The 72,089-nt window shown below is 31.9% G+C and overlaps 1 pseudogene; it reads right to left on the bottom strand.

Annotated features, from left to right (window-relative positions):
• Positions 1-45,982: 45,982 nt before the first annotated feature.
• LOC118609892 lies at positions 45,983-46,098 on the bottom strand (annotated as a pseudogene).
• Positions 46,099-72,089: the final 25,991 nt, after the last annotated feature.

Raw genomic sequence — 72,089 nt, 5'->3', positions numbered from 1 at the left:
TCTCATTTCAAAAAAGTAAGAGGAATTGGTTTATTTTGTACTATTATGTTATTCATTCTTTTACTGATTTATTTTAGCACGCTGAATTTCAAAAATAAAATTTATAATTTTTCTATCTTCTGAAATCTTATAGATTAGTAAAGGAAACATACTTTTAATGAAATTCCAGTAAAACACATAAAATACTATAGTAAGAAAATGTACCAAATTCTAAATATTGTGGTAGCATATGCTGAAATAAACAGTTCTTAGTGTGGAAGGGAAGGGGTGAAGCATATAGTAGATTAGGGTTGACCTAAGACCATCTTCACAGAGGAGATAATTGAGATGAGGCTTAAGGGTCAACAGAATTTCTAATAAAATGTGAAAGGTGGAGAATCACAGAATCATGTGTAATCTATTAAGTTTCACAGTTAATACAATATAAATACTAGGTGCTATGATATGAAAAATATTACATCTATAAATCGAAAACTTATAAATTGACTAGATATATGTGACAGATACATAATTCCAAGCTGATATATGGATTTAAATGGTGGGAGTCTAAGTATTTTGTTGAATTAATAATTCATTTGGTACACAGAAATCATGAACTAATTTGGAATACAGAAGTAGTAACTGGTTTGATGAAAACATGATATAAATTTTGATAATGCTGTGTTTCAAGTACCTGTGTGTATGCAGACAGACTAACTACTGGAGGAATTATATACATTGGTTTAATTCTCAAAAGACAGGTATGGGCTGTAATTAAAAATTTGAGAGAGATCATCTAATGTTTAATGAATAATTTTATATCAGTGATATGGTAAGTACTTTAATAGTTTCTAAGAAAATATTTTGTGAACAAAACAGACAGTTTCTCTGTCTCCTTGGAGATGGCAACCTATTGGGTGCTGAGAAAAAATTTTGCTTTCAAGTGCATTGTACAACATACTCTTCAAGGTTATTCAACTGTAACTTTTCATTGGACTATTTTACAACTTTGTAAGCTATAAGGTATCCAATAACAGTGAAAAATAATTACTGTCAATAGATATGCAAACTTCTGTCCTATTTAATCGGTTCAATTGACTTCCATCCAGCACCATGTAAGCATTCTTCACTGTCTCCATTTGTGCACAATCATTATAAATTTGTGAACTATAAATGTGTCTAGTCTTTAGATTCTCCATTAACTTGGATAAAATATCATCTTAATGAGTTAAATATAACCTTTAACAAATTTTTAGTTAATACCTGTGACACCTTGTTTTGCAAATTATCATTTGATATGGAGAATATAAACATTGAATATGCACTGACAATAAGATATATCCTTTGAAATGAACCACAAGTCTAATTTGGTAGCATGCCATAGGGACACTGGCCTTTGTCTTCCTCATGAGATAGTACAAAGGCTATGAAGATGTTTGGTGAATAATGAAAGTTTAAGAACCTAGAAACAAACAAAGAAAGAGGTAAATTTAAAGAATGAATTCCAAGTTGGGTGAAAGGATGGAAGAGGAGAGAGTTTCAAATATAAAGAGGTAGTCAGAACCAAACACTCAAGCTCTTCCAGGAATATCTACTTCTTCTCAAGGACAATAGAATGATATTCAAAAATGTTTAACCTAGGAATATAATGATGGATTCTATCTTTTTTTTTCATTCTAGAAGCTGACAGGAAAATAAATTTAATTGTTGCAAGGTAGATACATAGAAACTGATTAGGAATAAGTAGAAAAGAAACATTACGCATATACTTATAAAAACAGAATCTTGAACATAAACTTCCAATACATATGTTGAATAAATTTACTAAACAAATGAGTGTAAAATGAGGAATCCAAAGTAACTCCTCGAACTCTGGATTACACAATTGGGTAACAGCTAGTGCTATTTACTGAGACCGAGTTTATCATATAAGAATGCCTTAAATGTGCTTAAATGTTGGCAATACATAATGAAGAGAAAATATAAAGAATAAAAAATAATCAATAATGTTCATCCAAAGAAAATTGGAAAAAGTAAGATACAGAGACTAGGATGAAGAGATTGTATCTATTTCCCACTGTGAAAAGGGGGAGCAAACATAGAGTACACATTTATTTAGGTTGGTAATATTCAGAAGTGGAGACTTGAAGGAGTTGACACATAATTGCCTCTATTTAATTTGAGAAATAGAAGGCAAAGTCTTGTCTTTAGAAAGAGGAAGGAGGTAGCAAAGTCAGTACAGCTTGAAACAAGTACGGAAAATTAAAACATTGTGAAAATTAAAACATTATGAAATTATAATAGGGAGTGAAAAAAAATGAATAACATCTGACATTGCTGAGATCCAGCTGAGGTTGGTGATCATCATGGATCCTATGCTGCAAATTATATTAATTACTCCCAGGATTGCTAAGTTGCCTGGGAGCCATCACAACAGCAGTTGATATTCAGGTATATGATTTAAGAGTTTCATCAATGAGATGGAATGCAAAGAAAATTTAGGAAATTAGAAAAAAAGCAGTTGAAATAATTTGCCATGGTCTAAACTTTACAGAGAAGAAAGTAAAATTAAAAGTGCTGTTCAATTAGAAGTAGAGAGATAAATATATTGATGGGTTTAAGGAAGTCAAAGAATAAGTGAAATGTGAGAGACTGAGCAGTCAGGCTAGTCACAGAAATGATTTATGAATTAGTGAATTAAAGATACAAGAGTTGGTGATGAAAAGAGGGATTTTATTCATTTCACTATCTACTCCCATTCCGCAACTCATTAGCTGCATGGAATAGGGCTGGATGTTTAATATTTCTGACTCTTCTCTTATTCGGTAAAATGTCATAAACCATTGATTCTTAATTTTAGTTTTATAAGACTTACCTGGATAGTTTGTTGGGTCAAACATTCCAGAAATTTTAATTTTTTTGATCGGGAATAGGGCCTGAGAATATGCATTTTCAACCAGTTTCCAAATAATGTCAGGCCACAATTTGAGTAGCACTGCTATTGTGATCTCGCAGATATTATAACCTAATGAGATAATGTATATAGTAGGCTATCAAGTACTGGTTACTTTTCGCTACTCAGTGAATACTTACTTGCTGTAATCTGAGCAAATGAAGTAGAAAACTATAAAGAATTGTGATAACAAGACTAGTAGGATTCCAATTACCCAAGTAAGTTGTCTCTGAGTCTTTTTCAAGTTCTTCTTTTTGACATTCACAAACTCTCTTAGTCAAGTGATGAGAACCCAGACCAAAACAATAGTGCAAAAGGAGATTTCACAAATATTTCTTAGGAGTTTGATCTAAATACTGATTTTGCCTGTCATTAAGATAGCTTGGCTTTTGGATTTATCTCTTTACTCCCTAACCATTGTCGCACAATTACTTTGCCAAATACCTATGATAATTCCTATACAACTATTTTCACCAATAGTTACATAATTCTTGTTCTGCTACTATGATTCCCAGAGGTAATCAAAAATTCTTTGTAGTTCATAAATAAATTATTTCAACAAATATGAGGTTGGCTTTAAAGAAGCAACAAAAAGAAGCTTTCGCTGAGCTAAGTGTATCATTGCTTCCATATTCCTAACAAAAACATTTGGGTGATGTTAAAAAATATGTTCAAACAATAACATTGCTAACATAAAATGCTTAGAAATAACACTATGAAAATAATGGGGATATATATATATATATATATATATATATATATGCACACACACACATATAATTGAAATTAGACATTCAATTTGACTTTCTGCTTAGGCACAGGAAAAACCGTAAGAATGGTTTTGCATAATTCTCCTTGTGTAATAAAAGAGAAAAACAATTATCCTCTATATAGTTAGTATTATTTCTTAGAAATGACTTTTAAAAGGAATTTATCACCTAGGACCTGATTCAATTGATAGTGAACAAAACAACAGACAATGCAATTAAAAGTAGTTTTGCAGTGGAATAGAGAATTAGTGGTCATATAACATGGTAAATGTTGAATTTAACCTGGGGTCTGTGCTCCCAGAGACTAGTGATGATTAAGAAACTTCCCTGCCCTTCTGTGTTTCAGAAAGAGCTAACCTCAAAAGGACCACCCGTTTTCATGATGACTGACTGTCCATTCTTTCTCATGACTCTTGTAAGAGTCAGAGATGACTCTGTACTGCTTTTATAAAACCTCGGGTACCCTTCCTTTTCTTTGAGAACTTTGTCATTAATGATCATTCTTCCTAGGCAATAGGCTGAATAAGATCATCCCCTTAATCGTGAGGGGTATTTTCTATTTCATATTATCTTGATGCTGCAGTGGAATTGGATAAAATATTAAAGCATTTTTTCCTCTTCAAGGTCTCAACCTTCATCACCTGGCTGACTTATTTTCCCTATTAAAGAAAGTTTAGAAAATAGATCAGACAGCTAATTCCCATGACTTTTTTAAAAAGTTTAATTTTTATAAATTTATTTTGTGAGTCTTGAAGCTTTAAGCATTCTCAAGGCCTGATGTTTCTATCTGTAACATACTGTTCTTAACTCAGGATAGCAAGTAATTTTTATAAAGGAAAGGGATAATGAGGCAAAATTGAAGAAAGACAAAAAAAATAAAGGGATAGTTTCAGGTTTGGTCTGTTTTCTGGTCTTCAGTCTTGACTTGCTAATTTTTTCAGATTCTTCCTCTATAAGCTAAACATTTTATGGTGGTCATTTTCATAGAAATGAGTTCATTATGACACTTCTATTTGCATATTCTGGTTTACTACATGGATTGCCTGTCTTTTTCCGGTAATAATGGATTATGAAACAAGAAGTTCTGCTCTTAACTTTTTTTTTTTAATAAATATGGGTGTTGGCACTTCCTATCCTTAGGTTTAACTTTCAATTCCCTTTTTTACTTAATTGTCAGACTTACGTATTTTAAACACTTTTCTTCTTTTCAGAAAACATAAAAGCTTTTCTTCGCTCTACTCTCCTTCCAATGTGAAATCAAAAGGAGTTGCTTTAGAAAACACAGGTAGTGCTCTCTTCACATGGAAAACATTTCAGTCTTGGCCTGTTGTCTACTCAAGACCTCTGCGGAGTCAAACCTGAGCAGTCCCATGTTTCTCTCAATTCATCCTCCAACCCAAGTACCAAATATTTGGTAATCATTCCAAACATTTTACATAGCAACCATGTAAGCAAGCTAAGAGACTGTGACGCCATTGTACAATATGGAGTATTCCACTTGTTTGCTGATATAGAAATTGACCTGTCACCAGTATATAAAACTTTGATTGGTATAGGAGCTCGAACATTTTTTACTTCTTATATTTACTGTCATTGATTACTATACACCTATTATCATATCTTGCTGCATGACAGTAGGTTTATTTCTTGTAAAAGCTGGTGGATTGTATTTTCTGGGATTAAAGAAAACATGGCCTCTGTTTTATCTTAATGCAAAGTCATTCTTTCTCCTCTGTAGTAGTAATTGCACTTATTGTAAATAAACATTAAATGGCCTTGAAAAAAATCACATATTATATTATCTTTTGAAATGTTGTTTCCATTCATATTACAATTAGATCTCAAGAACAGTAGTCTCATATTGTTTAATTATATTATGAATGACAATGCAGAAAAGAGGTGTATAAAAGGAGATAAAATTTTAGCTAAATACTCCTAAGCCAAGCACTTCCAACACTGCATGTAAATATCATAATGAAAACTGCTATATATTTTATATAAACATTTCATTAAAATGCTTGGAGAAATGTGAAAATATTTTATCCATTCTAACTGCAGGCATTTTTATTAGCCACTTTACCATAAACATGTTAGCATTTCTGGTCTAATATTTACTTGTCAAGTTGATATTCAAGTGGAAATTATTCTTGGAAAAGAAACATCATCATTTCACAAATATTCAGTCAAGTTTGAATTTATCATTGTATTGATGTTCACAGTGATGCAGGAGAAAACATCTGAAACATTAGATAGCTGTCATTATTCCTCTTAAAATATGAATTTTTACTAAAATCAAATTAGATGCTTTTTCTGAGAACTTATTGTTCAAGTTGTTCATAGTTGATCTCCTTAGAAAGTATTATTTGGGCTGCCAAAGACTTGTACTAAAATAAAAAAGATATCTAATTAGTACCATGCCCAGGGAGAAGGAGAAATACTATTGTGAAAGAAATCCTTCATTAGGGAACTCCATCTATTGGTTTTAATAGTAACCTAATTTTAAAACTCGAGAATAAAAATAAGACAAAAAAAATAATCTATTAAAAAGGAGCACAATGAAAATATAAACAATCCCCTGTATTTTACCTAGACAAACTAAATGAAAAGTAATTATCCCCATATATGCCTTGGTTTAGATTTTATGTAGCTAATATTTTACTACAGAAAAATAAGTAAAAATAAATGTCTTCAAAAACACTTTGGAAAGCAATCATCAGCTGTTTATTGAATCTACTAGGATTCAATAGTTATAAATGCATATTCCCTTTGACCAATAATACACGTTTCCTACAGAAATAAAAGGAGCAGTTACTAAGCATTTCACTATATTGTTTATGATAATAAAAAGAGAAAATGTTCCTACTATCCATCTTTAAGGAAATGGTTAGATAAATTTTATTGTATCTATGCTATGAAATATTTTTAGGTACTTCAAATGAATGAAGTATATCTGTATGTACTAAAATGAAAATGGAACACAATAATTAAGTGAAAAAAGACAAATGATATGAATACTATTTCAATGTTGATAAGAAAAAATTGTGTGTGTGTGTGTGTGTGTGTGTGTGTGTGTGTGTGGAGTGGATACAAATCTCTACTTCAATATCAAATGTTCAAAAATATAACTTTTAAATTCTTTTCTATAATTAAGTTTAGTCTTTACACGGGTAGAAATTTAATCTCAATGGATTTCGGAGTTCTGTTGATTTAGCCTAATATTAGTTTTCTATTGATGGTTTCATTAGTAAACTAATTTTAAAACTCAAGAATAAAAATAACACCAAAAAATAACATATTAAAAAAGAGCACAGTAAAAGTATAAACAATCCCCCATATTTTACCTAGACAGAATAAATTAAAACTACTTATCCCCACATATATATCTTGGTTTAGATTTCATGTTGCTAATTTTTTATTAATATTTTATGGCATGAAAAATTACCAAAACTTTGTTAACTTAAAACAGCAGACGTATTATTTTACACTTTCTGCAGGTCAGAAGCCTGGGCCTAGCTTAGCCTGGGCCTGGCTTACCTGTGTCCTCTGCTTAAAGTTTTCCAAAGCTGCAGTCAAGCTGTCTGCCATACATGGTTTGACTGGAGAAACCGTCCACTCCCAAACTCACGGAGAAAGCTGGCAGGATTCATTTCCATGTGGTTGGTGGCAGAGGGCCCCAGTTTCTTGCTGGCTATTGACTGGAAGCCACCCTCAGTCCCTAGGGACCTCTCAACTATTAGAGGCCCACTGCAGTTCCTGACCACGTGGCCTTTTCCAACAGGGCCACTTGCCTCATTAAGCCAGCAAAGATTCTCTAGAGCTGACTGCTAGCAAGATGGAGCCTCATATGGCATAACTTATCACGGCACTGGCATCCATCTCTTTGCTGTATCCAATTGGAGAGAAGAACGCCACGCAGTCTTGATGAACTGCTTGATCCGCGGCTGGCCCGGCTGCATGCAGAGCAGCTGGGCTGGCCTAAGAGCAACTGGTTGCCACACTCCAGTCACTCGGAAGGATCCTTCGCGCATAGTGTGCCACTTTCCCGGGCCAGAGCCTTGAGAAGCAGCGGGGTCGTGTGGGGGGTATTGCCCTGCTGGCAGCCACCTTGGGCCTCTCTCAGTGGCTTTTCAGCATCCATCATCATAGCCTCCCAGGCCCTACCATGGATTCCGGTCTGGCTCAGGGTGGAGCTGAGATACTCCTGAGATGACTGCAGCGCCTGCTGGGGAGCCTCCTCCACTAAGAGACTGAACCGGGGGGCAAAAAGTGACTGGAAAATATACCCACGCCTGTCGGGGCTCAAAGGATTCACCCTCTCCTGCAACGACCGGGTCCCTCCTCCCGCCCCACATGCAGTTCTGTGCAGACAATCATCCTCCAGGCTGAGGATCATCGCCATGGCTCCTCACACAGTGACATAACACTGAGGCTTCTAGTTCTCGCATGACAGTAGAAAACGAAAATTTGTTGTCCTCTCTTAGAGAACTGGTAATTGAAAACTTACACAATTTAAAAGGATGAGTAAACTGACAAATGTAAATGCAAACTTTTCTAACACAAGGCAAGTAACGGTCCACCCTGTTCTGGCAGGCACATGTCAGGAACTACTACTTTCACACAGAGGAATACATGTAAACATATAATATGTAGTCAGCTGAGTTGAATAAGGAAAAAAGTAAGCTCTACTATAGAGTCACTGAAAAATAAAGAATTACAAAATGTATATCCAGTCTGGATATATTCACAGAAATTTAAAAAATCAAAGCAGAATTTTTGGTAGTAGATTTTTATCATTGATCTTTTATAAATAACCCAAATCTTTAACAATAAAAAAGTAATATATAGGAACTACAAGTGTAAATGCTTTCAATAAACATTACTAAACAGTCTTTTAGATTCTGCTTAGAAAATCATCCAGTATGTGCATGAGTTTGAGGTAGTGGGGGGGATGCCAACCAATCCCTCAGGCTGCAGAGTTGCTCCAATGGTTCAACTTGATGCACATTTGAACTTGGTGGCTAACTTATTCAATCCCCCCCCCTTCTCTCTGTTGAAGTTAATAAAATACAGTGTAGTAGATTATAATGTGGCCTTCAGATTAAAATTGAACAACTCTGAGTCTTCACTTGAAAATATATGATGATTTGATAATTAATGAAATAATATACCTATTAAATTATATAGTAATGCTTCACAAATAAAGAGTGCTCAATACATTTTGACTTGTTATTAAGGAAAAAAAATGCACACATACACATACGTATGGGAGCGTAGGGGCGTTTGTATTATATACATAGATATAGGTATATACATATGTATGCTATCGTGTATAATATGCAAATATATGACATGCAAACATACTCCTCTTCACATGAAAATTAATTTAAAAATATAGGCCAATATATAGCTATACTTTAGAATTTCGCAGTAACTGAGCACACAAAATTTTGAATTGAATTAAGCATTTAAGCAACAGTAGGACTTGACAGCTTCCATAAGTCAGAGTGGAAGAGAAAAGTATCACTGGAGTAAACCACTTTGTGGGCTGCTTAATCCACTTGGACTATTAGCTACAGAATTCTTAAACTGTCAAAGATAAATAACTGTCCAATGTTTGCTTCATTTTGTGTTGTTTAAACCGCTCTGCAGCTTCTTTAGCCAACCAAATTTATAACGTGCTTTAGTATTAGCTCTTAGCTTGGTATTCTTCAATTTGAAATGTTATTATAAACTTTCTAGATAACAGCAATTTTACTCCTTCTAATATATTTTATCAAATTTTGTCTGTGTTCTGTCAATATGTTAAAAGAATCTACAGAAATGCATTACAATCTGAAGAATAACAGTTTTCACTTAAATTTATGTTTTATTTGCAAATTAGTGTATTAATAATTGATCATTTATATAAATATTCCAATAATACCTTATAAATGTACTGTTACTATGACCTATCTCACCAGGATGATAAAATTACTCCATGATAAAATACACTATGTCACCAATTGCTGGCAAAAATACAGAGAAATGATTTCTCATATATTGGTAAGATGTAAAACGACACAGCTACTCCAGAAATATTTTGGTAGTTTCTTAAAAAACAATAATGAAAAAAATCAAAAATACCCTTATCGTATGACTCAGCAATCTCACTACTAGCCATTTATTTTAGAGAAGAGGAAACTTACACTGATACAAAAACGTGCATGTGGCACTTTATTTTTGATAGCCCCAAACTGAAAACAAGCCACATTTCCTTCAGCGTATTAACGGTTTTAACACTATTCCACAATAAACAGGAACAAACTATTTATACATAGAAGAACCTGGAGCACTCTCATAAAGAAATTATGCTGAAAGAAAAAAGCCTTACACAAAATATAGACTGTATGACTGCATTTATATAACCTTCTTTAAATGACAAAATTATAAGGCTATGCTGGGAGGTGTTGGAGAAAGGTACATCTATAAAAGGTGTAGTAAAAAGGACTTTGTGGTAAGGTAACAGCTCTGAATCTTCATTGTGATTGTGGTTATATGGATCTAACATGTGATTAAACTGCATAAACCACACACACACGCACGCACACACACACACACACGTGTAGGTAATAGTGCTGAAATCTGAATAACGTCTTGGATTGTACCAAAATTACTTTTCTGGTTTTGATATTGACTAAGTAAGAGATAAACAAAACCAGACAACTAGTTAAAATGGTAAGGGCAAATTTTAATTAGTATGTACTATTGCAATAGAGAAGAGTCCAGAATGAACTGAACTCAACTGGCCCTTATCAAAGTTAGGCTCCTACCATCCCACAGAGAATGGGAGACAGGTCTTCGGTCTTGGCTGGAACAAACAGTAACTTCTGGAAGCCTTGAGTTTCCTCATGCAGATACTTTAAAGGAAGCTATCATATGGATGAGACCTTAGGCTGTTAGAATGTATGCTAGTGTTTCTTCAAGTCTTAATAGGCCAAAATTGAGCCCTGTTCTAGAAGGGGGCTCAGAGGAGTCTGGCTAGAGTTTCATCAATGAGAGAATCTTTGTCAACCGTAGTTACTTAAGACATTACCATTGAGGAATACTGAGTTAATGGTACACTATCTCTGTATTATCATTGTAACTTCCTGTAAATCTATAATTATTTCAAAATAGTTAAAATATTCAATGTGTTATATTGTCAGAATTTAAGGTTGTTAATTGTTAAGGTGTTTAGAATTTGCCATAATCATTAGTCTTATAAGGAAGAGGCGAGAACTCCCTAATCAGCCAATATTCATTTGAGATCCATAAGAAATCTTTTTTGCATCAATATATTCTTAGCACTGGGCAGTGTGCCTTCCACATTTTAGGTGCTTAATTTTGGATAATAAATAAATATATGTATGGTCAGCTTCATTGCTTATTAAGACTGTCCAATTCTCTTTAATCTGGCTCTGTATTCACCAAAAGTTTATATTAGCCTTATTTGGTAAGAAGCTGCTATCTTGTACCCTAAGACAGAACAACATAGTCTAGGTAAATAATGCATTCCACTCTGAATTTGTTATTTTTAAATATACATTAAGTCATTTATTTTTAAATATACATTAAGTCATTTATTTTTCATTTATAATTCAGTTGGTATGTGGTTTCATTCAGTGGTCACATGTGAGTTACAGTATAACAAATACGTTTTCTAGATTAAGTTCTTACATTAATGGAATCAGCATGACAGACAAGAAAGCTGAAAGTCATATCTGAGGCTAATGGTAGTGATCTAAGGTCCTGTGAAGACATATAGGAAGCCCCTTCTACTTGCTATATCTTGTCTTTAAAAAATAAAGGTACATTATTTTTATTAACAACTTTTTTTTACATTGAATACAATTATTTTGAGAAATTAATATATGATAACTAAAGCAATGTTGCTTAAAAATAAAAGTGATCAAGATCAGTATCTTGATATTTAAAGATGGTAAGTTTAAAAAAAAACTGATCCTTCTAAATAATGCAAACTCATTTTTTATTTCCTCTAAATTCCAGGAAGTAAAATGAAATAAATTAAAAGACTGAGAAATTTTAAAACTTAAGAAAATTTAAAAATTTGTTTCTATTTGAGTCCTATGATTACTACTGATATATGAGCTAAGGCTTAGTTCCTGTTATATTTTGTTATCATAAATATTTTCTTACAAACTTTAAAATTATTCTGTAGTATCTTCTCAGATACTAAATAATAACCAAAAGGAAGTATTTAAGCAAAATATTTTGAAGCTCATAACTAACTTACTGACATACCGATAGTTAGTAAATATAGATTTTCTTCTGAATTTCAGAGAATCACATGATTTATTACTTCTGAAATGGAATGATGGTAAGTGATAATCAAACTTCTTTTCAGTGTTCACTAATATGACTGATGTATCAGATACTGAATAAATGTATTGAAAAAATGATATTAGTATATGTAAGCTATTAATATATAATGGCATTCCTTCTTTCTTTCTGTAGAAGTGGTTCTCAACTGAAGGTGATTTTGCTTACAGGGAGTATTTAAATATCTGAATACATTTTTGATTGATACAGTGTGATTTTCACTGCTACTGGCATTTATAGATAGAGGCCTGGGAAGCTGTTAGACATCCTACAGTACTCAGAGCAATCCCCATAACAGAATTATTTGACTCAAAATATCAATAGTGTTGAGATTGAGAACCCTATTCTACAGCCAATTACATGGACTTAATACTTTTTCTAATCAAGATAGCCAAATATTTAAGGCAATCTAGTTACAGTAAATATGAAATAGAAGGTAACTTGTTATAATTTGTTTAATCCAAACTCTCGATATCTGGAGTTTAGACTAGGTTTGGTTAAGATAACTTGCCCAGGTCATTAAGTCTATTTTGGTTATCTGTTGACTAATCACTTGACAAGAACTCAAATCTCCTGATTTTTAGACTACCACACACAGGTCTTAAAAATGAGATATTTTAGAATTCAGGCCATTGCACGTAGAGTGAATATTTCTATGCAAGAAGATAAAATGCATTCTGAAATTTTTGATTTTTGATGATGGTAGCCACTTCGGTAACATTCTTTTTTTTTTTTTATTTACCTGAAATGGAATTCAGTTTTGAAGAGAGTTGAAAATATCACTTAGATAAGATTAAACATTGTTGAGAGAAATTATTTTAAAAGTGGTTTGATGAAATTAGGACGCTTTGCATAATGCTTTTAAAAATGACATTTATTATGTATATAAATTTTTTTCATAGCGTGAATCCTAGCTTACTTTAAAATAATTTTACATTAATTACAACTATCTATGTAGTTAGTATGATTTTTATCCTTTTGTTTTTGCCCATCTAATATAGCTCTCAGTAATTCATAAGCTGATGACTTTGTCCTTTCTAAAAATTTGCATCTTAAAGGTGAATATAGTTTTGGATAGTGAATAATGTGTCTCTTATAGATCGCACTGCATGAAATTCTTTATAAATCATTTATTTTATTTTATTTTGTTTTATTTTATTTTATTTATGTACGTGTTACTCTTTAGGAAACTGTGATTTACCATAGCAAAAAGTCAGATATTTCTTGAATTTTAAATCAATCTTTTTGTGGCTTAATAATGGAGCATTTTAGAGGAATTGCTTGTGAAAAATAGCATCCAATCTGCACGTTGCTGAAGTGTGGCTGGCAGTCAAGGTAAGCTAATCAAGCAACGTAGCAGGGAAGTGAGATGAAGGAAAAGCTGTAATATTCAAGACAGATCTCACCAAGAATTGTATTAAAGTCAGACTTAACCAACTCAAGCCATTCAAATAGGAAACCCAAATACAATAGAATCTTTAGTCTGCTCTAATAAAATTCTGAATAAAGCTTACATTGTGTACTATTTTTTTTTAAGAGGTAAAAGTACAATGATCTAGGCTGTCCCAGTCCCTACAGGGGCAGAGCCACATGTACAGCACAGGTCTGTATATTGGTTTAACTCCATGTCAGCACATTCTCAAAATAAAGAATGATGTATACATCCATACACTGTGCTACCAATAGCATATAAACTACCTGGAGTTCATCCAGCTCTACATAGAGGACACCTGCAAGCAGCAAGCCCAGAATATTCTTATGATGTCATCTTAGTGAAGGATGCTATCAAGGGTAGAGATTTGTAGAATTTTTGACAGTGATATTTAGTAAATCTTTCCAACTGTTTATATTCTATGTATCTTTTGTGTTACAAAAAGAAATATTTTGTGTTTATGCTATAGTTTATTCATATAATTGTATGTGAATACAACTTAAACTCAAAATGCATAGAGATATATTATGAAATATGTCAAGAATATTAAAAAGCACCTGATGTAAATGAAAGCTAGGATTACATAAATGGAAATAAATTATCAAAATGACAATTATAAGAGAATAAAGAAGGAATTGAAGAAGGGGCAAAAGATTGATACAGTCTCATGTACTTTCTGGTTTTGCAATACAGGAAATGTAGCTACAATCTTGGGTTATTAGAAACTGTCATTTGAGAAATTTCTACTCCTTCCTGGGAAGTATTTCATTAAAAAATAAATTGAGGTAACTCTGGGAAGATGAGCACTCTATCAAGGATTGGATCTGAAAGTGACTGAGAATACTGCAGAAAGCTGGATGGCAGAGTTAATGATACAGCTGTTCAGAGCCAACCTCTATAACCAGAATTGTGACCTGAGATTTTCCTCACTGTAATAAAATCTGATATCATTTCTGTATACACCAGATAGTTACTTGTCTAGGCAAGATCTCTGGGGTGGTATAGGAGAGTGGGAGAGGAAGGTACAAGGAAGTTCATGGAAACATACTAAATAGGGAGCAAATGTAAATTCAAGAAATATAGTCAGAAGAATGGAAAAACCTTTATATTTAAGTTGCTACTGATGGTAAGAAGATCAGGAGAGAATCTCCTGTCTGAAAGTCCCTTATGTTTTCCTTATAATCAACTCTCATGAAACTAAAGCTAAGTTAAAAATACTAGAAATGATTCTTTAAAGCAATTTCCAAAACTGAATGGTGATTCTCTGTTGTTTTGACCCTATTCATAACCTGTAGAAGCATTTCCCTTTGATATTTTAAGAAGGGAACTTAAAAAAAGGCAAATTTTCAGATATTTGGCATATGAAAAAGGGAGATGCATATATAAAAATATATGCTTTATAACATAGAGTAAAATGCCAAACTCCATGCTATATTCCATTTCCAAATATAGGATCACTAATAGGAACAAATAGAACAGTACTATTTCAAACATTGCCATCAGATTTAACATTTTTCAGACACATTTCTTATCAATTATAAAAAGTACTCTACATTTCAACCTAACTTAAGAAAATGCCATTCACCGTTTTGCTGTGTAAAGAAAACTATACCAGATAAAATATTCTTTTTAAATTTAACTTATGAAATTTTCTGTGTAGATTTTAAAGTTAAAATTGGTTTTATAGCACTGCGATTCATGTCAGAATGGGATCTTTATTCTATGTCCTTTTGTTTCATGGGAATAAAGAAAAATTCTATAATAAAATCTGACTTATTTTTTTTATTTACTGGTAGAGCCCACTGTTATAGTTTTAACTGCAACAAAATGATTTTATAGCTGACGAAATTTGATGTAAGCTTTTATCTTTATGCCTCTGGCTAGATTTATATACCATACTATTTTATTCACTAAATGTAGTGATTTATTTCTAAGAGTACCTTTCGAAAGTCCTTTTATTAAGGAAAATTAAGCTTGTTCCTTTGTATCAGCTACTAGCAATACTTTTTAATCTACTTTACCATATTGTAATATACACTAGCTTTCCTATGCTTAGTTTTGCATGGTAAGTTGTCACTAATTTTCAAACTGTCTTTATCTTTATACATACTTGGCCGTTTCATTTGTTGTATTTTTATTTTTATTATTTTTAAAATTTTATTAAATTCATTGGAGTGACATTGGTTAATAAAATTATATAGATTTTAAGTGTACAATTCAATAATACATCATTGGTATATTGCATTTTGTGTTCACCAACCAAAGTCAAATTTTTCATCACCATTTATTTGACCTCCTGGGTCATATGGTAATTCTATTCTTAATTTTTCAATGAACCTCAATACTGTTTCCAACTGTTTTCCAACAGCAGTGGCTGTACCAATTTATAATCCTACCAGCAGTTTTTTAGGGTTCCCTTTTCTCCACAATCTCTCCAAAACTTATATTACTTGTCTTGTTGATAACAATCATTCTAACAGGTGTGAGGTGGTATTTCATTGTAGTTTTCATTTGCATTTCCCTAACAGCTAGTGAAATTGAGCACCATTTCATGTCTGCTGCTAGTTCATATGTCTTCTTGGGAGAAATATCTGTTGTGGTCCTCTGTCCATTTTTTAATCGGATTTTTTTTTTTTTTTTTTTTGGTTGTTGAGCTGTATGAGTTCTTAATATATTCTGGATACTAATCCCTTATTGGATGTATCATTTGCAAATATTTGCTCCCTTTTGGCTGTTCGTCTCTTTGTTTCATTGATGGTTTCTTTTGCTGTGCAGAAGCTTTTTAGTTTGACATTGTCCCATTCATTTATTTTTGCTTTTACTTGCCTTGTCTTTGAGGTCAAATTCGTAAAAGACTCTCTAAGACTAAGGTCCATAAGATTAGTACCTATGTTTTCTTCTATGTATGTTATTGTTTCAGGTCTTATATTTAGATCTTTGATGGGGATTGCATTAAATTTGCATATTGTTTTAGGTAATATGGCCATTTAAATATGTTGATATCTTTAATTTCTTTTAATAACATCTTAGTTTTCGATATACAGGTTCTTCACATTCTTTGCTGTTTACTCCTAAGTATCTTATTCTTTTTGTTGCAAGTGCAAAAGGAATTTTTTTTATTCTTTTTCTGAACTTACATTGTTAGTGTATAAGAATTCAATGACTTTTGCACAGTGATTTTGTATCCTGCAACTTTACTGCAAATGTTTATTGTTTCTAATAGTTTTTTTTTTTTTTTTGGTGGAGTATTTAGTGCTTTCTGTATAAAGAATCATGTCATCTGCAAAAAATGACAGTTTTACTTAATTCTCTATTCGTATACCTTTTATTTCTTTCCCTTGCCTGATCGCTTTGGCTAGGACTTCTAGTTCTATGTTGAATACTCGTGGTGATGATGGACATTCTTGCTTTGTTCCTGATCTTAGGAGAAAAGCTTTCAGTTTTCTACCATTGAGTATATTATCTGAGGGTTTATTATACATGGCCTTTATTATGTTGAGGTACTCTGCTTCTGTAGCCATTTTGTTTGTTGAATATTTTAATCTAAATTAATATTATATCTTGTCAAATGTTTTTTCTGTATCTATCGTTATGATCACATAAAATATTCTCTATTTTGTTAATGCGGGGTATCACATTGATACATTTGCATATGTTGAACCATCCTTGTGCCCCTGTAATAAACCTCACTTGATCTTTTTATATATTATCTTTTTAATGTACTGTTGCACTCAATTTGCTAGTATTTTGTTTAGGATTTTTGCATCTGTATTCATCAGAGATAATGGTCTATAGTTTTTGTGTATGTGTGTTATTCTTGCCAGGTTTAGGTGTCACTGTAATTTTGGTCTCGTAACGTGAGTTAAGAAGTACTGTTTCTTCAATTTTGTGGAAGAGTTTGAGAAGGATAGGTTTTACATCTTTGAATGTTTAGTCCTAGACTTCTTTTAAGGGGGAGGGGAGTGAAGACTGTTTCAATTTTACTAGTGTTGATTGGCCTATTTAGATTTTATAGTTCTTTGTAATTCAGTCTAGGAAGGTTATATATTTCCAAAAACTTGTCCATTTCTTCTAGGTTATTGAATTTCATGGCATATAGTCTTTCGTAGTATTCTTTTATGATCCTTTGTATTTTTGTGATATCTATCATAACTTCTCTTTCATTTATGCTTTAGTTTATTTGAGTCTAGTCTCTTTTTTCCTTAATAAGTTAAGCCAGAGGTTCGTTAATTTTATTAATCTTTTCAGAGAACCAGCTCTTTGTTGCATTAACTTTTTCTGTCATCTTTTTATTCTGTTTCATTTAATGATGCTCTAATTTTTATTATTTCCTTTCTTCTATTGAATTTCTCAAACTTAAAACAATCTTAAAATTATGACAATCTTAAACTTATGACAAATTTGCAAGGACATTCTAAGATATTATTTTCCTTAACCATATTTTTAGCTCTGAACAAATTTCTTTTTCCTTCCTGCTATCATGTCATTCTTGGAATGATCTTGCAGTGTAATCACCTGAGTAACTCTTCATTCAAGAGCTGAATTCTCTCTAGTTCTTGCCTGTGAATAGTCCTTCTGCAGATCCTTCAAACAGTAATTTTTTTGCATCATATTTAGTTATAGTTGTCTGCAAGAGGACTATTTCAGTAAAAACTACTCTATTGTTATCAGAACCAGACAAAGTAAATTTCATTTTAAAGCCAACGATATTTTAAAAACAAAAGAATAATTCTAATATATAGAAATGAAGTTCATTACATTTTCAGCACTTTATGAGAAAGTTGGGAATACATATAGCTGAGTTTTCTGTGTAAAAAATAATTTGCTTCAACCAATATAATCATTAGAAGATGGGCAAAATGTAGATTTCAAACGCTGGAATTGTTTACATTTTTAGATTCAATGACAATGAGTGAAGTAAGCGGGGAAAAAGATAGGGAGAGATAATTATCATTACATTTTCAATTTTTATTCTACAAATAGGGTGAAAAGGAAAAATCTTAATAAAAAATTATCTCTCATTGACACTTTACATATATTATATTAATTATCTTTAACACAACTAAGGTACTTTTAAAATAATTACTACTACTTTTGCAATTTTATAGAAGGAAGAATCTGAGTTTCAGAGAGATGAAATGACTGATTTGAGATCTCAAACCTACTTATTTTGGGGGAATAGGATTTAAAACATGAATTGGCTGAGTTTAGTAACCATAATGCTTTAAGCCCTAACTTGTTAGTATCATCTGCCTTGTAGACCAAAAGATAAACTCCCTTTTGATTGGGGCAACGGAAGGTTTACTTATTTTCAGTGCAAAATTATGTCCCCATAAATCTTTCAAAAGGTATGAGATTATGTTGTCTTTTCATCATCAATTTAGTTTTCTTCATTTGTCTCTTTAATAATTCCTACTTAGAATGATACTTGACTGAAGACATACAGATCTAATGAAACATGATTTCTGCATTGTTAAGTTAACCAACACTCTGCATTCTCTGAGGGAAAGCTGGTAACCCAAAAATAAAAAGAAATTATTTTTTATATTATCAGCTTTGTCACAGTCATCATAGAAATATTAGAAAACACAATGACAAAAAAAATTAAAACATCCATTCCATGATCTTACCATGCAAAGGTAATAACTGGTCAAAATTTTTCTATACCCTTCCCACAACCAATCTGTTTAAATTTTTTAACTCTTTTGAAAATGCACTTTTGTTATGTACATTATGCTTTTATGTCAACAATAATTAAGACCCATTATATTTTAAAGTTTATGATTGTTTTTTAGTCTTTCATGATATACGATTCTAACAAATGTGCCTTCTTTAGCAAAATGAATAATACATGCTCCATTACAGTTCGAGAGTTTCTGCTTTTGCAAGCAGCTTTTTGATTCCTCTTTGGGAAAAAGGTATGAAAACTAGAGTAGTATATAATAAATTAAAAGTGTTTTCCTATGGTTTGTATTAATTTTTTTTTAACAATCTTCTTTCATCAATATTTGGTGTTTGGTTCATGTGTTATTGACCCAACATGATAATGAGGTACTGCAATTTAAGAAGTTGAGTGAAGAATTTCTTTTGGTAAAATTCTATCTTCATAATTTTGTTATAGCTGAATTAAATACTATGGGAATAGAGACAGATGTATTTCTATTATCACTGTAAGTAAGAAAATATTCACTAATATAATCCATTATATTTATTTTTCATAATATTTAGTTTTGCACTAATTTCAAGTTTATTACATAAGCTGATATTTTTGATAAATTTATATGAATAAAAAAACCAAAGTGTGTGTAAATGTATTGGAATGCCTGCATATTATATACAGAATTTTGACAGAACATCTTCAAATTTTGTGATAATATACTTACAAGAAAATATATTACATAAATGCTACTATATATTATTCCATAAAATTTTGCCAAATACTATTTTTTCTATTAAAAAGTAAGTACTGACTTCAATAAAGGGCCCTACACATATCTGAACAATAAAAAAAAATCTTTAAAAATTAATAATGAGATTTAATTTGTCAAAATTGTTTTTCATATCTTTACAAGAATGCAAATATTACATGAAATATATAAAATTTCATAATAATTCTACCTTCACATAGCTATTTTTTACAGCTATAAAAGTGTATGTCTCAGTTTTAAACTAAGAAGGCTATGATTTTAGAGTCATAGATTCTCAGTTGTCTAATGAATACAGTTTAATTTAAACTCACCAGTTTACAAAAGAGACAAAAAAAGTCCATAGGAAAAAAATAGCTTGCTTACAAAGCAACTCAGTGAGCTAAAAATCTGTAGAAATATAGATGACTTATTAATAGATAGATAATAGAGGATAGATAGATGATAGATTGATAGGTTCTGTGAAATCTATTTTTTTATTCTTTATATGTATAATATTAGAATACACAAAACAACCTCAACTAGTTAGATTTTAATTCTAAATGGCAAGAAAAAAATTAATAAGTACGATTGTATCATTTAGAAAATATTCACCATATATAATATTTATGAGAAAGAGATAAAGTTAAACTATGGTTCATTTTGATGTGTCCCTTATAATTCTTTAGTAAAAGATAAAAAGAACAACTTCGTGAGATATGTATTTTCATTATCTATTCATTTATATTATTTCATTTTCTATAAGTCTTCCAATTACGGTAAATTTAAAAATTTAAAAATAAACATTGTAAATATCACTGTATAGTATTTATAAAATTATAATTTTATAATTTGATGACAACGCTATTCTATTTTACAGAACTTTCATCTTTAAATCTGTTATATTCTACTAATTTTAAAGACAAAGAACTATAATATATCCTGTATTTCATTATTATATTACATTACTAAATACTTTTCAGCATATCCATTAAGTATTTACAAATGTTAAAGGTTTAAAATACATATAGTTAACACTTCTTGGTGAAAGCACCCATTTTGCATCAAAATAAGTTATTTTCTTCTGTTTTGTCAGAACTAAGTTGGAAAGAACAATTTGTTTCCTTTGAACTTAAAGGAATTTTCTTTCACAATATAGGATTTGAGTTCTATGAAACATTTGTATGTATTACTTTAAAAATATCCTTTACTTAAAAAAATTACTGAACTATTTAGTTCATAAACAAGCAATTTGTATATTTACTTTAAATATTTAAAAACTAACTTATGTATTATTCCTAAAAGGAAGACAGACATGGTTGCATTACCCACTTGAAAAAAATACTGATTATTTACCTCAAAAAAATACTGATTATTTACCTCAAAAAAATTTCCACTAAATTGTGGTTTTATCCATGCAATTCAAATAAATAATGGTCTTATTAAATTTCATAAAAGCATTTATAAATTCTTAATATTTACATTAAGCATACGAGAAATCTTTCCTATTTTGATTTCACAGCTTTCGAACTGTAAGTATGAATAACAAACTCATTATCACACTTTAGTTTGTTTTAGAGAACTGTTTAGTGGAATGAACAGTATCAGCAGAGAAATAATGTATAACTACAAAATGTAGCATAGAAGATTTAGGTTGTAAATAGAAAAATATAAATGATAGGTTACCGCAGTTCTATTCAATTTACTCTTATCTCAAGAAAATTTTGGTGTGTAATTTCAAGCTCTATAATTTCCCAGAAAACAGTCTAGAAAACATGCTACATTCTATTAAATCATTAGGAATTTCCTTCAAATAGCTATTTGGTATTGAATACCCTTTTATTTGCAGTTAGCTAAACTAAGGAAAGATTTATTCTCATGTTTGCTTTGCCTGAGGCTAAAAACTCTGACTAGATGAAACAAAGTTATTTTTCTAGTGTGAAATTTTATTGTGATTAAAATTAATTCTTTTTTTTATTATGTATAGTAGCATAAATTAACAAAATGGACCTTTATTAAATACTAACTCTCTTCTCAAACCTCTACTAAGCATTTTCATAAATGTCTTCTCAATTCATATTAATAAAAACAATAATTTATTATAAACGCATTGTTTGTTTATTTCTATTTACTTTGCTCAATATAACATAGTTAATAGAAAGCATAGTAGTTTCACATATTTAGTTTAGAAATCACATTCTGTCTAATATAACTGAGTAGGTCTTGGTAGCTATTGGTATTATCTAGAAAAATCTAAGCATTGCAATAAACTAATCCTCATATTGCAAATTAATAAAAAGTATAACATTTTAAACACATTTTTATGTATTAGAATGAAAGAATTTTAAATGCAATAGGCACTATATGTAAAGTTCCAAAATCAAGGAGTATCATTGGTATTAATTTTGTTATAAACTTCCAACAGCATTTTATGCACAAGAAGTAATTTTTAACGCCTGGCGTTTTGAGGGGCAGTTCTGTTCAAATAATAGATTGTAGCCTTAAGTACATTTCTACTTTTAATTTAAGTAGAAATATAAAAGCATAAAATTTGCCTTTGTAGAAAATATTTGGTTACTCTATCAACAGAGGAATGAGCCATGACTGGCCTTGCAAAGTCTTCATGATAAAGGATCTAATTTACAATTATTCACTTCACACCAGAAAAAAATAATTCCCATAAAATCCAAAGACATGCACCACATTTTGATAAAAATCAAAAACATTTTGTAAAATAGATTCATTTTAAAATGGGATATATTGTGTGATCACTGGCCTTTAACAAATTTCTGCCAAATTATCACTAATATATCTATGACAACTGAAAGATAAGCTTCATCTCATGAAACACATTTAAGGAGTTAAACTTATAATAAGTAAAACTGTTGCTAGAATCTGAAATTTTTCTGTGCCAAAATCATAACTGACTGGAGTTATTCTCAAAATTTCAAGTATTAGCACACAATTTTGGCATTTGAAATATTTGCCACTTTCTAACCAGAAAAGTAGTTGTAAAGAGATTTCAACACTGGGGTTCAGTTTCTATGCCAATCAAGAAACTGGATTAGCAGTCCTCTCCTGAAAACACAGTCTGTTCAGGTACCCTGGTCCGCTTTCCATATAGTAGTTCTCCTTGGATAACTGGATTTTTTTGTTTGAGAGCCAGTTCTAAAAGACACATGATGTTTTGTCATTCAGCTTTATAAAGTTAACACCCAGTTCACCTCTGGTCTTTCATGATCTCATGCCTAATCTCTAAGGAGAGAAAAATGCTTCAAATTTTTTAAATTTTATAAATAAATATGCTGCTAAACAACTTATTAAGAGATCTATTATTTTTACAATTTACATTTAAGAAAAAAAATGGATCTTATGCAAGTGTCTTAAAAACAAATCTTTAAATGACATTTTGCAATAGATCTTTAGTGCAATCAATCTAAATCAGTTATTAATTATTAGTAGAATGAAGATACTTGATGATCTCACAGAAAAGGTAAAGAAAGCCTTAACTCTTAGTCAACAATAGACATGAAAAAATTTATAGGAAAAAAAATTGGCTGTGTAATTTATGATTCAAATATGAAGGACACTAAACAGTGACATGACTTCAATGCAGTTATGGTGCATTTAAAAACTGATTTTAATGACTTGTCTTTTAGACTAATCTCAGAGTAAGTTTTAGAAAAAAACTGATTTCATGTCCTCTACAGGTCCAGTAAAGTGGTTGTTCGGGACATATTATTTACATCATTATATTGTAATAGAAAGTGTTTATAATCTTTTATTTTTAAAATCACTCAAAGACAAAGCATGAACAAATTACAATATGTAATAAAATGCAAATGTTAATAATGACAACATTTCTTGTGAAAGAAATGATGTTGAGCAGCCGAGAGAAAGAAGGAGGGAGAGGAAAAGAGATCCAGCAGAGAATTTTGTGTAAAGAAAAGTCAAATACATTATCTAAATTTGATGTCTCAAAATCATATTTCACACAGGATTCAGATATATAAGATTGATAAAAAGAAAAAAACCTATAAATCTAACAAAGATCGGAAAGAATGGTAAAGATTGTGAATCAGCCATGTGTTTCATCTCTTGTAGTAGAGAATAAAAATATAGGGTTTATGTTGATAAATGGGAAGAAAACATGCAAACATATCTTACTGTTATAGAGGTGACCACCAGAAGAAATTAGAAGAGAACTCATCAAATATCATTATTTCCATGAAATAGAATTGTAGATTGAGTAAGTTTTTCAACGTTGTTGTTTTTAATTATTTTTTAAAATGCTTAAATCAATTTTGGAATTTACAAAAGAAAGGGGGCAAAGAACAAGTACTGAGTTGATTGCAGATCCACAGGAGACTGAGATGAAGAAATATTAAATCAATACTGTAATTGAATTTATGCATTCTATCCCTTAAACAATAAACTAGTGTGTATATATAGTGAAATGATTAGAAAGTAACTATAACATTGACCCATGAGGTTTATTTATCCCTGTAACCATTAGCTATTGAAAGCTGCTGTATAAGACTAAACATGAAATAAAATGTTTCTCTTAGGCCAGGATTACATTTGTAAAAATACAGAACCAGGATGGACAGCGGGACACAGAAGTGTGCATGGGACAATGAAACAGCAACACCCAGGTAGTTGCAATCAGCAGGGGTGTCATAGTTTGGGACTAAACAATTATGTGTAGATAGAATAAATGTTTTCTGCACCTTGGGAAATACTTCCCAGGTATGACTCAACCTAAAAGTAGTTTTCTTTTTACTAAAACTAGGTCAATCTTTGTAACTCTCCTCTTGGTATTGGAGCACAAAGATAAAATCATTTCTTTGAGGTCAAAGACAGTTTTGACAGGCATACTTTTATCACAACTGGAGGAGAAAAATAGCCTTTTAAGTTTCCATATAGTATGAGTTTGTGCAGCAGATAATAGGAAAAAAAGGAGATAATCAGCAATCTAGAAAATCAGATTATAAAGAACTATACTTAACACCTGAAGTGCTTAAAATTATCGGCAAATAAACTGAGAAACCTGAGATTGAAAAATTACTGTAAAAAGGAAATGATTCCTAATGAAGAAATAAATTTTTTAAAATTTAGAACCGGGAAACAAAAAGAACAACAAATATCGGATGCAAATAGAACTGTGAAGTTTATCTTAATCACATTCTCAAGAAGAGAAACATCAATTCCCAGGTGAGACTGAAGGAATTAAAATAAAAATCACATTGTACCTAGACCTGCATATTAATTTTAGGCAGGGATGGATGGATGTGAATATGTGTGTTTGTGTGTGTATGAATCTCTTGTGTGTGCATATTTGCATATTCTAATACCAAATTATACATTGTTCATTGCTTAGTGTTAATTCAGGCATTCTCCGGTAATGCTTGTGCATACTTGAGTCGATATAAGTACAAAGTTATAGGAATACATACTATTAGAAACATGGAAAGTTGGAAAATATTTTAAAATGATATTTTAAGTCAGATTCTCTCTCTCTATCTCTCTCATATATATATATGATGTGCAGCAGCTCTTAACAAATGTTGTTCCTGACAGGCAGAATAATATCTCCCTAAAGATGTCTACATTCTAATCACTGGCACATGAGAATGTGTTAATATATATTACAAAATGGGATCTTGTAAATGGAATTTAGGTTACAGATATTAAAACACACAGAATATTCAGATTATCTGGGTAGGCCCGATGTAATCATGTGGACCTTTGTAAGTGGGAGAGGAAGGCAGAGAAGTCAATCAGAGAGATGTGGCAGAAAAAGAGGCAGGAGAGGTTCAAAGTGTGAGAAGGACCCAACCAGCTGTTGCTGGCTTTGAAGATGGGGGAAAAAAGCCATGAACCAAGGAATGTGTGTATCTTCTAGAAACAAAAAGCAGCTCCCAGCTGACAAGGTAATGGGGACCTCAGCCCTACAGCAGCAAGAAACTGAATTCTGCTGACTTAAATAAGAAAGGAAACAGATTCTCCCCTACAGTTTCCAGAAACTAATGCTACCTTGCCAACATCTATATTTTAGCCCAGAGAAAACTGTCTGGGGCTTCTGACATACAGAACTGTAAAATAATTAGTTTGTATTGTTCTAAGTTGCAAAATGCATTTATTATAGCATCAATAAAAAAACGATAGTTTCCAAGCAGTTAATCTGCTATAATTATGGGACGGATTATATGCTTACTATGAATTTATTATGTGACCAGTGCTTGGAAAGGACTTCCTATAAGTCTAATCTTCACAAAATTTTATGTTTTAGATACTATTATTTCCATTTCATAGATAAGGAAACTAAAGTCTAAAAAGGAAAAGGAACTTTCTAAAAGCAGAACAGCTGGAAAACTCTGTGACTAGTATTTAAAAACGGAGTTTGAAATCATATTATGTTTTAAACCATTATTACATTGGTTTGTATGTAAACTTTTGTTTACATGTATCTGCAGCTTATATGTTTACGTAGATCTTAAAATGTTGCATTAACATTAATTATCTAAGGTAAGGTGAGACAGTAGGGTGCAGGAGTGAACTGGGCCCTTCTATAGGAATAGTGATGGCATTCGAAAGTGAGGATAGAAGTTAGAGACATATAGACAAAAATTATTTTTTAAAAAAGAAACAAGATAAAGTAAATGCTAGTCGGATGGATGGAAAAGAGTGTGAACAAGAGATCAAAATTCAGGTAAAATGGCCAAGGAATGCAATAGAATAATGAATAGTCATGTAATATCAAGGTGGTGAGTCTCATATGCAAAGAGAAAAGGCAGTATAACAATCCTAATGCAAAAATTAAAAAAATGTGTCTGGAAATGAGTGAATGAGTGGCTAGGGAGAGTAGTAAGAGATGATGTTGGAAATGATGTAGGCAGCGATCAAACCATGCCGAGATTTATGGGACATGATAAACAGTTTGGATTTTATTCTGAATTTGATAATTAGTCATTTTATTTTTATTTACATGATCGAATGATTTTTCAAGGTATTTCTGATGTATTTTTAGAAGCTAGCACTGACTACAATATAGAAAGTAGTTTGTAAAGAGTCTGGGGTAGAAGCGGTGTATCTTCCCTCCTATTGCAGGTGTCATGAGAAATGATGCTGGTCGGATTGTTAATAGATTATACAGTGGAAGTGAGGAAAAGTGAGGAATTAAAAATGACTTTTTTTTTTTATCTTGATCAGTAAGCCATTTGTTTATTTGAAAATGACTGAGGTCAGGAACAAACACTTAATAGATATCAGTAATGTTGACTTTACAGTAGAATTCACACAGGGAAACAGCAAAGCCCTTGGAAGTCAGGGTGTAAATAATTACTACTATCTCCCCCTGTGGCAGGAAGAAGTCAAGATGGTTCCCAAGATTCTCATCCCATACAATTCCCTCCCCTTCAGTGTGAGTGAGGGCAGGGGTATGATAGGATATCACTTTCAGGATTAGGTTGCCAAGCCTTTGACTTTGAGTGTGGCACTAATCTAACCAAGTAAGATCTTTAAAAGAAAGAGAAGTATCATTGAAAATCTCTCCTGAAGATCTGAAAGAAAGCAAATAACCATGTATGTTGTATGCTACCTCTGGGGAGGCCACAAGGCAAAGACCTGAAGAAAGCCTCTAAAACCCTCTAGTAGCCAAAAGCCAGCAAGAAAATAGGGATCTCAGTCTTAAAATCTCTTGAATGAGATTAGATGAGGACCCTGGGCTCTAGATGAGAAAAATTCCCCAGGTGGCACTTTCATTTTTGTTTTATAAAGTCCTAAAAAGACAACTCCAGCTTGAGTTTGCAGCTTTTACCCTGAGATAACTTGGAGATTATATTTTTGGAACTTCTTATCTACAGAAACGGTGAGATAATAATTTTGTGTTATCTTAAGCTGATCAATATGTGGTCATTTGTTACAGGATTAAAAGAAAACTAATACAAATTTGGTATTTGAAAGTGGGGTGCTGCTGATACAAATATCTAAAATTTGGGATCAGCTCTGGAATTAGGCAATGAGTGAAGGCTGGGATCATTTTGAAGAACATGAGCGAGAAAGCCTAAATTGCTTTGAACAGATTGCTAGTAGAAATTGGGGCCTTACGGATGCTGCCTGAGAGGGTTCAAAATGAAGTCAAGAACATGCTATTGAAATTTGGAGGAAAAGGAATCCTTATCATGAAGTGACAGAAAACAGCGAAACTGCACGTATATTAAAAGCAGAATTTTGAAGTGTTGAATTTAGGCAGGTAAACAGACTTGTACTAGGGTTGTAATGTATAATGTGTAATGTATAATATGATGACTATAATTAACATGGCTGTAAGGAATATTTGAAAGTCGTAAAGAGTGTAAATCCTAAAAGTTCTCATCATAAACATTTTTTTTTCTTGTGTTGGGTACTTATAATATGGTGGATGGATAACTATACTTACTGTTGTAATCATTTCACAACACATATAAATTAAATCATTACGCTGTACACCTTATATCTATACAGTACTGTATGCAAGTTATATCTCAATAGAACTGGAGAAAAAATAAATTTTTATTAAGATCAGAAAATAAATCTGTGTTAAAAGTAAATAAATTATAATTTTAAGTTAAAAAGTAAATTTCTAATCGAAGTCTTAACACTTTTCCAGTTTGCCTGAGAATACCTCAATTGTGGCTACAGTGTTTACCCCGCAATAACTCGCAGATTACAATCCTAAACTTTCTCCAAAAATTTGCCATGAAATATCTTGCTTTTATTATTATTTTCACATCACTCTAGCATATCATTGGAGACAGATGACTTCATTCTATTTATAGCATCCTGTTTTTAGTAGTTTGATCACTGAAAATGTCAAATCCTAGAAAATGCAGCATTCCCACACATGACATTAAATTAATGCAGGCAGTGAGCTGTACTTTTGTTTTTCTAAACAGGAAAAAGGGTTCTAAAGTTACTGTTTCTTCTTGCTACTTATAGTAAAACACAGAAGGAGAGATTAATGCAGGGAAGAGCTGTTACGCAAAGAGGAACCAGGAATAGACGATTCTGAAAACATTCAACACTATGGATGGTAAAAGATCCTAAAATTCAGAAATGGATACTGAAAACTTGGGATAAAGAAAAAGCTGATGTGTCACTATATAACCTTTTGCTAAAATCTCACAAAGATTAAAAATCAAAGTGTTCAATAACACAAAGGACCTTTTCAAAAGATTAAGGATATGTTTAAAGATCCTCTCAATCAAACTAGAGGGCCTCTAGGAAGCTTAAGGGTATTGTACCTCAACCATCCAATAAAAGCCAAAGATAGAGAAAGAATCTTCTCAAAAAATCTTGTAAGTGAAATCTAGTAAAATTCACACAAGATTCAGAAAGTTGTTGAGAAAATTGTTTTGGCAAAAACAATGCCATCTTAGACTAAAAGAGATTGAGTAAAAACAAAGCTATTGACTGAATAATATATACATATATACTGTATATAATATATAATATCAATCTCATACTATATATATATTTCATATATGTAATATATGCTATATCTTTATCCATTCATCCATTGGTAGACACTTCGGTTGTTTCTATATCTTGTGAATAATGCTGCAATAAATGCAGGTATCTTTTTGATATTGTTTTCATTTCCTTCGGATATATACCAAGAAGTTGGATCATATTGTACTTATATATTTATTTGAGTACCCTCCATACTGTTTTCCATAGTGGAAGCAACAGTTTACATTTTTACCAATAGTGCACAAGGGTTCCCTTTTCTCAACATCCTCACAAACATTTATCATTCTCCTTTTGATAATAGCCATTCTAATGGGTGTGAGGTGATAGCTCATGATTGTTTTAAATTGCATTTCCCTAATAATTAATGATGTTGAGCATCTTTTCATGTACCTGTTGTCCATTTGTACGTCTTCTTTGGAAAAAATGTTTATTCAGTTCCCCTGTTCATTTTTTTTTCCAATCGATTTATTTGTTTTGTTTGTGAGTTTTATTGTTTAAGGGTACAACCTGTAACCAATAGATAAATAAGTTCTGGAGCTCTGCTGCACACATAATGATTACAGTCAATAGTATTGTATTATTAACTTCAGAGTTTCTAAGAGACTATTCTTAATTGTTCCCACCACACACACACACACACACACACACACACACACACACACAAATGGTAATTACATGATACAGTAGAAGTGTTAGCTAACACTACTGTGGTAATCATATTGTAACATATGAATGCATCAAGTTAACATATTGTACATTTTAAACTCACACAGTGTTATATGTCAATTATATCTTAGTTTTTAAAAAAGCAAGCTGTCGGATCCCCTAAAATTCTATTGACAGGAAGAACACTAATGAAAATTTAGCTACAAACATATGCTATCTTCCACGAAAATGGAAGGAAAGATGGAGTCAAGAACCTGGAGGGCTAAGCAAAAGCAACGGGCAAATATTGCCAGGCCTCGGAACCTACTAATAAAACCACTAGGGCTTGCCTGGCTGGATTTCACAAATGACTTGTACCAACACTCCTTCTCACTTTCCTTTTCCTACTTTTTGAAATAGAATGTGTGTAACCGTTCATCTATGTCTTGCTATTGTACATTGGGGGTATTAAGGACATATAACTTGTCTCTTTAGTTTCACATGTCCTCACATGGAGAGGAATTGTGTCTAGCAGTTGTACTTAATGAATTACATGCAGAATCCTTGTCAGCACTGGACTTAGGTGATTTAGAAAACAAAAATTTAGACTTTAAGCTGACGCCAAAATGGGATGAGACTCTTGAAAGTGTTGGGAGTGGGAATGGATGATTTGCTTGTGAGAGGGACATGAATCATTGGGGGCCAAGAAGTGGAATTCCAAGGCAGAATTCCAAGGTGGCCCTCAAGGTTCCCACCCCCAGAGGTACATGTTCTGTAGTTCTCCACTTCAATGTGGCCAGCACCACTGAAAATAATGGAATATTGCTCCTGTGATTAATCTATGAAAAAGGATTATTTTTTTTAGATATAATCAAGATTCCTACACAGCTGTCTTTGAGTTAGTTAGTCAAATGGGTGATTGCTCTAAGTAAGTGTGCCTAATCTCATCAGACGAGCTCTTAAAAGAAGAAGCAACATGGAGATATTCTCCTGCTATCCTAGAAACAAGCAAACAACCATATTGTAAACTGTCTATTGGAGAGACCACATAGCTAGGACCTGATAGCGGCATCTAGAAGTGAGGAGAAACTTCCAGCTACTGCCAACAAGACGATAGGGTCGTAATTCTTATATCGGCAAGAAACTATATCCTTGAAAACAAACAGACAAACAAACAAACAGATTGGAATAAGTCCCTGAGTTCCAGTGGAGAAATAAGCCTTCACTGGCACTTTAGCTGGCCTTTGCTTTCAGTCTTGTACCACCCTTAAGCAGAGAACTTAGCAAGGCAGTGCCTTGACTTCTGACCTACAAAAACTGTGATATAATGAATTTGTGCTATTTGAAGCATCAAGTTTGTGGTCATTTGTTACATAATCATTGAAATCTAATATACCCTTAATGTATGTTTTGAATGGGAATTGCAATTTTTCTATGTTTCCACATCATGGGTCATTAACTCAGCCTGGACCATCTCAAAGCCTCACTCCAAGGCATAGAGATTGCTGAAAGTCACATACCTTAATCAGGCTGACTACCTAGTATTTTTTATTTGGATTTCTTGCACTGAAATTGATATCTCTTTTTTTATCTGTAAAAAATACACATGACCTTCGAGCTTCCTGTAGCTATGTTTCCTGCTGGAGTAACAAAGCTATCACAGAGAAAGAGTAAATGGAGTCAACAGTCAGAAAAAAGCATAAATAAATGACACAAAGAACATAAATAATGATGGTGTCTATGTTACTGATCTAACCCTCATTGACCTGTAAGTTTTCTTGGATCATAGATGTGGTTACCTATCCCTTTAATTTTATAAGCTACTTTTATATACACCTATTACATTCTTCTTTTATCATTGTTTTTGACCCAATTGGGTTTCTGTTATTTGAAACAAAAAGTGTTCTGGCTAATGTGATTTAAACTATTATAATTTTGTGTATTGATGACTACGACTAAAATCTGCACAGCCAGCGGTCTGAATGCTTACTAGTCTTTCAAATCCCTTTCTTTTATTCATTTTGGCAGATGTTCACTACCTTCTTCAATGAGAATTACATTTCTCAATCTCTTTTATCCCTGTGTTTTTCTTTTCTCCCTGGAAAACGTCCCTATCACATTAAACTGCTTTTTACCTGTTCCTTTTTTTTTTTTCCTGCTTATAGGGAAGATGTCACTTTCCTCCATTTTCAGACTAATGACATCTCCTTTATCCATTAAATTAAATGACTTCTATTGCCTCTGGGGACTTTAGCCTCATTCATTCTCTTTGTTTCGTCAGTTCTCAAGCTTTCTCATTCCACTAACATTTCTTTTTTGTCCCCAAACAATCTCAAGTCTTCCTTCTGCCTTGCATCAATTCTTTTAAGCCATGTCTGTCTCTCTTTATTGCCAAGTCACCCCTACCAACTATATTCAGCCTCTACTTATTTTTGCAATACATACTCTCCTCTGTATCAATTAGAGTCAAATCAGAAAACAGAATCCATCCAGATATAGTAACAGAGAAAACTTGATAGAAAAATTTGTACCTAGCTATACAGGTGTCAGTTACTAAAAATGGTAAATGGAAAACTCTAGTGCAGCGTGGAGAAAGCAGATGTACAAAGTTACTATTACCCCTAGGACTGGGACCCAAGGAAGGATATTGGAATTGTTAAAACTTTAAAACTTCGAAAGATTCTGCAGAGATGAAAATAAGACTCCCGAGAAGGGAGTAGCTGCAGCTGGTGCAGATAGACCTGAGCCTGGAGGAGGGCCCTCTGGGAGGGGAGCTCTGCTCAGTTTGTTTCTGAGAGGCAGTTTCTGTGAAGCTGGTATGGCACACTTGGGGAAACTGGTAACTGGATTCAATTTCTGCTACCGAGTAAGAGTACTTGCCTCAATAGTGAACAGGCTACATTGGGGTGATGCTCATACAAACTGCAAGCACAGAAGAAGGCCCCACTTAGAAGAGAAGAATGAGCAAGTCACTCCTTCCTCTTCCAGCCACCCCTGTTGGTTAACCCTAATATATGGTGTTCAGGATCCTAGAGTCAAGTCAGACTCTAGGATCACAGCTCCAGCATCACAAAGCCAGTATAGAAGGCTGAGTTTGGTGCTGAAAGACAATAGCTTATACCAACTGCATTTTAGCTTTGGTGATTACATTTCCATAACAATACCTCTGAATTACGATTGCAGTATTTTTAAACATCACTTATTATACTCTCATAATGCCAAATATCCAATAACATTTTATCTGAATTTTCTCTTGTATCATTACTGATATTCTTAAGAGTCCATAGTAATCCAGATATCTGATTTGTAGTTTACCTTAAATGTATATCTAGGTATTAGCTTTCTAGGTTTGTAATTAATCCCCATTATCTGTTACCACTTTAATATATAATATATATTCTTTCAAAAATATTAATATTAACAAATATTAATTCAAAGCTCATCATGGGCCAGTCACTGTGCTATTTGCCAGGTAGAAAATGATCAAAATTAATATAGTTCTGCCCTTGTAAAAAAACAATTATACCAAATGTTATTCAACTGCAATTTGCAATAAGGACTAAAAAGCTAAAATCACAGTGTAAGTAAGAGGTGATACCCACACATAGATATGTATATACACATCTATGTGTGTATGAATGTGTATATATACTATCTATGAGTATACATATATGTGTACATGTGTGTTTATGTCTATTTACATATAGATGTTTATTTATACATATTGAAGGACAGTGTATGTGTGTGTGTATGTATGTGTCTATGTATCATAATAAAATTACCTGACTTACATTTGAGAATCTGGCAGGGCTTTCCTGGAGCAACTTTATTTTAACTTTACAAAGTGTATAAATAGTGTATGGAATTGAGAAGAGTTTCCAAAAAGTGGATAAAACAATGAGAAGGGGGTGCTTAAAATCATTTACGCCCTAAAAATTTGGATTATTTTATTTTTTTGTTAGTTGCCTGCATCTACTGTAACTCTTCAGAAGCTTAGTTATAGGTTGTCTGATTGCTTTATCCAATTTTGTACCTGCCTTTGGTGTTGTTCACTGCTTTGTTTGAAGGTTCTTAATTTTTCATTGTAACGACACAAGCAGGCAGAAAAATACCTGTGCCAGTCAACTAATTAAAGCTACAAAATTCATATATGTTTATCCCTGATCATATGTCTATTTCAGCATTTTGAGGTTTATATTATCCTTTAATTTTAAAATAAGCCTATTAGTAATTTTTTATATAAGAGAAAAAAATTTAAAAACAATACATTTCTCAGAGTGTAGTAAACAATTTAACCTAACTCGATAAGAGGCCTGGTCTTTGCCCTTGACTCCTGGAAAGCAATCTCTATGCTCTTGGAATGTTCTGGCTGATAAAAGTATGTTTGTCAGCAGCCTTCCTTGAGCCATGCCTGCTAATGTATAGGTGTGATTTAGGATGAGAAGTTTCGAGGGACAAGGTTGCGATGGGGACTGAGGTCAGTCATGTGGGCAGTCTACCATGTCTACCTGAGAGAGCCCTATCCAGATTCTGGACACCAGGGCTTCACAGTGCATCCCTGCTTGGCAGTGCTCTGAGCATATAGTCATGCACCACTGCTAGGATGAGTTAATGCTGTCCACAACTCTGGAAACAGCAGAGCAGGATGTTACACATTTGGATCCTCTTATACTTTGTCCCATGCATCTCTTCCCTTGACTGATTTTGATCTGTATATTTTTACTTTAGTAAACTTTAATCTTGATTATAAAATATTTCAATAATTTCTATGAGTCCTTCTAGAAAATTACCAAAACGAAAAGTGATATTGGAGCCCCCTGAACTTGTTATTGATGACAGAAATGGGGATGATCTTGGGGACTATTCTCTAATTTATACTCAGTTTATGGAAAAATATTTCAAATACTTTTAAACACAGAAAAAAAACCACATTTAACTTAATGTGACAATAATTTAGGATAGCAATATTTTAGTATTTCTAATGATAAAGGAATTAGAGAGGACAATATTATTCATCTTTTTGATGTTATTTTAAATATTATCTTTGTGAATTATTGAACTAGAACTTTCATAGACACAGTATTGTCATTTTCCAACATCCCAGAAATTTCCCAGCAGTTCAGAATTCTAATACTGTTAATAAAAACGTAGGAAATCAAAAATGGAATTAATGAGAGTAACAGGCACTGCACAGAAAATCAAGGTATGCGATTGTCAGATCTAGCTCTTCCGCAAGTGAACTCACAAGGCCTTCAGCATATACTTTAACTTTTTCCCTGGTCTTATTACAATTATTTGAGGAGTGAGTAGTGTGTAACAATACAAGGCATAAGAAAATTATTTTTTTCAGGGAAGTTTTTATTGTAACACTTTTACTTCTATTTATCTTTTAAACAAAATCAAATTATGTAGAAAACATTAAGTAGAAATGACTGATTATCATAAATGTCTAGAAAGAAAGTGGGAGTTGCCTATATAATACATGAAATAACTCAAAAGCATCCGAGAAATACCTACTTATATTAAGAATGTGTTTCTGAACCAGAAAATCATTTGCATTAACTTCCAGTTCTTCTACAAAATTTCATTTAGATTATAGGTCCTGTTTATAGGTAATAAACCACTACCACATTCTTCCCCAAGTGTTTTACCACTGCTAACTTTAATGTTTTAAATATTGTAATACGTTTTTTTCTTACAAGAGAACAGATCTCAATTCCATTCCAACAGATTACATGCTGCTCCTCATTGAGGCTTTAGAAGCCAAAAGACTTCATGAGTAACATCAGCATGGAGAGAAGTTGGGTAACCCGATTTACAAAGACTACTGAACTTAGTGCTTTGAATAGGATTGTTCTTAAGCAAAATTCCTTGTTCAGCTCATTAGCAAAGCTACATTCTGAGGCAATTTATAGCATTCTGTAGTTGGAGCTAATAGTACTCTTGTCAAAACTCTGAACTAGCATGAAGAAGGACATTAATTTATTACATTCATTATAATGACCAAGCACTTTCACCTAAATTACAATGAATAAATCTCCACATGCTCTGATCCACAGTGGTGTCCTGATTCTGCATTCTGATTCTAGTAAGCTGTCCAGTTCCCCAGTCTTTCTCCAGTACTGGTTTCTATCTTGCTTTCTCCAGTTCATTTTCTAGAACTTGAAGCTCATCCCCAAATGTTAACTTGTAAAAAGTTAATCTGTGAAAAGATAAAATAAATGACAAATAGCTTTCTCCAACTTATAATTATATTTCTTTTTGTTCTACCTGCTTGATGAGACACTACTAACTTGTGTCAGACACCTTGATGTTGAACATTTTCATGTTGGGTCATGTTATATTGTGCTTTGCTCCCCAAATATAACCTAGCCCTACCAAATGAAATCTAGATGGTTTCCCTAGCATTTTATTTGCTTTTAAGTAGGATGTCTTAGGACATTCTCACCCCCAACCTCCAAATATAGATTAACTATTACCTATAATTGATACATCCTGAATTATGGTTGCACTTTAGCAAAGGTTAGCCTTGAAATCACAATAATACAATAAAATTTAATGTAATCCTCTTTAATACTCAATGAGGTTTGTGAATATATCAAATCATAATAATTCTTAGGAACTTTTTAAACTTTGATTTTACTCTCAGCAGTGTTGATCAATGTGAAATCTCAGTTCCTCTAGAAATAACTGAAACTTTAATTTAAGACATGGAATTTTGCTAGATCAAACCCAACAGAGGTTATAATACTGAACATGGGGAAAAATCAATCAGAAAAGATATAATGTTCATATATAGAGATATGAATCTCTAAGAATATCAGAGAAAAGTTAGATGATGAATTCATTTGATTAAAGTAACAGGAAAAGTTTGACTAGGAATATACAAATGAAAATGATTGATAAGATGCTATCATGCTCACTGGTAAACATGTTTCAAAAACGCTGATGCTGAATAAAATGAAAACAAATAAAATGTTCTTAATCAGATGTAGACTCTCCTTCATTTGGAATGAAATTGCCCCTAAATGAATATATATTTGAAAACCAAATGTCAAATGTGTAAAAGTAAGATTACATAGTAAATGGAACTCCTTCCAAGAAAGCCAATAAATAATTCTAAAAATTACTGCAATGTTTTCCTCTCCTGTCTTAAGCAAATTCAGCAGATGGGGGATAAAATTTATGAGAACTCAGATATTAGGGAAGCAGATGCATTCCTCCATCATTATATACTCATCGACCAAAATACTTTTGGGGGAATAATAAATTTCTTCTCTCACCGGATAACATATTTGGCTTGCTGCCTCTCTGTTCCGGTATGACCAGAACCTCAAGGAGAGGTTTCCTGCATTCTTTTTTACCCATAGCCCCTGAGAGAATGAGAGGAGAAGATCAGGACCTATAAAAACCAGTCAACTCTGCATACCTAATGATAGGAGATTCATGTGGTGCAGAGCTCTGAAAGCACACTGAAAATAAAGAGAAAGTAAGCTTTCCGGCCACTTTAGGGTGGGGTTGGTTAATAGTTAGCATGTCAAGACTCTTCTTCCTTTAACTCCATTGCATAAACATTCTTCATATTGCAACAGAATCTATTTAACTAACTAGGCAAGAGAATTACCACTTGAGCTTCAATCTACCTTTAGACAACTGAGGCATCAAAATCCAAATTGGACATAGAAATAACAGTTAAGTAGTATTAATAAAAAATTATATGAAACTGTGAAGTTAAACAGACTGCATCAAAGCTAAATATAAAATATATTAAAGTTAAATATCAGGAAATGAGTTGTACAACACAACTTTAACAACTCCCCCAAATTTGATCATGACAGTTGGTCAGAAAATAAATAAACTGAAGAGATGTAGAAAGAGGGGTTTAGAAACGTAATACTCAGTGGAGTCATATATTTACAGTAAAGCCATTTAAATATTAAATTGTTAAACAACGTTAGTGGGATTTTCGATATTCTGTGAGAATGCAGTTTTCTAAAAGAATAGGGTAAAATTAAAATTTAATTTAATTTATTGGTGCTTAATGGCTAAATAAATTAAGAATGTTATCATCCCTGGGGACCATGATTAGAATGAGATAACCCCAACTTTAGAGCTGCTGCCACATGCTGTAATGATTAAAAGCAGAAAGAACAAACCCTGGTTTTGATTCTATATTCGTATTACCACTTTGTAACATCAAACCTAACTGATATATATAATTTAAAACGCAGGTATAGCTCATGAAATAAACAAAAACAAAATAAACAGCAAAAAAAAAACACAAAAGAAAAGAAAAAGGAGTAAAAGGAAAAAAGGAAAAACTCTGAACAGAGTAAATGACTAACAAAACATCCCTACTTTAATGCCATGCATACTTAACTTTATGAAAGGCTCTTGTACATCTATGGGACTAGTTTCTCTTCCAAAACACTTATGTATTAACCTACTACAGGTGAGTCACTACAAACTAGTAGGAAAATAAGGGCTATTGATCGTGATTATTTAAACAGAAATTCCAAAGATGTAAAAAAAACAATGGAAGCCTAATGGTGAAAACAAAAAAATCAGAGTTATGATATAGAATAATAAATATTTGTGTTTATAACAATAATTACATTTTATCTCAATAATCTTTATTTATTAGACATATATGTTTAGTAACCTATCTGTAATTATAACTTTATTAACATTTCAAACTTTGAATTTGAAATGATTAAATAAAGATACTCCCACACCCAGATCTTGATTTCTAATACCATTTTCCAATAAAAGAAATTCATATGCCATGAAAAAAGTGATTGATTTTAGAGCTGAGCAGGAAACATACAAGATGATTCTAGAACATCTTACACTGCAGGGAAGTAAAGAAGTGCTCAAAAAAAACCCAAAAGGACTGTGGCCCATAAAAGTGACAGAGAAGCCAACTTGAAACAACTCTCAGTGACCTAAGTTGAAACGATTTAAGAAACAAAATAAATAACATAGTATTGAACAATGAATAAAACTAGTATTCACAAGTCTATACTGATATAAATTATTAAACAAGTGAGTCAGAATAGAAACATTTCCAGTGCAGAAGAATGATACTCCATGAAGGTAGTGTATAACTCTGAGTCTTTACATGTGGTCTTTGCATAGTGACTTCCTTCTAAGAAGTGAAGTATGTGGGAGGAGAGCAACTTTACAGTAGAGAAACCTGAGAGACACTACCTATTCTAGGAGGTCAGGGTTAACATCCACAGTTGTAAAGCATGTCAGGAAAGCATATACCCTTAATAACAGGAGAATGGCATTTTGCCTCTGTGGTCTTCCTCTTCCAAACAAAACCACAGTCGTGGTATGAGAAAAAGCATCAAGCTAACCCCAACTAAGGATATTATACAAAATACCTGACCGATACTCCTGAAAACTGTCAAGGTCATCAAAAACAGAAACAAACAAACAAAAAAATTGAGAAACTAAGAAGATATGATTACCTAAAATAATGTACCTAGATGGAGTTCTGGATCACAATGAGACATCAAGGGAAAAAAACTGAGGAAATGTGAATGAAGTATTGATTGTAGGTGATAACCATATATCAACATCAGTTTAATTATGACAAATATACCACAGTAATGTTAACAATAGGAGAAATGAGGTAGGGTATATACAAAAGTTCTCTGTAAAATTCTTGCAATGTTTTTATAAATCTAAAACTATTATTTAAAAACAATAAAATTTATTAAATGTTTAAATAATATGCAAAATAAAATACAAGATACAATGGTTAAAATGAATGAAATAAATCCATTTTATATTCTACGAAAGTACAAGAGCCATATTCTATCAAATGTCTATGGTGTTTATGATATAACACACACAATGTCAGTTAGAGAAACACTATGAAGAAAGTAACATCAAGGAATTAGAATGACGACTACACTAGACAAGGTTTTTCTTTTACAGGCAACAGAGCATCAACTCAGGATGCCTTAAGCAAAATGTCGAATTGATTAGATAGCAAAGACAAACTGCAGCAAGAACAGTGATGGAGATAGCCTTAGGAATTACTGCAATCAGTGATTCTAGTACCTCTGCACTAAATCTCTCACCTCCATTTTTTTCAAGCTATCGATCTTATTATTTTAGTTAATTATTCTCCATGACTGTTGGCATTTTATGTACAACTACAGAGTTTCCACAAAAAGAACAAAGAGGACTGGTTAGCAAGTCTTGGGTCGCATGTCTAATAGAACTGCTCACGATGTCTAGAGGTGTAGACATGTGTCTCCGCCTGTTGCTGCAGGCGGGGAGGAAGAGTTGTGAAGGAGAAGGCAGCAGCAATCCAGATACTGTGGCTACCACAGATAGAGAGAGATGCAGAGGACAGTTTTCCAAAGGAGGGAGGTGGTGGCAGAGACAAGTGGCTACAGCCGAGGCTCAACTTTTGAATCAGATAGTCAACATACGTAACACTTAACTCTGAAGTTTGTATAATTTATTAAATTTATCATATTTTCCACAGATACCAGGAAGTTGAGAGCGAAATTTGAAAATTATGTTTTTCTAATTTTTTTATTTTACTTTTTCATATTATTTGTTTTTTTTATTATTTAAAATATTTTACTTTGTTTATAATTGCTTATTAACCACTCTTCTCAATTTATATATTTTCAAATTTTTTAAAACTGATTTTGTATGTGTTAATTTTTATTTATTTTTTATCTTTTTAGGATTAGGAAAACCATTGGTTTGGGCTCGCCAAGAAAGAGATGCCAAGACAGAATTAGAAATGCAAGCAGCTTGTTAGAAATGGCTGTGAAGGAGAGAGTAGAGGAAGCAAGTGTTGGTGGAGAGGGTTTGAAAAACTGTGATGCAGGACTGGCCTGTGATGGGACAAGGCAAGGGGGGAGTGTATTTACAGAGTGTCAGCACAATTTTAAGAAAATTTTCTGCCAGGACAGTTGGGAATCCATAGCCAATGTCACCTGTTCGAGCAATTCAGTGTACTACAGGAATGGGCCAGCCCTAGTGCATGGGAACATCCCCAGGCATTGACTGGGCACCTTGCAGGTCATTTGGTACCATCTAAAACATACACAGAGATGTATGGTTTATGCCAATAGGTACTTGATATTTAGTTCTGTCCAAAATGTTAAGACACTTGGTCCATAGTCAATATAAACCCTGTTATTTTGCAAGATTCAATCCCCGACCCAACAACCAAACCCCATGGACCATTACCAGCTAGGCTACCAAGACAAGAAGGGATATTATTGGCAATACAGCAACAATATAATTATTGGATCAATAAAACACAATAGTATGGTTTATGTATTAATCGTGTAAACCAAAAGCAGAAATAAATGTTGTGGGCTATTTAAACCCAGGGACGTTTTTTAAACAAAGACGTTTTGGACAGGGCCAAATTTCTAGGACCGTTTGTCATGGAACAAATGCCTCCATGGGCATTTTGGACATGACCAAATGTCTGCTAATTACTGGGAGTAATCTGGGGACAGGGAACCTCAGCAGAAATGTGCTGGATCTCCTAGAGTAACAGCTGGCACTGTCAATCAACCACATCCCATCTCTCATGGGATCTGAGTGGCTCAATTTTAGGGCTATTCCTTGGAGGAAAAAAAAAAATTATAAAAGCGTGAAATACAGACTTCTCCAAATTTAATAATAATACAATTAAAAGTCGTCAAGCTTAAGGCAAAGCTAAGTCTCAATGCATGGGTTCAGGGGGCAGGCTGGAAATCCCACAGAGGAATAAGCACAGGCAGAGGAAGCTGTGTCCACAGGGCAGAACTGGAGTCTCAATGGAACTGGGCACCAGCCTTGCCAACAGGTGGCATATGGTCCAGGTTTGTGTTCTGGCTATTTAGAGGGGTTCCCTGTACCTGGACACCTCAAGGGAAGCCGAGGTCAAGACTGTCCCTCCTGCTCCAGTTCCAAAGATACTCTCTCCCCTCTTCTTAGCAACTCAGCAGCTAATTAAAATGAGTCCTTAAGTTGTTCACCAGGCACCTTCTTTTCTCTTTTCAGGTGCGATCCCTTCAAACTTTTAAACCAGGGAATTAAGACAAATAAAAGGAAGTATGTTTCTCACACAATAGCAAATTCCAATTGAGAGCCTGATAGAAAGCAAGCTTTGTAGAGTTTCTGAGTGAGCTCTTAGAACAGAACATAGATGTCTTTAATATAAGTACAGTAGAGTTCACATTTGTAGCTGATAATACCTGTGCCCTCCTGGAGAACAGACTATCCATCTCAAAAGCCCATTATGAAGAAGCTGGTTATGTGATTTTTAAATGTGAGCTCTTTAATAACTGGACTGCATTAGACAGGGTTCTCCAGAGAAACAGAACCAATTGACTATATATGTATACTTTATATAAAAGGAGATTTATTATAGAAATTGTCTTACCTGGTTATGGATCCCAAGGAGGCCTATGGTCTGCCTTGCACAAGCTAAAAACTAGGAAACATGATGGTATAATTCAGACCAAGTCCAAAGGCCCCAGACTGAATGAAGGTTGCTGGTGCTAACTGCTGGAGTCCAAGGGCTGAAGAACCAGGAGCTCCAATATTTGAGGTCAGGAGAAGATACAAGCCCTAACTCAGGAAGAGAGAAAATTTGCCCTTCCACTTGCTTTTTGTACTATTTGGCCTGCAGGAGATTGGATCTGCCTGTTGGAGCTGTGAGGGTGGATGTCTTCATTCAGTATACAGAATCAAGTGCTGATCTCTTCCAGAAACACCAACAAAGAGACAGCCAGAAATAATGCTTTACCAGCCCCCCAGGCATCCCTTAGCCTACTTAACACACAAAATTAATCAACACTCTATTATGGGAAAGGCAGTGAAAAATGAGTGTATGAATCATCTTATGAAGGACATTGAGCCGATTGTTGGGCCCTGGGCTCCACACAACAAAGAATGATAGTGGCAGGCATTGCATGCTTTGCAGACACGTCGTTAGCATCATCATAATAAAAAAATAACATTCTGATCTTTTATTCCTGTTCTGCAAATAATCTTTTTATGGCTCTGCATTTTTCAAAGAGGAGGGCAAATGCAGGAGAGCAGTGGTGGGTGGTTTATTTCCTTCTGTACCTGAAGAAGCGATAACATCAGAGCCATTTCAGAATGAGCAAAAAATGCATACAGTAGAGACAGCAGGTGGTATCACATGTGTTGAATTAACTTTTCCAAATAAATCTTTCCCCTACAATCCCCAGCTGTGTAGAAAAGTAGAAACCTATGAGAGCCTCCTCATAATGACATTTAAAAGAAAGATGCTATTGGTGGTGCCTTGAAATAAAGCAATAAGTTTATGTTTGAGTATTAGAAATTGCTTCCTTTTTTTCTCTACTTTATTTCTGCCACAACATCTGCTGTGATTTCTTTTCTTTTCATTATTAAAATTCAATGCTAGTAGTTATAGTGTAATCAGGATCAATGATGGATAATTTCCTCCCTTTCTCTCTGTTATTTCTTAGAATGGAATAGGAACAGAGATATTTTTAGAAAATAAAATGTTAAGAATTGCTGATTCGGGAGGGACATTAACGTTTATGTACATAAACACCCTGTGTAATATTTTCAGAGAGGTTTTGTGAATTGCCCAAAGTGACAGCTATTGGAAGCGAGAGTTAGATGTAGTATCTCCATATTTTCTGTCGAGCAGCACCATTTTTCTAACAAATACAGGTGTTTTTGCTTTTTCTGTTTTGTCCTCATTATCCCTTTTTAGTAACATTCTCTTCCCCTAAATAATTGCATCTCTTGCAGAGGTGTGATTGACTTCCCCAAGTATACCAGTCTATATAGATGGTTATTAGAGAAAACTTTCTCCACTAAGGGTTAGCAGTTTCTGACAAATTACCTCTGGTTCCTGCTCCAATCTAAACAAAATTATCTCAATGATTAGGCACTCAATAATTTACATGAAAATAGTTGTCTTAAGTGTCTAAATCCAAAGAACATGATAGAAAATGATGACCTATGTTTGGATCTGAGGGAGAAATATTTAGAAATATATGTATATCATGGGTGTAAAGTGGATTAAGGGGTGAGGCTTTTCCAGGAAACCTCTTCAATCATACAACATAGGTGGTTGCCTATTTGACCCAAGTCTGAAGGCAGCAATAATTAGGAAGAAAAAAACATCTGAAATAGAAATGGGGTTACCTAAAGTTGGAAAAATCAATTTAGTCCAATATCCAATGTGTGTTTTCTTCTCTAGGTAAACATCATTAAAATGTGTCAAGAGAGCCAATTTAGAACAGTTGAGAAGTTGAAGAAACATCAATTCTTGAAAACAGCATTGAATAGTAATCCAGTACAAAACATGCCTTCTATTACATATATAATATATATACACATATATATGTATATATTTGTTGTATGTATATATAAATATATATATATGCCTAATCCAGTACATTACATTTAAATGCTTACTTACAGAATATCAAGGGGACAATCAGATATATTTTAGAGTTCATTTTATATGTGAAAAAAATTGTGCTATAATCAAGTACTATCTTTGTATTCAGAAAACACTGTAGATTTGTTAAACTAAAGTACAAAAAGCCAATGAATATTGTGAATTAAAAAAAACAGTACCTTGTTAGTAATAACTAAAACATTTTGAAAGTGGTTTCATTGACCAACACAATGATCGAGTCCTGTATTAATGACAATTTTGCCCTTTTGCCTTAAGAAATGAAAAACAAGGCAACTATATATATACAAATGCAAACTTCAAGTCTTCTCAAGAATATCATTGCAAACATTAAGCACTGTGAATGAATTTATAACTCACATGGAATGAAAAAGAAGAATCAGTTCAGAAAATTGGCTGCAATGTTCTCAGTAGGTAAAACTCACAGGCACAGGAGTATGCACACTTGTGAATACAGTAAGAATGAAATTTGACCTATGGTCCTAGTTGTCTATTATTTGCCCCTAAAACTTTTACAGAGGCTTAATGAGGTTGCTGAGGATCATGAACTTGTAGTAATATAAACACTTTCCCTTTCTATCACAAATCTCAGTGCTATTGAAATAATCAAATATTTTTAGTATACACATTTTTAATTCTGTTTTATGGGGAAAATAATTTTTTAACTGAGATTAGTATGATTTAAGTCATGTGAGAAAGATGTCAGTTTATGATATTTTATGTTATGCTTACATATAAATAAAAATGTCAGTATTGGTTAAGCTATTTGCTTTTTAAAATTAAATGACAAAGACAAGTCATCCAAGAAAACAGCAGAAAGACCAGACTTTTTCACTTTGACACTTCAAATGGCATTTGCAAGTGTGATTGATCATAATGTAATAAAATGGCTTCCTTCTGTCAGTCTCTGTGTGAGAAGTATGATTGGAAATAGTGTCAAAATTTTCTAGCATGTTATTTATGTTTCAATTCAAAATCAGAGAACAAAGGGACAACATTCCCTATGAATGAAAGAAAAAGAGAAATATAGTCCCTAAGTGCTGGTGTTATCAACAGCCTCATGTTCAGTAGAACCCGTGATTAAGTCTACAGTTAGATGACCTGGGTTCCAACCACAGCCTCACTTCTTTCTAACTGTGTCACTTATAGCAAGTTACTTACCTTATTAAGACTTGGTTTTATGATGTATAAAAATGAGATAATAATTGCATCTTAAAACTTTATTATAGACGTAAATGATGTAATAGGCTGAGCACTAGACTTGGAATGTATTAATGAATTAACATTTGTTTTAACTTGCTCTGTGAAAATTAAAGAAAAGAACATTTGTGTTTTTATTTTAGTAATGTTCATTACTTGCTATGGCTATTATTATACTTTTCTTTAATGCTTATATGAATAATATTTAAAAATATCAAATATCCAATAGTTCTTACAAAAGATGATTCTTTTCATTATTTTTATTACTTATGCCTACAGCTCCTGGTCTTCCTATGTGGTCTCCTATCCAAGTATTAAACAGGTCCAACCCTGCTTAACTTCTGAGATCAGACATCAGGCTTGTTCAGGGTGGCATGGCCATTGACCATGAACTGTGGCTGCACTGGGGCATGAACCCAGGATCTTCTGCGTGTAAAGCAGACGTGCTAACTGCTACACTATGGAACCATGTCCTAAAGATGATTCTTAATGTTAGTTCACATACTTCTATTTTTCCCTCAAGAAAGAGTCAGTCACCTTTGGAAATTTACTGCATTTTTTTTTTTACCCACACGTTGAAAAATATTGAAATTTGAGTAGCAAAGTCATTCTTTCTCATTAATAATTTTGTTTGTATATAAAAATATTTTCTAACTTTAAGGTCCAATATCATGTTTGTGTGATGCTATCTATTAAATGTCAAAAAAAAAAAATACAAAGTTAAAAAAGTGGAGACAGGGAAACATAAAAAAATTTTCTACTTTCTATGAGTTTACTTCTTAATTTATGAATATGCTAAAGCATACAAATAGGTGATTTACAAAAAAAAACAGCTAATATGGTGAAGTACTTCAAGTATCATTAAAATAATATATATATTTAAGATTATTTAATGTGAGAGAAAAATACACTATTTGAGATCAACCTGAAATATATCGATCATTTTTCATTTGTTTTAGACACAATTATCTCTGTATAGAGATCATAACAAATGAAAATTAACTGTTCTGACTCAAATGCCATTATATACTGATCAGGGCTTTGTAAATCTGTCATGATTCCTATTATATTAAGATAGAATTTCTTTGCATTAGGAGTAACATATTTGACAAAAAGCACCATTCTGTGTTTGGTCATACTGGGTGCTTATTGCATAAAGACAGATTTCATATGGATTTAAACTTTCATAGCACATGTTCATATGGATTTAAACATTCATAGCACATGTTCTGTGGCTTATATTTCACACTCCTGGAACACTGAGTACTGTTTGTTTTGCCTAGCTGTTCAGACATTTATAATCATTTTTATAATTTTCACAAAGGTCATAAGGAAGTTTCAGCATAGCAAATATACAGTTATGAGTGCTCGGCAATATTAAAACACCTTTGACTACATATTAACAGAATGTTCAGATGACTAGGTTATATAAAGATCTTTGAAAGTATAAAGAATAACATGATTAAAAGTCTGGCAACACTGATGTTTAATCATTTAGAAAGCACTTAGTAAAAAGACAAGTAAATTATATTTTTCTAAATTCAAAAGTAAAAATAAATGTAAAAACTGTAATATCATATGCAGAAATGTTTTCTAATGAAATTGCTTTTAGACTACCCCAAATACCAAAAACATGTTTCAAGTGCTAAAAGCAGTAAATTTCTTCAAGTCTTAAAATATTTAAAACAAATTTTTGTTAAAGAAAAATTGTGCACTATGGAAGTATATAATGGAGAGATGAATAATCTCATAGAATAATGTAAATAATCAGTAATTTAGAATCCTCTCTTAAATTCCCTTTAATATATAGATAATATATATTTTAAATAATCCATTACATATCCATGTTATCATTTTACCTCCACAAACTCTTAAAGTTAATGGCATAATTTAACCTTTTAGATAATTCAAGAGCTCCAAATGTATATAAATAGATAGAGGACAGATGATGATAGATATAGATATAGACATGGATATGGATATAGATATACAGAAATAGATATACAGATATAGATATATCCAGAGTGCACAAGAGATTGCTTTCCTATTGCTAGATAAACATGGAAGGATAACAAAAAGTAAACTCTAGAGAGAGTTGTCCGTTTAATTCTGGATGAAATCCTACTGAAAATACGAAAAACATATATTATTTAATATATGTTTTTAATTTCACATTCATTTTTATGCATATGTCACATATATTCTTAATTATAGGCTTTTTGTATGTATTTCTCTGTGTTTAATACATCATGAAAACAAAGATAATTAATACTTTAAATACAAAGTGTCAGACTTTGCAGTATTTGTTTTTGCTGTAACTGTTAGAAACTTCAGTGAAGTTTAAGAATAGATATGTCAAGGTTTGGGTGTTACAAACACAAAATATTGTGGCCACCCTGATGTAGAGCAGAGGATGGGATGTAACGGCCCTGGACAGTTCTACTTGGACATGAGTAAACCCAAAGTGAACTAGACAACTGCATGAAAGTCTTGTCAGTCTGGGCATGAAGAAAGGGACTGATATAAAAGAGCCACATGAGCTCCCAACAGAAAATGATTCTACCACAAAGGCAAGATTTTCACAGCTCCACGTTTTGTTTAATCATAAATTTAGAAAAAAAAAATCAAGATATTAAAGCGATATCCAAAGTGCAATTCTATTTTTAGAAGTTTACAATATAGAAACAAACCATAATGGCCAGAACATGGAAGCAACTGAAGTGTCCAATGACAGGTGATTGGCTAAAGAAGCTGTGGTACATATATACAATAGAATATTACTCAGCCATAAGAAAGGATGAATGAAATACTGCCATTTGTGACAACATGGATGGACCTCAAGATAATCATGCTAAGCAAAATAAGCCAGGCAGAAAAAGTTGAAAATCACGTGATATCACTTATATGTTATATATAAACCTAAAAGCAACAAATGAACAGGACAAACAAACAGAGACCCATGGACATGGACTATAAGCTAGTGGTTACCAGAGGGGAGGGGGTAGGGAGGAGGGAGGAGGTAAATAGGGTAAAGCGGGTCAAATATGTAGTGACAGAAAGAAATCTAACTATAGGAGGTGAGCACATAGTGTAAATACATCTATACCTTACTGTTAAAGTGTACAGCTTAAACTTATTAGATTTCATTAACCAATGTCACATAAAAATAAACTTATTAATTAATTAAATTTAAAAAATAGAAAGAAAGAAACAGACCATAAGCTTCCTTATTACACCAGCTGTTTGGGAAACTGTTTTACTACTAACTTTATAGAATTTCTTATAATTTCTTTAATTTCATTACTTTTTCTTCAGAGTTGAATTAATAGTTACTAGTTTAAGCCCCAAAATTGTTCGTTTGAGAATAACGACTTTAGACGTGGCTAATAAATTTGCTCTACACTTATTAAAGATAAATTAACCATGTTTTTAAAACTGATATACGAATTTTATAAGCACTTTCATTTTATGCTTATTTTATAAAGTTACATGAGAAGAATAAAATAAATCATTCAAAAATGCACATATACTGATGACTTTCACCAAACTGAATTTCTAGAGCCAGCAAGCAGCAGCATCATATAAAAGCTCAGAATGTTTTTTCACTGATTGAGATATGAAAATCTGAATCTGGCATACAAAAGGACACAAGGGGTACCAATGTGCAATGTATGAGAATTGTGTGAATGTCAGAAGAATGCAAGTGAAGGATACTTTAATAGACAAGCTTATCTCATCACTTAAAGAAGTAGATAAACTTGTATTTACATTTACAAAGAAGAAAAATGTTAATCCGAATTACTACATGTGAGAACAAAGTATGCCATGAAGAAACATGTCAGATGCTTTAAAACCAATTTTCCTCTCCATATTTTCTCGTCCTCTGTATTTGTTATATATGTTTACTATTTTGGAACTTCTATGAATTAATATTGAACTCTGATGTATATTTCATTTGTCACCCTCCTTGCTACGTTATTTTATAATCAATGGAAGTGAGCTATAGTTCGCATATCGACATTTGACTATAGCTAAAAAATGAAATTCTCTGCACCAATTATTCTTTCTAGATTTTTTTTCACAGTTCCTTAAATGTATGAAAATCACTTTCATTTGAAAGATGCCTCAGTGCTTTAAGATGTAATGTTTTTCTGAAACAAGAGACAAACTTCAACTTTAAAGTCAATGTGTTCCTAGAGTTTTTTTGCACCATTGGACCATACCTTTTATTCTTTCCTGGCATAAAAATTAATGCTAAAGGCTAGGAAATTATAATACATATTTGAGAGACAAACAGCAGTCAGATTACCAGAAATACAGAATTTATATGACAAAATAATGATATAATGTTGAAAGAGAAAGGTAAGGAAAGTACTGTGACAAATCATAACTATAAAATAAAAGGGAATGATTTAATTCAGTATGCAATAAAGAATCACTGAAACTTTGTTGGACAAGAGTTGATATGATTATGGAAGTTGAGTATAACAGAAATAATTGAGAATCAAGAAGCATGCTAAAAGTATTTTTAGAAATTATGGAAAAAAATAAAATGTGTATGAATTAAGTTGGTACAATTAGGAATGTACAGGATAGAAAAGAAAAAATAGAATACATTTTGGACAGATTGATAATAATTGACTGACATTTATTTAAGGCTTTAAATGTTTACTCTTTGTATGTAATTGAAGGAGATTCTATATTTCACAAGTTCCCAGGTGATGATGATGCTGGTTCAAGAAACAGACTTTTATTAACATGGCTTTAAACTGTATGATGTGAACATGTATGTAATCATGTGTTTTACTTACCGAGAAAGAAAAAAAAAATCAAAGAATTTTAACAAAAACTCCTGATGATTTGTTTGTGTATTAAAGAGGAATGTTTTTAAGAAAAAACTTTTTTTCTTGAAAAAAATTTATAACTGTCCTTAAAAACATGATAATGTTTTAATTTCAAAAGTCAGAGTTCATTGTTTATCTATCTATCCATCATTTGTCTGTCTATCTCTGTTTTCTACTCCATTTCAAATTCGGGATTTATTTTTTTCTCTGGTGATTGTTAAGTGTAGATTTGGAAAGAAAGGTGATAAAACAATCACTAAGTCAACCATCTGTTTTAAACTGAATGGAATATACTAATGGAAGCTAAAGGATAGATATCTCACTGAAAAGGATTAACAATTGAATATAAGCTGTGAAATAAGACAAAATTACTTGTGAGAAAAAATACAACATTCAAAGTTAGCAATGAAAAAGGTAGTTCCATAGTATTATATTTGAATTAGAATGAAAAGAGAAGGCCATTTGGGTCAAAAGAAAATTTCAAAGTTGAATCTAGAATTCTAATGAGTTCGAACTCCTTGAAAATGATTACATACATGGAAGTCATTACACTGAGACATGTTCTAAAAATTTTATCTCACGCTTTAAAAACTACATTGTTTCTTCATTTTCTATTTGTATTTCTCATAAACTCAAAGTAGTATCTAATATTATTTATCTTTTCAAGGAATTGACAGTCTAATTAGGGAGAGAAAAGTCATAGATGCAAAATATAGATTCATTAACAGTTACATGGTGAAGTTTACCCTAGAGGGTTAGTATCTTTTGTTTAAAGATATTTTGTCTTACTAAATTGAAGATTAAAAATTAGAAAATAGAGTCTGAAATAAACATAATTTTCCTATATTTACATTTTTATTATGAATATTATGAACATTAAATAAATCCTATTACCATTGTTGCCAAGTCTACTAAAATATTTTAAAGTCCAAGGTGGGAAAAATGATTGTTTTAAAATGCGAGATGTTTTAAAATTATGTAGAGCCCTATAATTCTCAAAGATAAATTGGTATATATAAAGAATATTCCAATAACAAGATAATATTGTCTTAGAAAGTCTTTATAGAAAATAATAATTTTCTATTTCTAGAACTTTGGGAAATTTTGGAATATCCTATTATAAAATTTGCTGGTTTTGTAATTATCATTTCTAAGTCATATCTTTAACTGTTTTAAAGTATGTTGTTTTATATCAAATAGCTAATGTATTTTTAATTTGTTTTGAAAATGTATATTTTCCTAGAAAATTGTCTATTTATCCTAGGATTTTAAATTTGTTGTGCTAAAAATATTCTCTTATGATTTTCAATTTTTTGTCATATTAGCTTATAATTATTGAGTACTCACATTAGGTTTATTACATGACATAAGCATATGATGTAATATTCACATAAACTTTAATAGTTCAGTAATATTCATAAATATACTTTATATATGAAAAAGTTTTCGTTGAGTGACTAAGTAACATATCACATAGGTATTGACAGATTAATTGAAATTCAAATCCTGGAGAAAAACACCAGAGCAAATCTCTCAGTTATTCTCATCTGCTTTCCTTCAAGTAGCCTTGCTGTTTTTATCCCAAATACAATTTAAATGTGTATTTTTATTTTTTTATATTTCGAGGGTACTTTTTAGAGTCATATTTTTATTTCAATAATATTTTTAGCTAAACAGTTTTTATTGTGCTTATCTTGCTTTTTTACGGGATATTCTTGATTAGAGTTTTAGTTGAATTCAACTTTGTTAACATTCTACTTTCTACTTTATTCACCTTTGAGTTAAATGTATAAAATTTACTTATTTACTTTGTTTTTACTTTATTTTTGGTGAGAACACTAAAGTTCTAACTCACTTCATAAATTTCAATTATACACTACAATACTATCAACTACAGTCATTATGTTATATATCAGATCCTCAAGATTTATTTATCTTGCAGTTTGTACTCTTTCACAATTGTCTCCCTATTTCTCCTGAACACCAGCAATAATTTTTCTTTTCTACTTTCTGATTTTATGAGTTCAACAACTTTTTTTTTTTGGTGGGGTGGGGAGTGGGGATTTTACACATAAGTGCTACCATGAAGTATTTTGTGGTTCTCTGTCAGCTTATATCACTTAGCATAGTGCCCTTTAAGTTCAGCCATGTTGTTGTAAATGGCAGGATTTCCTTGTTTTTCAAGACTAAATATTCTTCCATTGTCTATAAAACAGTACATTTTTGTTATCCATTCATACTTTAACAAACTCTTAGATTGTTTCTATACCTTCGCTATTATGAATGATGCTGCAATGAACAGCCGAGTATAGATATCTCTTCGAGATAATGATTTCATTACCTTTGGCTATATACCCATAACTGGGACTGTTGAATCATATGGTAGTTCAATTTTAATGTGTTAAGGAATCTCCATAATGTTTTTCATTGAAGCTGTACCAATTTACATTCTCATCAATAATGTAAAAGTCTTTTTCTCTACCTCTTCATCAGCATTTCTTATCTTTTTTATTATTTCTCACTGTTATTTCTTGTCTTTTTAGTAATAGCCACCTTAATTAGTGTGAGATGATACCTCACTGTAATTTTGATTTGCATTTCCCTGTGATTAGGAATGCTGAGTTTCTCTTTTTGTGACTGTTGACCATATATATATATATGTGTGTATTTTTTGAAAAATGTCTATGTCTATTCAGGTCCTTCATGCATTTTTAAATTGTTTTTGCTTTTTGTTCTTTTTTTTCTGCTTTTAGAAACTTTTTTTTTTTGCTGCTAGGACAAGTTTTTTAATATTTTATTTATATACAAATTTCTTATGGAATATGTGGTTTGGAAATATTTTCTCTCATTCCATAGGTTGCCTTTTCATTTTGTTGATGGTTTGCTTAGCTGTGCAGAGTCTTATTAGTTTGATTAGGTCCCCCTTATTTATCTTGTTTTTTTTTGCCTTTGCTTTTGGTGTCATCTCCCAAAAAAATATTCCAGGAACTTATACCCCATATTTTCTTCTAGAAATTTTACAGTTTCATGTCTTACATTCAGATCTTTTAATTTTGAGTTGATTTTTGAGTGTGGTGTAAGATAGGGACACAGTTTCATTTTGTGGCTGTCCAGTTTTCCCAGCACTTTTTATTGAAGAGACTACCCCTTCCTCTGTTGTATATTCTTGTTGTCATTGTCAAAATTAATTGGCCATACATGCATGAATTTATTTCTAGGCTTTTTATTTTGTTTCATTGATTTATGTTTTGTTTTTATGCCAATATGACCTTGTTTTGAATACTCTAGCTTTGTAATATTGTTTGAAATCAGGAAGTGTGGTCCCTTCGGCTTTGTTCTTCTTTCTCAGTATTTCTTTGGCTATTTGTGTCTTTTGTGCTTCCATCTGAATTTTAGGGCTTTTCTCTGTTTCTATTTTTTTAATATCAACATTGGAATCTTGATAATGATTGCATTGAATCCATAGATCACTTTGGATAGATTGATCATCATAATAATATTAATTCTTCCAATCCACGAACATAAAACATATTTCCATTTACTTGTGTCTTTATTTTTTTTATCAATGTTCATAGTTTTCAGTGCATAGATCTTTCACTTCCTTGATTAAATTTATTTCTAAGTATTTTATCCTTTTTGCTGCTATTATAAATGGGATTGTTTTCTTAATTTGTTTTTCGGATATTTCATTGTTAGTAAACAGGAACATAAGTGATTTATGTTGATTTTGTATTTTGCAACTTTACTAAATTCATTTATTAATTCCAACAGTTTTTGGTGGCAACTTTAGGGGTTTCTGTATTATGCTATCTGAAAAAAGTAGACAATTTTATTAATGCTGTTTTCCAATTTGGATGCTTTTTTTTTTTTTGGTTCAACTGCTCTGGTTATAACTCTGTTGAATAGGACTAGTGAGAGTGGGCATTGTGGTCTTATTCCTGAACTTTAAAAAAAGTTTTCAGCTTTTCACTGTTGAAGATGATGGTAGCGCTCTGGGTTTGTTATACTTGGCCTTTATTTCGTGGAGGTATGTTCCCTCAATACCCAGTTTGTTGAGAGTTTTTTCATGGCAAGATGCTGAATTTCGTCAAATGTTTTTTCTGCATGTATGAGATGATCATATGATTTTTATATTTCATTCTGCTGAATTTCTCAGTATTGTTATTTAATTTTTATTTCTATGATTTCTGTTTGATACTTTTTAATATTTTCTATCTCTTTGCTGACATTCTTACTTTGTTCATATGTTGCTCTCCTTACCTCAGTGAGCATCTTCATGGCTATTTGAACTCTGTATCAAGTAAATCACCTATTTCTGTTTCAATAATATTGGTTTCTGGAAATTCATCTTGTTTGGAACATATTCTCTTATTTTTTTCATTTCCCTGACTCCCTGTGTTGGTTTTTGTGCATAGCTAAAGCAACCATCTCTCCCAGTCTTGACAGACTGACTACTCAGGGAGGAGATAAATCTCATCAATCAGCCTGACTCAAGCTCCTGGTTTCCTCTCAAATCTTCATGATTGTCCAAAATGCCATTTTTGTTCTTAGTGGCTCCCAGTAGTTGGTGATATGACCAAGACTAGTCAGAGTTCCAAAGGAGAGGATCACAGTCAGCACCTAGATGCATCCTGATTAAAAGCTGGACCCTCAGGCAGCAGCTTCTAAAGTATGCAGTCAAATCTCTTCTAAGGAGAAACTGAGAAATGGACATATTTGCTGTCCCTTTCGCACTGAATCTGGGTGTATATCCACAGGGGCTGCACCTGTGCCCTTTTAAAAACTCTTCCTTGGTTTGTTATAGTCCTGTGAGACTCATGAATACAGGCCCCATTGGCAATTAGAATTAGATGATTTGAGAGCCAGTCCTTCAGTGATACAGTAAAATTTGGGGCACTTGAAGTGTGGATAAGCTCCTTTTGGTGAGATACTGATAACTTGCTTTTATTGTTGGAGCAAGCCAGAGGAAGGAAATAGAGGAGATGCTCGCTGGATTTTCTGGCAAGGAACACAGTCTAATTGTGTGCTCTTTGGAAGCCAGACTCCCAGGCAGCATTTTGTAAGTATTTAGTCAAACCATTTCCATGGAAAGACTGAAGACTGACATTTTTAGCTCCTTCCTTTTGCTTTACAATATGAGAAAAACCATAAGTATAAATAAGCATAATAAGAAATAGTAAAAGTTAAAACTAAAAAAAAAATAGCATTAAAATAAACCAGTTAAAATGATACAACAAAAATATATTATCTGACCAAGTAGAACCCATGGCCAATTTCAATAAGCAGTAATAGATAAGATATTATATGATAAGTACAACTACTATGCACAGAGTGGGAAACCAGTCATTAAATTTATATGCCAATAAATATTATAACAAGATTTGCTCCCTCCAAAAGCAAAAACTTCTAGAAGCATAAATAAAATTAATAAAAGTACAATGTTATAAGAATATTTACTTCATTATGGAAAAATATGTGTGTATATGTGTGTATGTACATGTGTATATGCATGTATATATGTATACATTTTTGAAAAAGTAAAAAAAAAAGAGAATTATAAAAATAAACCATATGTCTGATCAGAAGGAATGTAATACATTTTAAAAGCATAGGTTGTTAAAAGGAGAAATCATTACTTTGAAAGTTTCATAAAATGATTCTAAATGATCACTATATCAAGTCAAGATAAAAATCAATACTATAATTTATCTAAAAGTTAATTAAACATAGAGTACTACATTTGACAGTGAGATCTTAAAAAAAGAAAAATTAATCAAAAGACAATAGAATGTGAAAATTTTTAATTGTAAAGTTAATAAAATTGAAGAAAAAATGAACATAGTAATAGAGAAGAATAAAAATAAACCCGATTCTTGAAACAGATCAGCAATTTAGATAAAATATATGAGAACTAAAACATAATAAGTAGAATTGGTAAAGAAGTTATAACCACAGATAAGAAATTGAAATGATAGCAAAATCTATTTCAAAGCAAATTAACTGTAACTGTCTATTTGAAATCTAATGGCAGCCAGTAATATTCTAGATAAATATGATGACATATCCAAATGTACCTATAAAATGTTAAAAAACACAAGCTTAGAAATAATTATGAAAGAAAACAGATAATAATAGAATAACCATTTAAAAAATTTCCAAACTCTAATGATAAAGTGCTTCCAGTGCTAGCAGACAATTTCTGTTCATTTACAATAGTCTGGATAATGAAAAAAATATTAAACATTCGTAATTATTTTGTGAGCCTAATATTAATTACTGCATAAAGTTGATAAAATATCTTTAAAATTTACAAACAAAATTAATGTAAATGCACATGCAAATATTATAGAAATATAAATAATTGAACCCAGTAGAGAATCGGTACCATGAATTTTACTCCCTGCTTCTTTCCCTAAGAATAAAAGGATAATTCAATGTTAAGATACTAGTAACATTATTGATTACATAAACAATGTTATCAATAGACAAAAAAAAAACATTTGGTAAAATTTAGGAGTTAGAATATTATTTCTTAGGATATAGTACTTAGAATATTATTTCTAAGCAAAATGAAAACTGAAAGAAACCATTTATTATTATACTTACTTAGCAGTAATAACAAACATTGGACAAAACTGTAATATTCTGAATCATTCCTCCATTAAAACAAGATAAGAGTCAGAAGTGCACTTTACTCATTATCATTAAAATTATTTTTTTATTTTTTTCATGTTTAATGTAATAAGTCAAAAAAAAAACATAGCCAGAATAAATATTGAAAAGAAAAGAAAAAAATATATTGTTATGTGAAGAAAATAATTTTGAATATCAAAAACCTACAAGAAACCATTAAAAATACCACAAAGATAAAGAGAATCTGAAGTGATTGTTTAGAAGATCAATGCTTAGTAGTTTCCTATGCTAACAATAAACACCAGCTTTTCTGTATGCTAGTTATGAATAGAAATTCACTTAATTTACATTAGCAAATAAAATGTTTAAGAATTAAATATGAGACCATTGTAAACAAATTCTGTACTCTTATTTAAAGACATAAAATGGTACCTGGAAGTGGAGAATACATTAAGGCCACCAGATAAAGACATTACATGTCAACCTTTCAATAATTAATATGGACGTTAAATGTAATTTTAATAAGTAACAAAATGGACTCTAAATAACTGAAAAAAAATTACTTTCAAGTTAATATAAAGTAGAAAATGTCTGAATATACTGGAAGATTTTAGAAGAACAGTAGTAGGTGTACTTGACTCACAAGTATTTGAAAATGTTTATATGCCTCTATAGTTAAAGCAGTTGATTCTATACACACGGAGACAGTGGAACAGAACATATAGTCCTGGATCCAGGTAGTTATGAAAACTAAAAACATAGCACGAATAAAAGGAAAAAAATAGATAATTAATTTGATGAGAAAAAGATGGTCAATTTAACAAGTGATTTAGGCATAACTACCTCCTCATCTGAAGAAAAAAAACCAGTTAAGTCCCTACTTTACTACATACATAAATTCACACCTGGTGGATAAAGTTTAAACATAAAATAACATTAATCACTGAAAAATTAGGAAAATTAGAAGGATATTAATAGCATTGGGATGAACTCACCACCACAAATGGTAAAACTACAGAAGCCCTGATAGAAAAGATACATATATAGACCACCTGATAATTAAATATTTTTATCAGGCAAAAAATAATTAAATTCAGAAGAGAAAAATAAACAATAATCACAACACATTATGCATATCTGTAAATAGTTAACACTAAAAATCAAAAATTTTTAAATGAGTCAATAAATGATTTTTAATAATGTATATACAAACAAGTTACACAACACAAATATCCATCCTACCTCATGAAAAAAATTGTCCAATTTCTCTAAAAGTTACAATATGCATATTATAATAAGCAAAAATGATATAGTTGGTCTTTATTCATAAGAATGCAAATATATTAAAGACTGATAATACAATAATTATAAAGGGTCAGGGGAAGAGGCAAACTAAAATATTGATATTAAGATTTTAAAGTGTTATTTCAGTTTTAAGAGAAATCTAGCAAGATCTTTTAAAACCTTAGGCATAAAGCAGGCTTTGAGTCACAATTTTTCTCTTGGAGATTTATCCTATTGTAATAGAACCCAACCAAATATATATGTCTATTGTCATAAGGATATTTATTATACCATTGTTTTGAATTTTTTAGGTTTTTTTTAGCATTTTATTTTATTATTAGTTTCAAGTATACAGTACATTGGTTAGGCATTTATATAGTTTTTGAAATGATTCCCCAGATTACTCTATCTCCCCTCTGGCTCTACGTATAGCCATTACATTAATGCTAACTGGATTTCCTATCCCGTGTTCCCCATCCCTGTGACCATCTATCTACTGCGAATTTGTACTTCTTTAACCTTTCATTCCTTTCTCCTAGGCCCTCATTTAAAAAAGACATAGATATTAATGTCTACCAGTTGAAGAATGAATAAGTTAATTGCCATTAATTTATAAAACAGCGGTCTACACATTTACTTTAAAAATGAGTAAGCTCTATATCAATTAACTTGAAAGAACGACCATGATAGTTTATCCAATTAAAAAAGCAAGTTGTAAAGTGGCTGCTGAATTTGAGGTCTAGACATTTTATTCAATATAAGCTTGCTCTTTTACCTCTAATGAACTAACACTCTATTATACACTTAATCAGATTTCTTCACTCTTCTAGATATTAAACTCCAAAACCTGAAAACTAGATTATCTCCCTTATTAATAGACCACAAATAGACTCTAATAGGTATTGCTGTACAAAATAAGTTAAACCATATTTTTTGAAAACTTAAGAAATAGACAAATATGTCAGATGTTAAAAGGTAAATCTACCAGGCAGGTATTGGTTCTCTGTCTAATCAGCAATTATAGAAAATATAAGTAGTACAAAATTTAGCCACTGATTATTGCATTATTTATTTATTACTCAGGCAGTACTCCCTTAGAGAGAATAAATGACTGTTAAAAGCACCAAAAAACAAAAAAACAAAAACAAAAAACAAAAAAACCCCACACACCTCGTAATAAATCTGTTATCAAAATTTTCCTCACAGGAAACGTCTAAAATATATCTAAGGATGGCATGTTTTGCCATGTATTCCACCCCCCTCAAAATGGCTTTATTAGTTCTACCTATTAAAATTCCAAATATCTTTTATTACCCATCTTGCCAATCATCAGCTCAATAAGCATATCAATGCCAAATTTCTCTGCTCTCTCTGAAGCCTGGTAGCTTTTTCCCTGTGCCCCTTTATTTCATTGGCAGTGAATATCTGTTTATATGTCTTATGATTTTTCCTGGTAGATATATGGGCCTTGTTTTTGTAGATGGTCATATAAGACAGTACAAAGGACATATGCCTCAGAGCCAGACACGTATATATCCAAATTCTGTTTATATATTTTTATTCCAAAGGGAATTTTATATATGTCGAATAATTTATATGATGTTCATTTTCTCTGCGATAATTAGAATAATAAGAAATATCTTATATGTTTAATATGAAATGAGAACATGAAATATAATAAGATGGCATTCATTATCTTTCTGTACTTCTCTACTAGACTTAGTTTACTGAAGTTGGGGGCAAGTTTTATCATAGTCCATCTATTGCACTGTTTATAGTACCATTATTTATAAATATTTTTCAATAAATATTTATTTAAAATGCATTTAGTAATTTATTTCATCTTAACAACATAAAGCATTACTTCCTTGGGTTAAAAAATGTATTATGTAAGGTAACATTGATTTTATCCAGAGAAATGAATTGAGTATTATGTATAAAACATTTTTAAAGCCTTTTGTAATTTTTTTGTAACAGCTATTTGTAATTCATATGTCATGATGAACTTTATCTGATATTAATTCTCTCAACTTTGATATTTTTATTTGATGATTTAATTAAGTTTTATACTTAAATGCTGTGTTAAATATTGAATGATGAGAACTATAATAAAAGTTTCATAAGACTTATGCATAACCTCTACAACAGTGTAAATTTTAATGCACAATTTAATTTGATAGCCATAGCATATAACACATGTTTAAAAATCTTTATTAAGCCTTGATATCCAAAATGATTAAGCTCACTTCCATGACTTTATTTTATTGTTTATATTTGACCTATATTAAACTGTTTATATTATATTATAATAAAAATTATTTAACTTGTCATTTTTGATGTGCCACTTTACCTATTAAAGTTTTATCTATTTTACTTTTTTCAAGTTTTGTTATATATAATAAAGAGTTATTTAGTGAATAACTCTTTACCACCTTTATGTTTAAAGCACCAAAACAAATACAGATAACTTTAACTACAAATTGCTGGGTTTTTTAAATTACAGTTGTTGCTTTTCATTTTTTGAAAGGAAGTTAATCAACAATTGAACAAAATTATTATAAAATTACTTCATTGCTCAAAATTAAAATGGATGTTCAAAATAATTTTATGGCTGATTATGAACAAAATTAATTTCATTTTCATTAATGAAGTAATTCAGTTGACAGTATCTTGGTATATCTTGGTCACTCAGTTCATCACTCTGGTGTAGTCTCCTCTCCACTAATTTAATCACCTGAAGTCTGAATCCAAAGCCATTAACCTCCTTCCATCTCTTTCTTTATTTAGTAATTTTTCCACTGTGCAACTAAAGTGTTTTCAATTTTTCCTAAAACTTGGTTATCTTTAGCACTTTTCAACCTATACATAAATTTTTGCTTGAAAATAATGATCAAATAAAGACATATTTTATCCTTGTTTAGATATCAAAAAGAAATATTTTCAAAGAAAAAGTGGTAAACTGTAGTGAGAGACGAAGCATCATTTTTTGAATTAAGGAAGATATTTAGGAATGACTAAATGATGCAAGAAGGGAAGCTTTAATTCCCACTCTTCACTTATCCAGTGCCATTCCATCCCATTCCCTGAAAAGACCAAGATGAATGTGAACAATCTATAGATTACTCTAGCCTCCATACAAGAGGAGATGTTACACATCTTACAAATCACAGAGGTATTTTACCACAGTTAAGATTAACATGGCAAAGGTTACTCGCTTACTCGTTTTGATTATATCACCTCTTCGACTTGTCTCTATGAAGTTGAGTAACCTCACTGGGAACTATTCTGAAAGGCAGTGGTTCACTTTTAGAATCTACTAATATTCTCTTTCTGCCTGCTAGTGAGTAGATATTTGAAGTTGACCCTACCTTGTGAACCCAGATAACACCAATTCAAGGTGGGAGAATGAGGCCTTATACAGTGATATCATCTGTTTATTGCCAGATATTCATATTTCAAGTGCTAATGGGTTACTTCTTGCCTTTCAATTGAACCAACACATTGACACTCAGTTGGCAATTAGCATGCTATACAAAGAACTAAGGCAATATGAAATATCATATCCTGAATACAATGACTAGGTTTATGCATTACATCAGTAGCTTGAATCTCATGAAATATTCTTCAGCAAAGTTTATTATAAAGAACTAAAACTCGAATTCAAAAAATGGATTTATGTGTACAAAAAAGATAGAGATTTTGATTCAGAATCAGTTCACTATAAGTAAATACTGGGAAAAAAGTGCAATTTAAGTGTTTTTATACAAAAATAATATATAGAATGAGTGAATTTTTAGTTCCACTCCTTTCTGTTCTACTCATAGTATGCCTAAAGTTTTGGGTTTATAAATATATTCATTAATTTATGCTTGCATTAAATGTATCAATGCATTTTTATTGTGATCTCTTCTCTAAGAGGCATTGAGGAATAGATGTGAACAAGAGAGAATTGAAGACAACTAAAAGGAATATAGAAAATTAAGCAATTAAACATATGGATAATGATTAGGAAGCAATCAATTGAATTAAATTATAGAGTCTGACAAATGTAAACATAGAAGTTTAGGGGAGAGTTTACTGAGAAGTTGACAATGAACCAAAGAAGGCTGAGAATAAGCCAGAAAGAGAAAAAACAGAGAAGAGCATTTCAGGTTCTAAGTGGAAATTCAGAGTTAGTAAAATCTTGGTAGTTTAGAGAAGTTGATCACAGGATAAGCATCGAGTCTAGTGTTCAGAAGAATAAGAGGAAGTAAAGGAGGTAGAGTCCAGACCATGCTGTGTCTTTTGGGCTCTGGCAAAAATAATATTGAATATGTATTGAGCAATTACTCTAAAGTAATAGTACCTGGTACTATTCTAAGTGTTTTACGTGAATTAACTCATTAATCCTTCTCATTAGTCTTGAAAAAGAAACTATTCTCTTCCGTTTTTGACAATGAAGAACTGAAACAGATTAAGTAAATTGTTCAAAACTACATCACTAGTACATCTCTGAGTCAAGATTCTACACTAAGCAGGCTGACACAGAGCCTTCTTTCTTAACCACTGTAGTATGCTTCCCACAATCAGTAGATTGCATTGGTTTTATAAAAAGAATGATGTGACATGCTTCAGTGGTCACGCATAACAGATTAAATAGAATACAGGGATGATGTGGGTTGTGACACTAAAGATTTGGGGTAGAGCAATTATATAAGTGATGTTTCCAGTGATTGAAATGATAAAGATTAGAAGCATTCCGGGATTATAGAGGTGGCTCTGAGCATTCAAGTTGTCAGTGGTTTATGAGAATTATATTCAAAAGTGAGTGTTTGGTAGGTGAAGGGAAAAGGAATAGCTGAAAAAAAATTCAGGAAGTTTAAAACGGAAAAAAAAAGGTGAAGGGGAACTACAATAACAGTATACAAAATCTTCATATAAAAAATTATTTTTCCATATCACTGCCATTTAACATGGTAGCCAGTAATTCCATGTGGCTATTGTATACTTGAAAATAACCTATTATGATAAAAGAATTTTTAATTTTATTTAATTTTAATTTGTTTAAATAATTTAAGTAGCAATATGTGGCTAGGAGCTCTTTATGAACATATACAGATGTATGTGATTCAAAAAAGCAGAAATTTAGATATTGACTCAGTCTAAGGTAGACACACATAGGGAACAGGGAATAATGTTTGAAATGAAAACAAATAATCTTCCTAGATGAATGTTATGATTTCTTCCCAAGCTGAGATTTGTGTATTATAAAACACTCTTTAACTCTTAAAAATGATATAAGCCTCTTATTTGAACTGCTACCACTTTTATAATCTGTTTATTTATCCTCACACAGTCATTAATCCAATCACAATAAAATTTTTAAGCAGAAAAATTCAGTGGTTGGGAAAATGTTTCTGGGTTGTATATCACTGTTACAGTACTGAGATTAAAATAATAATTGTGGTGGAATGTGAGGAGGTGGCTATGATATCCACTACAAAGCAACTCCAGAATATTACTTTTCATTCTACTTTCTGGTATCTGGGGCCACTCTATCCACTAAAGAGGAGCACTGCAAAGTCCCTCAAATACATGCCTGCTCTGTGGATGCCTATAACAAATGCTCTAAGTTAGTACACAACCTCAAATTATTCATTTCGCTCGGCCAACATGTAAAAATTTAATCTTTAAGGAAGGTCCAAACATTGTCGTTTTAAATAAGTTTATTTAAAATTATTATTTACTATCCATTAATAATAAATTATTATTTATTTATGTATTATCTATCATTTGAGTACATTTATGTTTATAATATTTGTCTAGTTTAATTAAAAGAATGTATGTAAATGTAATTGGATTTTGGCACATTTTAGAGCGGGTTATTTTTTATGATCACACTGAATCTTAGCACCACACTGAATCTGTAGTGCAGAATTATATTAGTCGCATAAAATAGGACATTTTTTACTATAGGCTCATTTTCCTAGATGTGATAAGGCTCTCAGTGGCAGAGTTGATAAACAGTCCAGAGACAACACAAATGAAAACAAAGACACATTGATTTGTCTCCATACATTGCCCAAGTGGACTACAGCTAAAATATTTATCACATAAATATCTTCACACTAGGGTCATTTTTAATCATATATATCCTGAATAACATTGTCAATATGCTACTTCTCTTCGCACAGTCCCTGTTGTTGGTAGCATCTCTCATTAACTAAATATATTGGAACCATATAGGTGTCTGATCATAAGTTTATAAGCAGTTAGCCTCCCTTATCATATATTCATACTCCTTAGAACCTCAAGCACCTATACAAATTTTAGATAAATAATCTATCAGTTTGTTCATGACAGCATCTAGCCTTAATAGCATATTCAACTAGGGCTCTTTGAGACCAATTACAATTCACTCGCTAAATAAAAATATAGAAATAAGTCTACATGATTTGAATACCAAATAAATATTTTCTATTCTAGGAAATAATAAAGTTATAATATCTAAAGAGTCAACAAAGTGATTGGGCTCAAAGGATAAACTATAAAAAATAATTCCTAGCAAAGAGAAACTCCACTATAGGAAAGAACCATGTTAAAACTACTACTAAACTTTGTTCAAGTAAAATGATTCCAATGAGATAATACACGAGAGTCAAATAACAAGAGTATTTTGAATTCAGTGATAGAATTTATTTTATAATTTAGTTGATCCATTATATGTTCTTGTTACCCATGTATTACAGAATGATCTATACCCGTGACTGATCATTTTGCCATAAGAGAAACCATTGAGTTCATTACTTGATTTTAAAAACAAACAAAGAAACAAACAATTTAGGTCGAAGTTTTTCAATTTTATGATGAAAGTTATAATTTGCTCAAAGATTAATAGGTAAAAAATATGAGCACTCTTTTCAATGCTCATTTAATCAATGTTTTAAACTTTAGTGTACATTTTAAACTTTTTATCTTTTAAGCTGACAGAAAATGATATATTTCAATATTAACAACATATTTATAACACTAATAGGTTATAATAAATTTATCATTAAAAAATGGTGCAAACAAGTGTAAGGTTATAAGTATTAGGCATACCTTGATTTATCGTGTTTCCTTTTATTGTGCTTCACAGATACTGTTTCTTTTTTCTTTTTTTTTTTTTATAAACTATAGTTTATGACAACCCTGCATTAAGCAAGTCTACCAGTGCCATTTTTCCAACAGCATTTGCTCGTTTCATGTCTTTGTGTCACATTTTGGTAATTCTTGCAATATTTTAACTTTTTTCATTATTATTATATCTGTTAGGGTGATCTGTGATGGATGATTTTTGATGTTTCTATTGTAATTGTTTCGGGGTGCCGGGAACCGTACCCGTATAAGATAGCAAACTTAATCAATGAATGTCCTGTCTGTTCTGACCGTTCCACCAACCAGCCCTTCTCTTGTCTCCCTCTCCTCAGGCTTCCTTAATGCCCGAGACAGTAATAGTAAAATTTAGTCCATTAAGAACTATACAATGATGTTTAAGTGTGCAAGTGAAGGAAGAGTCACACATTTACTTTTGGTGAAGATGCCATGAAGATTGTGGAAATGACAACAAAGGATTTAGAATATTACATAAACTTAGCTGGTAAAGCAGGAGCAGGGTTTGAGAGGATTGACTCCAATTTTAATAGGAGTTCTACTGTGGGTAAAATGCTATCAAATCACATCACATGCTACAGAGAAATCATTCATGAAAAGAAGAGTCAATCTATGAAACAAACTTCATCACTGTCTTATATTAAGAAATTGCTACAGCTGCCCCAGTCTTTAGCAACCATCACCCTGACCAGTCAGTAGCCATCGACATCGAGGCAAGACCCTCCACCAACAAAAAGATTACAACTCCCTGAAGGCTCAGATAATGGTTAGCATTTTTAGTAATAAAGTAATTTTATTTAAGGTATGTCATTGATTTTTTTAGGTGTAACACTATTGTACACTTAATAGACTACAGTATAGTACAAATAAAACTTTTATATACACTTGGAAACAAACAAAAAAAGACTCACTTTATTGTGATATTTGCTTCCTTGAGTGATCTGAAAACAAACTTGCAATATCTCTGAGGTACACCTGTGTTAAGTTTGGGTAGAGATTTTAGGGTTAACATTTTTTTCTAAGGACATTAAAAAAATAAATTATATTATTTGTTTCTAAATCATAATGCAAGGGAGAGCCCTGCTGGCAGACTTAATAATTGAAGCAAACTATCTGAAGAAAAACAACAGTAAAATGTAGAATTACTTTTGATTATCTTTTAGCTCTATGTCTTCTATATTCTAGAATTGAATCTCATTAGCTTTTAACTCAATGTGCACCTTACATTTGAAATTATATAGCTCATTTCCTGCAGTTTGCCTATTGGAATAATCTTGAAAAGTGGAGTTAACTTTCTATGTGGATTTTATACATTTAGGAAAGTGGGATACACAGTCTATTTTAAATATGACAAAGCAATTCTACTGAAATATTGAATTTATTATATCTATGTTATTCACCAAATGTAGTTAAAACATCTTGACTTCTTGATTTGCTCTGTTTACTTCCTGTATTTGAAAGCTCTTTATAACTAACTCTAGAGAATATTTTAAAGAGAGAAAATCACAGTAGACTAAGAGAAAACAACTCACTTATTATGTATAGTCACATTCAGGTAGCAGCTGAGCAAAACGGAGCAACAGGAATATAGTGTAGTAAATTTTCTATTTGTTCTTCAATGTGGATTACCTTGTTTGTTTAGAGAGAATGTGCAGAAACATAAACATATACATATTTAAATATAAATGGAAAAGTTTTTAAAGTCAGGGTTTTAATATTATTTATGACATTGTATTACACACCTCACTGCTCTCTAAGTTTGAGTGAATATTTTGGAGTTAACTAAACATTTAGGAAAATGGTGGTAGCAGCATTTCAGACTTGAAGATATAAAACTGAATAATGTATTAAGGCTTCAGGCATTGTCTTGAGAAATAAAAAATTGAAAGCTTGTAAATATATTAACACAAAGTCAAAAAAGGGAATAAGTTTTTTAACCATTAATCAAAATTTTAAAGTCACTGTTATGGTAACATAGTAAGCAGAATTTCACCCTAATAAAATTAATGAGTTACAGTATTAATTTTTTCTATGCTTTTAAAATGCTGACCCATGGAATTTTTGAAACGAGGTGCTTAGGGTAAAATAGTAACTTCTAAAATGAAGGGATTAGAACAGTACATGAGAACCTTGAGAGATATTTTTATTTGTACTCAATATTGATTAAATTTTTATTATATAATATGTTATACTACATTATTATAAAATGAATGTGATAAGAAACAATAAAGTTTATCGCATATTTCTAGATATGAAAAATCTGACATAATAATTATGTTTCGTCAAGGTCTATGATGCTGTGTTTCGTAATCAAGCTTTTAGTATACGTATAAGGATGGTTTGATAGGAGGGCGCTGGTCTTCTTGGTTCCTGAAGTTGCTTTAGTTTGTAGTGTTATGCAAGGCATGGCCTGAATTGGGGTACTAAGAGCTTCAGAGTCTCTGAGGATAGAGAAGGAGAAGGGAGTTGGAGAGAATTTAGTAATTCAGAAGTACAACAGAGTTTCCGAGTACTCTTTAAAGATAAATCTCTTTCAGGAGTTCTCTGCCATTTGAGCTTTGTATTTTAATACTTAAATAGCCAAGCTTTGGCTTATTGTTACTTAGACTTCAGTTCTTGTCCCTTACAAGAAGAGAAAGAAAAAAAAAAAGTAGGGAGAGAAAAAGAAGGTAGAAAAGGAGAAGATGGAAGAGAAAAACACAGAGGAGTTGGAAAGAATGGAAAGAGCAGGTGAAGAAGAAAGTCAAGGAATAAAATTCAAGCTATTAAAGGCCACTATGAATGATCAGTTTATGCTGTGCCAATACACATTAGCACATAGTTTCATCTTCTTGCCATTGCTGTGTATACACACACACACACAGGTTATAAACACTGGGTTAGAAGAAGGCGCTATGTTAGTGGGGAATGAATCAGATTATCCCTTCACACCTTCTGTAGTCACACCTGAGCTTGAACCAACATTATACCAGATGCAAATATCTGAGAATTGAGATAAATTATAACATTTTGCAATGTAATACCTGGTGCGATGTTGGCTTTACCTTTGTAAAATTCTGAAACAATTTTTGAAAGCTGCCCAGCAATATGTGATATGTGTGTGTGTGTGTGTGTGTGTGTACACACACACGCACACACACACACACATACATACTGTTTATCTTCATAGTTTTCTAGGTTCTCCTCCTTGATCATCATGAACTCTTTTATTTCTGCTTGCCCTAATGCCTTGAATGTCCCTCTTACTGCTCTACCCATCTCACTAAGCAGTCTCTTTAGAACCCCTTCACAGAGTAGTTAAGTCTACTTAAAATAGTCTTAAATATTTATACTATTTTAACTCTTGTTTTAAAAAAATCAACAATAAAGCATGATGTTAAATTTAACAAGTTGAATCACACACACACACACACACACACACACACACACAGAGCAAATAAAAGCTTATACCTGATCTGTCAAAATCAAAACCATCTGGTATTCCTTACCACAGTGACCTGACTATGTCTATGTACACAGTTAAAACATTCATCAAAACTACATACAGATCAGCATCGCCAATCTCTTATCAAGTAACTACAACATAACTTTATTTAAAAACTAATGGATAATTGAGTCCAACTTTTCCAAAAGGAAAATTACCCTCTCCCCCCACTCCAAACAGAAACTCCTCTTGTGTTATCTTCAAATTGCAATATTTATCATAGCGTGAGGCACAGCCATCAATGTATCATTTAAGGCTGATGCCTGCAGTCATTCTATAATTCTCATTTTCTCTACAATTCATTCATGCAGAGTCCCTTGATCTTTCTTACCACAACCATTATGTAATGCTCTAATCATATCCTGTTAATATCCTTTCAATAACCACACTGTGCCTAAGAGTGTCCTGATTCTACTTTATACCCCATAATGTACTAGATTGATACTCTTAAAAAATAAACCTGATCATCTTGTTTATCTAGATTTAGAGCATCAAGATAAAACATGTTAGTTTAGTCACAGAGCCATTTATTTGTAACATCCTCCTGCCTTCTGTTCTAGTCCCATGTCCTGGGTCTCTCCCATTTACAAGACATGTCACCCTCGCCCCTATAATGGGGCTTCACCATTCTCATCGCTCGTCGATTTTATCAAATATCGTGTTTTCTCTGTTTAGAATGTCTACTTACTTTTCTTTATAGATAATTCCTATGTGTAAAATGAGGACACTTATAATATTCTCATAGAGCAGAGGTCAGAAAATTTTTCCTACAAAGAACCATGTAGTAAATATTTTAGTCTTTGCAAACCATAGAGTCTGTCATAACTACTCAGCTCTGCTATTTTAGCATAAAAATGATCATAAACAATTTGTAATTAAGAGGTCTGGCTGTGTTCCAATAAATAGTTAACAAAAATAGCTGAAGGCCAGATTTGGTCTGAAATTTGGTTTGCTTACTTCTTTCATAAAGTTATAATACTTTTAGCCATTTTCACAATACTGCTACTTAAAGATGTTAAATGAAAATCCATAGCCAAATTTTTCCTGTGAAAGTCAAGCAGCAAAATAAATTCAGAAAAATATACTAATAGCAATTTTTCTAAACCTAAAGTGTTTTTAAATATTATGGTTAAAAAGTTTTCTTTTGTCTTTCAAAATGTAGAATAAATTTGGAACATATATATCAATCAGCGAACAAAAAAAAAAGTCCACCTTTTTCTTTAAAAGAAATCTTCAGTCCTATGTTTATCTAAAAATACTTGAAGGATTAAATATTCTGAATGTATTTTTTAAAAAGCAACTTGTTTGATAGAATAAAGTAAACCTAAATTATATTTATATTTTATATTGGTATTTTCAATTATTGATCAAAATAAGTATTGAAAAACTGGCATTATATTTGACTATTCCCTTATAAGTTGTCTATATTTTTAGATAAAAGAAACTTTAGGGCAATGTTCTTTTATTATGAAAAAAATAAAAAGACATGTAGTTGACTTGGAACTCATGTATGTGTTAGGTTTGAGAGTTCAACCCATATGTTGTTTCTAATGTACTTCAAATGTGTTATATTTAACAGATATCTGAAGTGATCTGTGAGTGTGAGAAGTCTGTTAGAATTATAAAATATACTAAAAAACAAACAAACAACAACAGAACAAAATGACAACAAAAAAAGAATGAAAATAGATATAAATTAGAAGACATTAAGTGCTAAAAGGCTTTTCCTCCTTATTTTTCCAGAACTGATAGTTGATGACCACAGTGAAAAACAAAAACTATATATCTCACATTCTAAATTGAAAAATCCACCATATGCTGAAGGCAACCACTTGCCTATATTGGCTGAGAGGTGTCATTTTAACATACTCTGAATAATAAAGCATCTCCACCTTACCACTGTGAGAAGCATTAAACTTTATTTGTATGGGAAGGTGTGTTTTTGACTAGAAGCCAGGCTTTTCCCTCATCTTTCCTCCTTAATCCAAAAGAAAAGCCCTAAGAGAATAATTCAAAACTGTCAGGCAGCTGTAAAGAGGAAGGCTTGCTTTTTTGGTCATAAATATAAAATATATTGGGGGAAGACAGCTTGGAGGAGTGGGCAGGTAGAGAGGGACAAGAATCATCTTGCTTAACTAGTGTTTGTGTTGTGTGAAAAACAGAAATCTGCTCATAACTCCAGAATCCAAAGAGGAAACTGAAAACTCTGGGATTGGCCAAGGATGCAGTGTGAGACAAAGACAATCCCTACATCGAAATGAGGTCAGCAGCTGGGGATCATTCAGAGGTGTTTCCAAATTTTCCAAAGGGTCCAGAGAAGCTGCTTGGGACTATACCTTCATCATCAAGGCCTGTTAAAGCAACAACTTACTTACATTAAACCCCTAGACATGGGATAAATACTTATTAAGTTAGTTAATTTTATGTTTCCTTACTGTAGCACTCCTCAACTATTACTATGATGATATATACTGTGAGTATCTAAAAGGATAGAAATTACATATAACAATCCCTAAACTTGCTTCAGTAAACATAATTTGTACTGCAGTGATACTGATATGATTGAAAAATCCAAGATTCAAGTGATTAAAATAAGATTGTGAAATAAAATATGATGTAAAATAATTGAAAATTAAATTGAAGATTGGAAAACCTAAAAAACTCAATAATATGAATAACTATTTAAATGTATCCATATAACTTTACATCTCAGGATCTTACTTTTCATACCCCAAAAATGATTAAGTGATGAGACATTCAATGAAGATCCTTTTAGTGAAATAATCATAAATTTTAAATATATGCAGGCTAAGTTTTTATAATTGTCCTTATATTTAATTACAGAAAACATCAGGTCATGTTATGAATTTAGACACTATAATTTTTACTAACTTATACAGAAACTAAAATCAGTTTAAACAATTCGATGAATCATTAAGTAAATTTAGTAGGAAAAAAATCAATTGACCATATTGCTTCTCTGATCTAATAAGCTTCTAAG

This window comes from Rousettus aegyptiacus, unplaced genomic scaffold, assembly GCF_014176215.1.
Source record: "Rousettus aegyptiacus isolate mRouAeg1 unplaced genomic scaffold, mRouAeg1.p scaffold_m13_p_11, whole genome shotgun sequence".
Classification (NCBI taxonomy): Eukaryota; Metazoa; Chordata; class Mammalia; order Chiroptera; family Pteropodidae; genus Rousettus; species Rousettus aegyptiacus.
Note: the sequence above shows the minus strand (reverse complement) of the source record. Positions and strands in the feature narration are given on the sequence as shown.